This window comes from Psammomys obesus, unplaced genomic scaffold (assembly GCF_907164565.1).
Source record: "Psammomys obesus unplaced genomic scaffold, mPsaObe1.curated_primary_1811, whole genome shotgun sequence".
Lineage (NCBI taxonomy): Eukaryota > Metazoa > Chordata > Mammalia > Rodentia > Muridae > Psammomys > Psammomys obesus.
In genome coordinates, this window is record NW_026596051.1 from 10,040,707 (window position 1) to 10,100,970 (window position 60,264).

Consider the following 60,264-nt stretch of genomic DNA (forward strand, 5'->3'; position numbering starts at 1 on the left):
GATAGATAGATAGATAGATAGATAGATAGATAGATAGATAGATAGATGATAGATAGATTTGAGAGTAAAAGTTAGACTGTCATTTTCCCTTTTCTGGATAGAACTTTAAGTCACATATTACAGTGGGAGGGCAAATTGGAAAGAACTGTATTTACCACAAAGGCAAGATATGATTGAGTGTCCAGGCTGATTATTGTGCAGCTTTAGTAACTCTGCTGGGGAAAGCGACAAACGGCATGTGGGCAACAAGTAGAAAGAAGATATAAAAGTCTCCACAGTTGTTCTATGAACTAGTAAGCACAATGTGACCCCAATTCTGGGGAAAGATTCACAAATAGATGGAAATGTAGATGTTTAGAAGGCAATATGGATATTTGTTTTGAGAGAGAGAGTTATATATAAATGTCATGTTTTAATTTGGGAATTGCATGATATTTGAGTGGTCATTTACATCTCTAGATCCTCTCGGATGAGCAAAATTCTCTTCCCGTCAGTGGCTCTCAGAGTAGATCAAAGGTATTAGCAATGGCTCTGTGCAGGTAGAGAACTTGGGAGTGATGCGAATTCTTAGCATTCTTGTAGTTGTGTAGATGTGTATGTGCTGTAAGAATCCTGATACACAGGGAAGAAGGCCTCATGTACATAGTCATCTTTTAAGCCTCTTCTTTGTCCCCCATTCAGATGACCAAATCCACTAGAAATATGTTTACCTTTCCATGCTGAGCAGAGTCAGTAGCCTTCTGATACCTCAGAAAGTGTGAGCTGAGTTTTATAATGAATTTTATTATGTTTTAGAAGATAAAGCTACCTAGAAAATGTTTCTCCTTCAATTCTCTATTAAGCACATTATGAGCACTTACTGTTTGCCAGGTACTAGCAACGGTTTCTTAGGCATCGATGTATTTTACTTTAGACACAGCAAAGTAAATATACAGTAAACATTGTCCAATGCCGACTGTAAAAGATAACAGAGATTTTGTTAAAACATACTTTCCCCATAGAATTATATTCACTCTTTGAGACTGAACCATCAATGGCATTATGTGTGTCTATTGTCTCTCTCTCTCTCTCTCTCTCTCTCTCTCTCTCTGTGTCTGTGTGTGTGTGTGTGTGTGTGTGTGTGTAAAAATGAAGCTTCAAATCTTGTTGTATAGTAAGAAATCAGTGTGTGCTAACAATGATGTGTATTCCAAGGTAATGACTCAAATATCAGTCAACATGACAGAAGCCCGAATTCAGAGTCTGTATTAAGCTAGCTGGCCACTGCTTGGAGAGAAACACTTCTCACAGAGTAGCTGTGAAGGCATTTTACAGGGATATTCAAAAGGCAAAGACCACAGAAAAACTACATCCTGGTTGGCAGCTTACACGGGAAGTAAAGGAAGGAGGCAGTTTAGCAGAAACCAAAATCATGCAATTAGCTGGAAGATTTAGGCCCAGTGTTTCTAGTGTGGGGTGTTTTCCTATGGGCTTCTCGTGGCTGGGGTAGAAAAGGGGCGAGGCTCAGTTTCATGTTAAACCAGAGATGGCTGTGGCTGAGACAATGTGGAAGAAATTTTGCCCTGTCACATTCTCCACTGGTCTTGGTAAATAATTTGAATTGTGCATTATTTCAGCTTTGATGGGATGTAGTTGGTCCCAAAGACCATAAATTTAACCAAATTAATCCTTTGATTTACATAACTGGCAACACAGCTTAAGATGTAGAAGCCCACCTTTGAATCCGATCAGAATGAGAATTAAAGCGCTAATGGAATTCAAAGTGCTAATAGCAAAGTGTTTAGCCAGGGAGACCAAGAAAACAGAAACTGGTACCAATTATCTAATTTGTGTCTTTATCTCTTTCTCTCTTTTTGACCATTTCTCCTACCGTGACAAGATTTTCTCATGTTACTTCTTCCCTGGTTGTGTTAAGAGTGATAGTTTATTTGGAGGGGAGAGTTAGACAGGGATTTGACATATTTTTGTGAGGACACAAAGATCTAGGGACCTAACAGAAAGAGGGTTGTACCAGCCTGCGGGACTAATAATTCGTGGGGTCTTCGAAGAGGACCAGGCCTGAAAGAAAAACGGGTGAGAGAGAAGAACGGACTCAAGCAAATGTGCACTTGTCAAGAGTCAAATTTTATTGAACCGAAGCAGGCTTTTAAGGCCAACCTTAAATAGGGGCAGGGCAAGGGAGGAGCACAGTGTAGAATCCTTTTTACTCAGGGAGGGGTAGGTTGGAAAAGCACATTTTAGAGCCTCTAAATTCAGGAAGGAGTAGGTTGGAAAAGCATACTTTAGAGTCTCTAAATTCAGGAAGGGGCAGGGTGGAAGTTACAAAATCTTCTTGGCCCAGGCCCTGGAACACTTTGCAGTTATTTCGGGAAGTCATGGTACAGTTAGCACATTTCTGCAACTGTCAAGCAGGATGTTGGTCAACCAGGTACAGCAGGGTGGGGGGAATGAGAAAAGGTCAGAAGTTTCTCAGGGCTTGTCTCCAACATCTCCCCCTTCTCTGTATACAAGAACAGGGATAGGGAAGTTACCGTGACCCACTAATGGTGTCCCAAAGAAGGGCTCATTTTGGCAGCCAATTATTTTTGTTTAAGAGTAAAATTTTGGATCCAAATGAGCAAACCATCACCAGAGAGGCGAGCGTTCCCCAGAGTAGGTCAAGCGTTGTCACTCATAGGCCATTGGTTTTGACAAGGTTATATAGATTGACCATAGTACAAGGGGCACAAACGGAGTCTGAGCCTGTTAGAAGGGCAGTGCTGGACCCTTACCCATCATTGGATCGGCCTCCTCCCCGCGAGGTCGTCCTGTTTTAGGCGGGCCGAGACTTATCCACCCATTCCATCTCTGACTTACCAGACCACTCACTTTGTGGATATGTAACGCATCTTGCTCTCAATAAGACCATCAAAGCTCCATAAGGATCCTGGAAGGAATATGTTTAGTAGCCAAATAGTATATGAGGGGTCACGGAAACCTGAGTTATTATTATTATTGGACGGGACCAGAATTTCCACCCCCGGGTTGATTTTTGTAGGGAGATGAAGTCTAAGGGTCAAGATGTGGGGTTGTTTTGGTCCTTTGGCAGGTCAACGGTGGACTCTTCTTCCATGGCGAGGCAATGGTAATGGACTCCCACTGGCTTGATTGCAGAATCCACCTGACTCTTAACAAAGCTTGTCAATCGATTAAAGGCCCAGGGGCCAAAAGAGAGAAGCAAAAGGATACCTACAAAAGGTCCTAGCAGACTGGGAAGCAGAGTGGTTAGCCATGGGGATGTGGGAAACCAATTTTGATACCAGGACTCTTGTTTTTCTCTGTTCCATTTTCGTTCCTCCAAACTGGAGCGAACCTTATCGATACTGCTTTGCACTAAACCTGTTTTGTCAGTGTAAAAGCAGCATTCTTCCTTGAGCGCAGCACAGAGTCCGCCTTCCTGGAGAAAAACCAAATCTAGACCGCGCCTGTTTTGTAAAACTACCTCAGATAAGGACACCATAGAATCTTTTAGGTCCTGTAAGCCTTTTTGCAAATCTTGTAGGTCTTTGTCCACTGCTAGGGAGAGTTGATTAAATTGTTGCTGGGAGGTAATTAGGGAGGCTATAACTGTACCAGCTCCAGCGGCTCCAAGCTCTAGAATTACAGTTAGAGTAATGGCAGTTGAGGGCTCACATTTAACTCGAGATGGACATACCCCTTTTTCCCAAAACCGAAGGAACTCATCCTTAGAATGTATAGTCAGCCTTGGGAAAAGCCTTACAAGGACGCAGTAATCTCTATGGACTAAAAAGGTGGAGCTTACAAGATTAGGAGTAAGACTAGTGGAGCAGGCAAAATAAGTGCCATTAGGTGCAGCAATATATGTAAAGCTTGAATTTACAACAGTAATATTGTAAATTTCTTGTAAAGCCACCGGGGGGAAGCATAGAAGGTCCCAATAGGCACGTTCCAATTCTGGACACCTGTGTGACTGTAAACTGACTCCCTCTGGGTGCTGCCACCATAAGGCATTAAAATTATTAGTTGTAATTACTTCTAAGGGTAAGGCTAGCCCTCGTAGAAGGGTGGCCGTGGTGAGTAACACACCCAGCATTCCTGAAAATCAGTGGCGTTAATTTGATGTATGGCCTCTTCGTTGAAGGGCAGAAGCAGAAGGAATGTAATTGCCTTTGGCAGGGTTACTAAGTGACTAGAAATCACAGGATGGCCCACCAAGATGTGTTAATAATGGTAATTTGGAAAGTTCTTCAGAAGAGTTACTTAGGAAGCCCTGAGGGAGAGGAGGATTTAGCCTCCGACCTTCTCTCAGGCTTGCTCCTCAGAGAAGACACAGGTTGAAGCTAATTGCTCTTCCATCTTTGGCTGTAGCCACATCCCCACTAGCAGGAGATTCTGAATGTGAATTAAAGATCAGATATTCTTCAGGTGTCTGGCCAGGACTGACCAGACCTGAAAGTCAGCTACCTAATCCCTCATCCAATTATGAGTAGCCAGGACGGCAACCCCTGAACTTCCCTGTGCCTCATCTCCTAACAACCTGAGGCTTATGTCTCTGAGGGCCCACTCTTAAAATTTTGAAAACATATTTCCAACATAGCCAGGGCCATTATCTGTTTTAAGTTGTGTTGGAAGTTTTAATATAGCAATTGCTGACAGCGTATGAGCAATAACATTTTTTCCAGCTTTACCAGTTTGGAGTGTGGAAAATATAAACCCACTATAAGTGTGAACAAAAACAGGAACATATTTTAAATTAACAAATTTAGGAATATGTGTAACATCCACTTGCCAAATAACATTAAGTACAAGGCCACAGGGATTGACCCCAAGATGGGAAATAGGCAAAAGGACAACACAAGGACATTGTTTAAACAAGTCAGCTTTATAATTACCTTAGTTAAAGGTCCTGGAAGGTTAGAATGAGCTTGCAAATGTCCAATGTAAAAGGAAATTTTTTTTTGTATCAAATTTTGAATTTGTAAAAAATAAAATTTTAGCAGGAGAAGATGTCTAAATTTAATTTGCAATCCCTAACCTAGGTAAAGACTAAGTTACATAGGCACTATCTGTAAAAATGTTTAAAGACTGTTTATTAAAACTTTAAAACACAGCCAATACTGCAGGTAACTCTGTTATTTGCACAGATGTGATAGACACTTGAAAAGATGCATCAACAGGTTGGACTTTGTCATAATAAGCTTACATATGTTAAAATGCCATATTTATTAGATTTCTGACAAGCCTGAAGGCCAGCATATTTAAGTTACTCTTTGTTTATCTTTATCATCTGCTCTAAACTGCATCCTATAAAACAGGATGCCATAATTTTTAATTTTGGTATATTTTTTGATGCATGTTTTATAACCAAATTTTAAGTAAATCTATATAGTCAGATTTTATATTACCCATTTTAGATTTAACCTTTAAAAAAAAACAGAAGAACAACTTAAACAAAGAGACTAGGTAAAGCTCAGTCTTATACGTAACTATAATCTTTAGCATAACTTTAAATCTGCTCTTTTTAAACTAAAATCAAAGCAAAATATTTAATCAGACATAGTTTATAGAGGGGCTAGCAAATCTTATTAATTCTACTATTTTGCATTAAGACAATAGCAAAAAAATTAAAGGACAAAAGTCTCATTTAGCATTAAACAGAGAACTAAACTCAGCTTGTAGCCCTCAGCAAAAATAGAATATTTTGGCCATATCAAATCTATAGGCCAGAAAGAAACTGCATTAATTTATTTATTTAGGCGCTGGCAGCCAGGCATGTATTTTATATAATGGTTAACAATGATTTGAAAATAACCCTGCATAACCCTGGACTAACATGGAACTGCAGTTCCTTTTTCCCTTTAAAAACTACAAGCAAACATTTTGCATTGAAGAATCTCCAACCTTTTTAAATGAAGAACAACATATTTTACAGTTCTTTCTCAAATCATATTAACTCTCTGGCTTTTTAATAATACATCCACTAACCTTCTGCAACATCCTATATACCTTCAGGTTCCTAGCTTCCTTTTTCTGGCTTAACTATACATTCTTACTTTCTTGCTCTCTCTCTCTTGCTTTTCAGACAACACAAAAACTCTCATCAAAATCCTTTCCATCCTAACATGATCCTGTTGGAGCCCAGTGTCTACGATTTGCTTTTTAAAGGCAAAGCAAAAACAAGTTACATTATTACAAAAAGTTCTGAAACTGCCAATTTTTTCTATAAACAAAGCAGCTAAACAAACAAACAGCTCTCCACAAGATACATTTTAAAAACTGCGATTTTCTCAATTAGCATAAATGATACAGCAGGGTTTCATTTAGTAAAATCGATAAAATAAATACCCAAAATCATTGTCATACCCAAATGCCTGATAAACTTTAAACATTTTATAGCCTTAAACATTTAAACATTTTTTAAAACCCGTTTTTGCAATATCAAAATAAAGTACTCCTTTTGTAGGAGAGAAGTCACAAGGCATAACCATAATCCTAACAAAACCAGATTTTAAAATCAGAATTTACCAATGTAAACAACTTAATTTTCAAAACCAATGCCAATTTAAAATAACTCATTCTTTTAACCTAGAAGGAAATGAGAATTATTTTTAACCCATACCAAGATGGCGGTTAAATTATAACCCACATGATAAAGTAGAACATAAAACAGAAGGTAGACACAAGCAAATACTGCACAGAGACATTGAGACAAAAAAAAAAAAAAAAAAACATTAACCAGCTGGCCAAATTTATTGAAAATACTGATGAAGTTAGGGGCGTCCCCCTGAACTTCGGCAGCTGTGACCACCTCGATCACGTCTTGCTACCCAGATACAGGCACCTCGAGCTCTGAGGAATTTTTAGAACAGAGAACAGAAGGTACTACACGCACAATCATTGCACAGAAACATTTAGACACGTACGGCCGCACACAAAAACAAAACACAGAGACAAAGACAAAAAACAACCGTGGTACCTGCTTTTTAAACATTTAAATATATATACAGAGCATAACCATGATTTTAAGTCAGAACTAGAAAAATTCAGAATTTATCAGTGAACACAATTTAATCTTTAAAACTAGAAGTGGCTCCATCTTTCTGGTTTCTGTTTGAGAGCCGGCTGAAGCTGACACTGGCTGAAGCCGGTGGGAGGGGGCGGAGTAAATTGCAGTCCTGCTGAGCTCTGCAGCTGGCAGAGGCAGGTCTTAGGCCTCTGAGGGTTTGGGTGTTCTCATCCACCCAGTTCTCCGCAAGCCTGCCCCTTGGTAGGGGAGTGGGAAGGAGACAAGTAGAGTCCCCGTTCCTCCTGCTCACTGTGCTACGGCTCTGGCTCCAATCCATGCCCTTTGCCCCAGCCCACCTAGGGGCCTTTTTTGTTTGGGTGGAAGGGAAGCGGCGTAAAAGAAGTAGGCTATGAGACTTAGCAGTTTCTTCCCCTGACTCTGTTTTATCCTCACTTTGTAATGAGATGAGATCTATCTCTTCTTTAGGAAGCTTTTTGGTACCAGCTCTTTTTCCTGTACTATCTCTTAACATTTGCTTGCACTGCCAAGTGTAGGCGGCCAATCAGGGTTATGGTACCTGGAAGCCTCTTCTTTCAAATCACTCTCCTCTGAGGGGTCTAATTGGTCAGGGCCTTCTTTGGGAAAAATGGGAAAAGCTAGGGAATTAACAGTAATAACGGGGGGACAATTATTATCTTTATCTCGACCTCTTTCTCTAAGGTCCTCGAGAGGGCAGGCTCCAACCTGATCCCACTTTTTGGCATATCTCTGGCCCATCAATAACAAACCATGGACAAATGTCGGACACAAAAACAAAGAACTTAATTAAGTCCTTTTTCTTAACTCTAATTCCTCTCTCCCTGAGCGCAACTATTGGCCCATTTTTATGGGATGGAGAAAGACTTACCCGACGTATCTTTTTCCTGTGAGTGTCAGGAACGTACATCTTTACGAGTCACAAGCAGCCAATCTTACTTTCGGTTCGTCGCGGCGTTTTCTGAGCGATCCGGATCCATCCATGCAAACCTCCATCCGGCAGTGGTCCGTGCTTCGGCCCCATGTTGGGCGCCACTTGTACCCGCCTGCGGGACTAGTAATTCGTGGGGTCTTCGAAGAGGACCAGGCCTGAAAGAAAAACGGGTGAGAGAGAAGAACGGACTCAAGCAAATGTGCACTTGTCAAGAGTCAAATTTTATTGAACCGAAGCAGGCTTTTAAGGCCAACCTTAAATAGGGGCAGGGCAAGGGAGGAGCACAGTGTAGAATCCTTTTTACTCAGGGAGGGGTAGGTTGGAAAAGCACATTTTAGAGTCTCTAAATTCAGGAAGGGGCAGGGTGGAAGTTACAAAATCTTCTTGGCCCAGGCCCTGGAACACTTTGCAGTTATTTCGGGAAGTCATGGTACAGTTAGCACATTTCTGCAACTGTTAAGCAGGATGTTGGTCAACCAGGTGCAGCAGGGTGGGGGGAATGAGAAAAGGTCAGAAGTTTCTCAGGGCTTGTCTCCAACAGAGGGTGTTTTTCTGGATAGTAAATCTATCCTCAGGGACCCTTCCTATGGCATGGAATCTGTTGCCTCAGATTCTTCCTGTTGCCCAATGTTTCTTAAGGAATTTCCTGATCTGTCATTTTAGGACCATTGGATTACATTTTCCTATTGTGGATTCCTTAGGAGAGAGCTTTCTGTATATTTACACATGTATAGGTCATACATGAATGTATATGTATATATATGTGTGTGTGTTTCTGTGTGTTTTCAGGAAGCATATTTCACAATCCCATTCTTTGCAACAGAAACTCTCTTGTTCTTCAAAATTTAGGGGCCTACTGCAGGGCATGCGTGGAGTTGTAAAGTCTGTATTTTTATGTCAAAAGTTAAGCTCCCATAGCCTCCCTTTCTCCTATTCAATCAGATATGTAGAGTGGGGAGCAAGGTTTGATTTCCACTTGAGCAAAAGTCAAGGAGAAATAACACTGCTGGTCTGTAGTCTGCCTAGCTAATATTGTCCCTGTATCTATCTTTCTTAGTTCCCAGGTCTAGGGTGCAAGGCAGAGAGTCTGTGCAATGTTAACAGTGACATGTGTTGTAAGGTAGGGACACAAAGACCACTGAGGGTAACCTACATCCTAATGGAGAGTCTGCATCAAGCCAGGCAGTGACTGCCTGGGAGAAGCACTTCCTACAGAGCAGCCTCAAATGTGTTTTGTAAGTAGCCTTTAAAGACAAAGGCTTTTTTTTTTTTTTCCCCATAGAAAAACTACATCCTGGTTGGCAGTTAGAGGGGTAATAAAACAAGCAAGAAGTTTAACAGAAGCCAGAACATCTGCAGTTACCTGGGACATTTCTACCCCAAGCTTCTAAAACAGAACTGGGTACTTTTCTACATGACTTTTCATAGTCAGAGTAGAAAAGTATATGTGTGGGTACTCAGTCTGAGGTTAAATCAAAGATGACTCCAGCTGAAACAATTTGGAAGAACCTTTGCCCTATCACAATGAGTTTTTAATACTATTCATGTGTGAGTTCTTTCTGCTGATGGCTAGCAGGTGACCCATGGGTCTTGAAGTATAACACAAGGGCAATGACAGGAACTGAGGAAAGGAAGGCAAGACTTCTGAAGTCATGCCAGCCACTTGAGGAATCAAGGTGCAGAAAGAGCCATAAGGTTCTTAACAAGCAAGATCTCCCCTGTGCCTTGGTCACTTTAATAAAAGCACTAACGTATAATGGTGGTACCTCGTTGTCTTTTGACAGTGTGGAGCCAGCATGAGCACTGACAGGAGCAAACCCTGAAGAACTAAAAAGGATCATGTCCACTAGACATGCATCACATGTTAACTTAGTCTTCCCATTGTGCCTTCTGGAAGAGCAATCAAAGTAGGAGAGATCTGTGAGGATGGGTGAGTCCCAAAGCAGAGGCCAAAGCGGAGAGGTTGCCATTAGAATACAATGCCTCTGTCCTGACTCTGCAGAATTTCAACCAGGTCAAGTCTCGTGATTTTCACTCCTGAAAACAAGATGGTGCCATAACTCATCATTAGTTCACTTCTTCATTTACTCTCATTCACTCATCCACTCACCAATGTCATCTTTGGTGTTATATAGCTTAGCAGATGGCTGCTCAAGTAAAACACACCATTAGTGCTTACAGACTTCTGCTGTTCAGGTAGAATTTTTAAAATACGATGGTAGGTAACTTGTATGTAAGTTAAAATACAGAAAAATGACCTCCAGCTGTGAAAATGAAAAGACACTTCTTAGCGGGTAGTGGCTCTAGAGTCTTCATTGACAGCAGGGCACCAGATGGAGACTGGAAGGATCCATAGGGGCCAGTACATGCTTTGACAGGCTTTTATTAAGTAACAAATAGCAATCTGTCTCGTTCTTCATTAGTGGAAACTTACAGGAAGGAAAAAGGATCTCCATCTCAGCACACTGAGATACAGAGACCCTAAAACAGCATCCCCCTTGGAAATTATGGTATCTAATTGCAGAGACCACTGTGAGGGGTGTTGGGTAGTATAAATTCCAGAGGCTGGAGAAACACCTAATTCCTCCTCCACAAGTAGGGCTTCTTGTTAGTATTTTGGAACACAACCTACTCCTGGGTTACCCAGCAACTTATGATGTCATCATGTGTCACTGGCCAGGTGGCCACACCTGGAAGGCGTGGTTACCTTGCTCCTTAAAGGGCCAACCCCAACACTGGTCTCTCACTCTTACTCTTTCTCTTTCACTCTCTTACTTTCTCTCTCTCTCTCTCTGTCATTGCCCCATTCCCCTTTCTTTCTCTCTCCCCACCATGTCCTGTTCTCCTACCCCCTCCATACCCACTTAATAAACTTCTGGCATAGAAGATCGGTTGACCCCAGCCTCATGTTTCTTTTTATAATAACTAACACTTCTGTCTGTGGACTGCTTGGTGGGAAGCTGATGGCCTTGGTGTTAATGACAGAGACTCAGAAGCCCAACCATGTTGCCTTTTGTTGTAAGCACACTGCTGGTTGCACATTGTCTTTTTTCTCTGGTGCTCCCTGAAGGAGCACTGTTGATGATGTAATCATCATGGTATGGTATTCGATCTTGTGCTGTCCTACTAGGCACTGCAGGAGTAGGTGTTTATGAATGAAACCTGGAACAGACTCCACCTATTTCTGTTTGCAATACCAAACCCCTACCCGAATTGCTGAGCCTGCTGCTGCTGCATTTACCAAAGGCTCCTCAGTGTGTGGCTGTGATCATCCTGACGCAGCTCTATGGACTTACCGGCTATTCAGACCCAGCTCTTTATGTTACCAATGCTGAGGGATTTCCTTGTAAGAGCCTTTCCCATGAGGGTTCCTTCTCACAGATACAGAATCTTTAGTGAAGCTCTTGGTCCTATGGGCTGTAGAGACAGCCACTACGTGTGCTGGTCTTCAGCGAGGAACAGCCTTTGTGCACGAGTAGGCGGCCAGCTACAAGATTTCAGAGACTCTTGATATGTCGGGCTTCCTCCTTTACCTCTCTGTATCTGCTTTGCTGAATATTCATTCAAGCATGTATGTTGATCTTTAACAAATAATATTTCTACTTCTATCGGTATAACTACATTTTTTTTTCTTTTTAAAAAACTACAGTAAATACAATTACTGTTGAAGTAAAATCACAATTAACCTTTATATAAGCACAGGTAAGCAGGAATGACAAATCACCACCTCTCTTCCGTACCCTCTTTTCATTATGTCTCAGGAATACGCTATTTCCTTAAGTAACAACATTTTTTTTTTCTCCAGCACTAAGTCAGGTTCTTTACCTCTCAGAAGTGTCTGTTTAAAGGAGAGAGACATCCAGAGGAGTCAGACAGAGCCAGAGAAAGCAACGTGACGTGAAGAGAGAGAAGAGTAAACCACTGATCTAGGAGGCAAGCGCTCAAGGTATAAGAGTCCTGGCAACGATCTGCGGCCACTGGAAGCGCCTTGGTTTTCTCCTGTGTAGCAATCTCTGCGAAGGCCGCTGCCATTACAGCATTAAACAGTTAGATACATCTCAGAGAGTCCTAGGGAGTGAGCACCCGGGAATGGGGACATTTCACCAGGGGCCGAGTTTTATCATCCTCACCACACTGGTGGGCTTTGTACGTTTTCATTTCTGCCGTGTACTTGGCCCATGAGTCACCTTTACTTCTTAACACCTCATACTCTTGTGCTTCTTGGCTACTACTCCTGTCTTGAGGGCTAGTTTGTTCCTGTCTCTGCGCTTGCCCATGAAGCTGAGCATGCGGCCAGGGCTGCCCTCCCTCGTTTTTCCTGGGGCTGCTGTAGCGCAGGCTGATGGGTAGGGTAGCTGCCAGTCCAGGGATGGCTCCTCCTGCCGCTGCCACTGCTTCTTCTTTATCTTCAGTTTGAACAGTTCCAGGAAGCTACTGTCCTTGGCAAACAAGTAACTACTGCTAATCTCCCCCCTCCCCAAGCCCCATCCCCAGTCCTGCCTGCCAACCACTAGTCTCACTGTCTTTATGCAATGTGAAAAAAATGTGCTGAATCTTCTCACCTGGTGAGATTTCAGTGTTAATCCAACCTGTACTGTGTATCAGTATTTCTTTTCTCTACGTGGCTACATGCTGCTCCATTTAACTTGAGTACTGGGGTTTGTCTATATGGGTTGTTTTACTTAAAAAGAAAGAGGGATGCTGCTGTGAATTACAGACACATTTTTGTAAAGACAAAAATTCAGGATGCTTTTATTTCATGGGTTGGAAGTGCAGTTTATGAAGTAATCTTATATTTAACCTTTACAGAAAGCACTGAACATTTCTATAGCTGCTGTTCCATTTGACCTCTCCAGCAGCGTGTTGGTGTCCTTTGAAACCCTTGTTAACTCCTGTGATTTTCTTGTTGCGTTTTCTTTACCCACTATGCATGCTTGCTGCCATTTCAGTCTTCTGTGGGAGAAGCAACTTTTCACTGTCACTTTACAACTATGAAATATCCTTTTGTCATGGAATTGTACTAATTCTTAGAATTCTTTACATATTTAAAATTGTTAGGCGAATTTTGATTTGCATTTCCTCCATTGTTTAGGCTTTCTTTTTAGTCTCTTGATCACATCTCTTCATTCACAAAAGTTTTAATTTTTATGAAGTTTAATTAATTTATTTTTCTATTTTGATTGCTTTTGGGTTTGTTGTTGAATCTGAGAAGCCTTTAAAGAGCCCAAGGAGTTGAAGAAGTACCCCTATGTTTTTCTCCACTCCTTTTATGCCTTTGTCTCTTTTTTATTTTTTTGTTAATTATAGTTTATTCACTTTGTATCCCAGCTGTAGCTCACTCTATCATCCCCTCCCTCATCTCCTCCTATGCCCTTCCCCCAGCCCACTGATAGGGGAGGTCCTCCTCCCCTTCCCTCTGACCCAGGCCTATCAGGTCTTATCAGGACTGGCTACATTGTCTTCCTCTGTGGCCTGGTAAGGCTGCACTCACCTCAGGGAGAGGTGATCAAAGAGCCAGCCACTGAGTTCATGTCATAGACAGTCCTTGTTCCCATTACTAGGGAACCCGCTTGGAGACTAAGCTGCCATGGGCTACATCTGTACAGGGGTTCTAGGTTATCTCTATGCATGGTCCTTGGTTGGCATATCAGTCTCAGAAAAGACCCCTTTGCACAGATTTTTTGAGTATGTTGCTCTCCTTGTCGAGGTCCTGTTCCCTCTAGGTCTTTCTATCTCCCCCTTCTTTCATAAGATTCCCTGCACTCTGCCCAAAGTTTGGCTATGAGTCTCAGCATCTGTTTTGATACCCTGCTGGGTAGAGTCTTTCAGAGACCCTCTATGTAGGCTCCTGTCCTGTTCCCTGTTTTCTCCCTCTTCTGATATCCATCCTGTGTTCCTTCTTGCTTAACTTCTTTAGGTATACAGATTTTAGTATGCTTATCCTATGTTATATGTCTCATATACACTTATAAGTGAGTATATACCATGTGTGCCTTTCTGCTTCTGGGATAGTGATGGACTTTGTCTCATATTTAGGTCAGTGATTTTGCTGAGCTAATTTGACTTGTTCTGATGATTAAATACCATTGCTAATTGAATCTCTCACAAAGTAAAAGTCAAAATGCTCAGGGTATTTGTGATTTTTGCACTCAAGTTTATCATACCAGTGTTTTCAAATTGAGCAAATAGGAGCCTTCTGGTATGAATAGATTTCTTCAAGTTAGTAAAACAAACAAGAACAAAAATAACAAAACCCTCTTGTTTTCTTCTTTCACTTTCCCAATTCCAGTTTACAAAGTCCTTCCATGATACAGTCCTGGGCTCAAGAGTCTACCTTTAAGTCAAGTGCTGTGTTGGTTTAAGCACTTGTTTTGTGAACAAACAGGTAATCACACCTCTTAAAGTCCTGGCTGATCTTAAGATGTTTTCATTGTTCAATATTCAAACCACAAAGAAGCCCCATATACCAGAGCTGATCTGTCAGCCCACACATATCAGTCTAAACAGCCCACAAGTCCTTACCGCTCTTTTCCTACCACCATACTGTCCCTGCCCACCTGACCACCATCCCAATGGAACATGATCAAATTCTTTGGAGTTAAAAGGTCAATGAAATGATGGACCTAATTAAAAAATAATTAGAAAATACAGATTTTTCCAATTTTGTGAAAACACCATCTTGGAAATCAATTGCTTGAACCTGTATGATCAAAACAAAATTGTATTAAACTCATGTCTAATCTTATGTTGTTTATAATTGTCTTAGTGTTCTGTTGCTCTAAAGAGATGCCATGACAGCAACTTTTATAAAAGAAAGCATTTAATTGGGCTGGCTTACAGTTTCAGAGGATTAGTCCATTGTCATCATGGTGGGAAGCATGACAGCATGGAGGCAGGCATGGTGCTGGAAAAGTAGCTGAGCATTGTAAATCCAGATCTGTAAGCAGCAGAGAGAGAGAGAGCAAGCTTCTGGGCCTGGCTTGGGCTTCTGAAACTCCAAAATCCATTCAGCGACACACTTCCTTCAACAAGAACACACTTCCTAATCCTTTCAAATAGGGCCAATCCCACTCACTAAGCATTTAAATATATGAAATTATGGGGGATACTCTTATTTAAGCCACCACACTGAGTAGCTGTGGATTGATTCTTCAAATCTACACTGTCTGTTAGCACAGTGCCAACTCCCTGGTAGTTTCATGTTGGATTATAAAGTAATGCTCAGGAAGATTTCAGCACTACAAACACTTGACCTTGGATCCTTGCATGTGCCTACATACATACATACATACATACATACATCTATCCGTCTCAAAAACAGGTGAGTTTTCCTTTCTTTCTCAGTCTCTTGTTTCTTTATCAATATCGAGGTCTTGGCTTACTATTATTTCCACAAACATTTTCCCTATGCTGTCTCGTTCCAGTAGGAGGCAACAGAAGTATTTTGGACAGATAGAGGAAATCATTTCACTGCTTACTGAAATGATGCTTCTTAAAAAGGATTGGTGTACATTTAAGGGAAATAAAGTAATATGCATTAAGTGAATACAGTCTGTCATGTGCCAGGTATGTATAACCTACATAGGTACAGTAGGGTTTCTGTTCCCTTGGGGTGTGGTTACTAAGACTGAATGCAATTCTCACTCACGCTAGGCAAGAGTGTGTCCACCTTCTTCTTCCCAAAACTGTTCCAATCAAGGCTGAGGCTACCAGTTGCCTTTGCGTATGGCATTCATCAAACCAAGACTCTTTCCCTCTGTACTTGCCTGTTTGGAGTTTTCAATCATGATATTTTGTGTCTCTGTCAAATACAATTTTTAGGATCCGTTCGAATTCTTTAGTCTGTGGAGGGGGGAGGAATTCTTTTAGTCTTAAGAGAGTTTTGCAGGCTGGAATAAATATTATTGGTATACGGCTTCTGATTTGATTTTTACATTGATGGATGAGTCTCATTAAATTTTGCTCAGCATTTATTTTCACTGATAATTTATGAGCTTCATAGGTTTATAGGGTTTTGTTTTGTTTTGTTTTGTTTTGTTTTGTTGTTGTTTTTCTTGTGATACCTTCATTTGGTTTTGGTATTAGGGTAATCCTGGCTGACCTATGGTCCCATGACTTCTATCTTTTGGAACTAACTTTAGAGAATTGGTTTACTTTGTTCTTGCTTGTCCAGTATATTTACAAGAAAACAATACCTTTAAGACTAATTTTGTTTGTTTGTTTGTTTGTTTGTTTTCTGCAAAGTTGTTAATGACTAACTCAATATTTTTACTGGCTAGAAGCCTGTTTGGATGATCTAACTACACTTGTGTGAGTTTTGATTGCTTGTGAATTTCAAAGGATTCACTAGTGTCACTTAAATTATCTAATACCTGAGCAACAATTGACTCATAATGGCCATTGTTGCCTTTTTTTTGAAACTATGAGATCTGAAGTGTTGACTTTTCTAGTTCTTTTAGTGATTATGTATATCTTCTATTTTTATTCATTATTCTAACTCCAGGTTCATGCACTGTATTCATCTTACTGGTTTTTTTCTCTTGATTTTTTTTTTTATTTTCAATTTGGATTAACTTTTTATCTTTACAGGTTTACATTAGTGCTTTCTCTTAAGATGGAAACTTAGTTAATTAACTGTACATTTGCTTTATTTTTATGTACTAACTGCTAAAAGATTCATCTAAGTAGTGGTCTTGCTGCATTGTACTAGTTTTCATGATTTATATTTTCATTTAGCCTAAAATGTTTTCACTATGTTGTTTAATATCCATATATTTTAAGATTTTCAACATTTTTCTGTTTTGAATTGCTGTTTTAGTTCCATCATTGTCTGATAAATCGTATATTAGTCTGATGAGTTCTGTATTATTTCTATTTTTAGTTAATTAAGCTGTGCCAGCACATAGTTTTTCTGGCGCATATGCTATGTGAACCGCAGTAGAAAGTATACTCTGTTAGTAAATGCTGAATAGGTTATACAAATGTCAAGCTGTCATGTTTGATGTGATAATTTACTTATTCAGAAATTTTTATCTGACATTAACATAGATTCTCTAGCTATTTTTTTTTTTTTTAAGGCTGGGTCTTTCTATGTAACCCTGGCTGTTCAGGAAATTTCAATATAGACAAGATTGGCCTGGAACTCACAGAGATTTGCCTACTTCTGCCTCCTGAGTACAGGGATTAAAAGGGTTTGTCCCTATGGCAGGCCTTTCTGATAAGTTTATCTTGGTAACAGCTTTACTGAGATGTATAGTTTAACAATTTCAAAAAATAATTCAATGGTCATTTATATATGTATAGTTAAGGGCAGTTATCACCACCAATATTATTTTAAATTATTTTATAGCCTTAACCCCCCCAAAAAAAAACTTCAGACCTCTCATTTTCACCACCATACTCACCCATTATATTAAATTATAGATGATACTTTTTACTTAGATATTTTGGTAATTTTACATAAATGAAATACATAGTTTGATAATTGAATTATTTACTTAGCACAATGCTTATAATTATTTCTATAAATTTTACAATGCATTAGTACTTCATTCCTTTATAGAATTGAATAAATAAAATATTATATAACAATATACCACACTTTATTCATTTATCAGTTGATGTAGATTGGCTTATGTTTTGCCTTTGGCTCTTAGGAATAATGTTATTATATATTTCTAGTGAGAACTATGAATGACACATGCTTTTGCTAGTGACTTTGTATTGATTTATTTGAGGTACTGCAAGATACTATTCCATAAGTTATACCTCTTTAGAGTCTCATTATTAATACCTAAGGATTTTTTCTATTCACAAAAACTATCTCCTCTTGACTTTCTTTAATGTATCATGTCAGGGGGGTTTGAAATGTGGGTTGTGGTTTGGGTTTGCATTTTTCTGATAACTGATAAAGCTGGTCTACTTGTGTGCTGCTCAGGTATTGGTATATTGGTATACATACATATATATGTATGTATGTGTATATGTATATATATATATATGTATATATATATATATATATATATATATATATATATATGAGAGACTATGGAATGAAAAAATCTTTGCTAGCTGTGCATATGACAGAAGGTGATCTAGATTGTAAGAAGAACTCAAAAACCTAAGCAAGGAACAGCGTACCCACTCAATGGGCTAATGACATGAATAAACAGTACCCAAAGAAGTATACAAATGGCCAATAGACATAAGAAAAACTTTTTGACATTATTAGTCATCAAATAAATGCAAGTTTAAATATATATTTAAATACAGGTTCTATCCTCCCTAGCCAGAATGGTGGTCATTACAAAAAGAAATAACAACAAATCTTTGTGAGTGTGGACAAGAAGAAATACCTACCTACTGCTGATAGGAATATAAACTAGGTCACCCACTGTCAAAGTCAGGATGGAGTTTCCTTAACTATGTAAAAATAGATCTATCATGCGACCCACCAAAACCTCCTGCATATTTACACAAAGAGATACACGTAAGCATATCACAGAGATGTCAAACATCAGTGTTCACGGCTGTACTCTGTACATTATCTAATTCATGTAACCAGCCTTGGAAGCCTAGAGCAGAGGAATGGAAGGGGATGTGCCATATCTACACAATAGCACATTTTATAGCCATGAAGAAGAACGAAGTTAATAGTTAATATTATTATAATAAATGAAATAACAAACGAACTATTGACAAAGTTAATACTTTTAATGTAACCACGCATATTCGTATTAAGCAAATTAAACCAGTCACAGAAAAGTAAATATTTTCTCTAATTTATAGTTTCTAGATTTTATGTCTATTTTTAAAAGCATTTACTTACTCATAACACAAAAGTGAAAGAACTTTCTAAGGAAATGAGGGACAAGGAAGAGGTAGGAGGGTCAGAAAGGGAGGTGGTGGATACGGAAAGGATGTACTGAGCATGCAGTACATACTTACGTGAAAGTATTTAAATAAAATAAAAGTCTAAGCACTGTTGAAATTTTGTCTTTTTTGTTTGTTTTTTTCTTTCATTTTTTTTATTTTATTAATTACAGTTTATTTACTTTGTATCCCAGCTGTAGCACCTTCCCCCACCCCCTCCTAATCCCATCCTCTCTCCTTCTTCTTCTCCTATGCCCCTCCCCCAGTACAATGATAGGGGAGGTCTGTATTCTAACATAGATTCCTTTAATCTCTGGGCAATTTTATGATATGTTACATGTAAAAGAGGCTCACCACGTCTATATATTCAAGATTACTGAGGAATTATTCAAAATAGAAAAAAAAACTATATTGCAGAGGTCATATTTAAACAGAAAAACAAGGTTAGAAAGCCTCAGGTATTCTTCAAAATAAACAAGATTTTAAGATAAATTGATCTTAACACAAAGAAAAATTGCAAAATAATCATTAAATATAAGAGAGTGGACATGCAAATGGCTCAATCCAATTGCATCAAATGCATTGCTTGTATAACTAAACATCAGAAGTCCTCAGTTATTTGTATATGAATTTGAGTTTGAGTCATGAATACCACTAACTTTCTCAAGAACCTTTGGCTTGATAGTTTAAACACTGAGAACACATCATGAAATAACTAAATTTAGATAAACTTTAAACCAGACCTGTAACAGGTCAGCTACTAATTTAATTCTTTTTTTTTCATTGCTATTTTTATTTTTTTGACATATTAAAATGTTTTGTGACTTCTACTCTTTGGTCTACTAATTTGAGACTGACTCTTTGTATTTAGTATTGGATTGAATATCTTTTCCAAGTAGTTGGAAAATAAAGTATAATGGCATCAAAATACAAAAGAAGATAAAATATTTCTGTTTGTAGGTGATACATAATGCTATAAATAAAAAGACAATACACACACACCTATACGTATAGACAGATAAAGACACAAATGGGCACACAAACTATAGCTAAAACTGGGTAAATTTATAGAAATTTTGCAAGATATAAAAATTAGTAGTGTCTAGGTAATCATAAAATGAAAAAAATCAATCAAAACAATTTTGTTTACAAAAAATTCTAAAATAAATGAGCTCTTGATCTTTATCCACAGACTCAATCTCCATTATTTCAGCTACTCATGGTCAACTAAATTCCAACAAAATTAACAATTCAGAAATAAATAATTCATACATTTTTGAGTTATGTAGTATAATGAGTATTATTATTATTCAGTATTGTCTCAGCAATGAAGTAAATTATGGTTTTGGCCAGTGTATTCTTACTGTATATGCTATTAATTAACTAGGCAAACTATGAGCATCTCAGTATCCAGATGACATGTTATAGGACCACAGTACCTACATTCTAATGACTCTTATTTTACTCACTAATGGTCTGAAAACACAGGCTTAGTGAGGCTTAAAACTCCAGATATGCCAAAAGCAGCTGTAATATGCTTCCTTTATATGAGAAAGTGCAAAACTTCAATTTAATAAGGAAAGAGAAATGAATGTTTAAGTTGCTAAGATGTATGGTTAAAATCAATCTTCTTTCATGAAAAATTGAAGAAGGAAAAGTAATATAAGTTAGTTTTACTGCCTCATTTCAAATCTCAATTATGGCCACAGTATGTGATAACTGCTTTGTCATTCATCTCTGTTTCATCTCACAGACATCAAATCCTCTTGCTGGTGATACGAGGAATGACTGCAACTGCAGCGAGATATTCTGCTCCACTAACATCTCCATTCAAGAAAAAAAGGATATATATATATACATTTGTCAGAGAATCGGATATGATATTTGTTTTGTTTTTTTTGTTTTGTTTCTCAAGGCAGGTTTTTGTTTTGTTTTGTTTTGTTTTTGTTTTTGTTTTTGTTTTTGTTTTTAGCTCTGGCACTCCTGGAACTAGCTCTGTAGACCAGGCTGGCCTGGACCTAGCTCTATGATTTGTCTGCTTCTGCCTCTAAAGTGCTGGGATTGAAGGCATGAGCCTCCACCACCTGCTGACATTTGAAATTTTTATTATACTATACCAGTATAATCTGTCTAATTTGCTATCATTCATATTTTACTTGAATAACTTATAAATTAAAATCCATATGTTATGTATAAAGTAAATAGTATATGTAGGATTTGGTAGTCTATGTATTTAGGCAACCCTGAAGGTATTAGTCCATATATTCAAATAAATAAGGGAAGAATAGTTATAATTGAAATTAAATTTAACAAAAATCTTTACATCAAACACTACGTATTTTTGATGAAAGACAATCAAGAGACACTAGCATAAGGTAAGATTTTTTTTTCTGTATTGTGAAAATCAGTATCAAACATCTACACTATCCAATATGAGCTGCCCATTCCATGAAGTACCTTATTAAAATTTTAATGGAATGTTTTATACAAAGTAGAAACAAATCTGCATATAAAATACAGATTCTCAAGGAAAAAAAAGCACCACTGGGCAAAACAAAACAAAGATGGAAACACCTTGACCCTTGATTTCAAAATGAATCAACAGTGTAGAATAAAGCGAGCTTGTTAGTAGACTGATGTAGACACTGCCACAAGGAATGACAGAGACAAAGCTGTAGCACACGATGCCAAGCAAAGTAAGCCTAGAACAGAATTGGAAATATGGCCTAATGTCACTTACACCTGAAATCTTAATGAGCTGAACTCACAGAACCAGGGAGCAGATTAATAGTGGCTAGAGGCAGAGCCTAGGAAGCCAAGGAATCAATAAGTAAAAATTACAGTTAGGATGATTAAGTTTGTGAATCTAGTGTTTGGCCCGATGACAACAGTTAATAATATTGCACATTTGCCTGAAAATCACTATTCAAGTATGTTGTCCAATGTGAACATTCTGAGGAGATTGAAACAAGAGGATTATAAGTTCCCAGCCAGCCTGGGCTACAGAAGACCCTGTTTTTCAATAGAGAGAATAGGCAAGAGAGACAAGGGAAAGAGGAAAGGGAGACAAGAGAGAGAGAGAGCAGGAGAAACAAAAAGGAAATTGAAAACAGAGCCCCACAAGAAGACTGACAAGACTAAAAGATCTGTGCCCAGGGGATACTGCAAAGACTGATGCACCAACCAAGGACCATGCCTGGAGAAGACCTAAACACCCTGCTCTGATGTGGCCTGTTGGCAGCTCAGTCTCCATGTGGCTCTCTGAGTGAGGGGAGCAGGGGCTTCCTCTATTGTGAACTCAGATGACTGCTGTTTGATCACTTGCTCTTGGTGATGCAGCCTTGCCAGGCCACGGAGGAAGAGGATCCAGGCAGTCCTGATGAGACTTAACAAGCTATGGGCAGATGGCAATAGTGGAGAACTCCCCCTTTCAGTGGACTAGGGGAAGGGGATAGGGGGAAGAGGGAATAAGGGTGGGGCTGGGAGGAATTGAGGGAGAGTGCTTCAATTAGGATATATAATGAATAAATTTTGAAGAAAAAATTTAAAAATTACAAAATATTAAAAAAGAGTTATCTTAAATTTTCAGAGTACAAAAATGTGGTATATGTGTTTATGGACAGGTTAGTTATTTGATTTAATCAGTTTACAGTATTCGTATGAAGCAAAACATATGCATACCAATGTGTTGGGTTTTGGCGTTCTAATTTGTTTATTTTGTCTGCTTGACACAAGCCAGAGTTATCTGAGAAAGAAGAGTTTCAGTTAAGAAAATGCCTCCATCAGATTGGCCTATAGAGAATTTTCTTGATCAATGATTGGTGTGGGAGGGACCGGCCCCCTCCAGTGTCATCCCTGGAAAAGTGGTCCTGATTAATAAAGGAGGTGAGGAAGCCATGGAGAACAAGTTACTAAGCAGTGTTCCTCCATTGCCTCTGCTTCTGTTCAACAGACCTGCCTTAAGATTTTAACCTGATTTTTTCAATGATCAACTGTGATCCATACACAAAAGCCAAATAACTCTTTCCTCCTCCAAGTTATGTTTGGTCCTGGTCTATATCACAGCATTAGAATACAAACTAGGAGAACAAATAAACATACACATATCCCAACACAAATCATACATATACACATACACACATATACATACACATACACATATATACATACACATACACAAATCATAAACATATAAAACCTTAGTTATCAATTATTATAATAAGTAATAAAAAGAAGTAAGCAATCAAACAAACAATGCTTGCCTAGGTTTAAATATTCTAGCATCCTGCTCAGCAAACTTAGCTTTATGTTTTCATAATTTATGAATTTTGAAAAGTATATTCTTCAAATACTTTATCATTCCTTTTATCTTTTTATTCCAATAATAATCGTACATCTCTTAAAACCATCAGGCAGACTTGGATATTTTGATTGGCACTTTTTTAAGAGAATGAAATTTTTTTTTATTAATTACATTTCATTCACTTTGTATCCCTCCTACAGCTCCCTTCCTCCTCCCCTCCCACATCCTCCCTCCCCCTTCTTCGCGCATGCCCCTCCCCAAGTCAGCTGAAAGGGGAGACCTTCCTTTCCTTCCTTCTGATCCTAGTCATAAGAAGTGGCTACATTGTCTTCCTCTGTGGCCTGGTAAGGCTGCTCCCCCCTCAGGGGGAGGTGATCAAAGAGCAGGCCTTGATTGGCTTTCTTAATTTATTTATTTCCTTGCATATCTTGACCTACCTTCCAGTCACTCTTCAGTCCACTGACAAACACATCAAAAGCCTCGCTTCTATTTCAGCATTCTTCACTTTCTCAGCAGCTCCTCCTGTTTTCTTTGCACTGTTATAACTCAGCTTCCATTAGCTATGTATTTTTTCCATCCTGTCTTTTTTTACCACATGAGACCTTACCACCACAGTATTTTGCTTTTGTTTTGTTTGTTTATTTTGTCCTATGTGATTTGAACAATCCCATGTTGTGTCTGACAGTGGTGTCTTTTTATCTCTATACCTTCCCCCCCCTGCTTTTTAACAAACTTGAATCTCTTTCTCAGCATCTAGGTGTACGAATAACAAGTACTAGGAATGGTGATAAATGTTTCACTCTAGTATAACTGTAAAGCCCAGTTTCACTCAATTGTTTGTAGAAGCTGTAGGTTACAAAGCTTGCTGGATATCTACCTACTGTGCACTTTTGGTATTGTCCTTGTTTATTATTTACCTGAGTTCCCTCTGAGGTTGTCAAGCTTGATAGCATATGCCCTTATGATATTAGACATCTTTCCAGCCGTCAGACTCAGTTGAGTGTGCCACACACTTCTGTTTGCTGAATATCTTTTTTATATTTTTAATTTTAATTTTTCTTTTTTATATTAATTACAGTTTATTCACTTTGTATCCCAGATGTAGCCCCCTCCCTCATTTCCTCCAGATCCCACCCTCCCTTTCTCATCTCCTCCCATGCCCCTCTCCAAGTCCACTGATAGAGGAGGTCCTCCTCCCCTTCCATCTGACCCTAGCCTATCTGCTGAGTATTTTTTATTAGCTTCAGGAGACAGAATAGCTTTTTTAATTGTTCCCTTTCTGCCAACTCAGAGTTTCACTCTTTGCACATTTAGTAGTTAATATATTTACACCCAATGAGTCTCAGTATTAAATTATAAATGTTCATGTGACTCCCAAGAGTTTCTTCTTTCTGACTGACAGACTAATGAAGTGTTGAGCTTATTAAGTACATGAAATGATTAAACCTCTGCTGTACAACTCAAGACAGACTTGATCTAACAGAGACCAAAGATAAGTCCATCCACTCACATGTAACAAAATGGTAACACCTCTAAAGGTTGATGTTACTATTGACAGCAATAATAAAGGCCTTATTACATAGAAAAAAACATTTTATTTGCATTACATTTGTGATTTATGTGTATGTGCATGCAATCTCATAGACAAGAGTAGGTCAGAGGATGTTTGTAGGAGTCAGAAGTCGGCTGTGGCAATCAATTCTCTCCTTCAACCATGTTGGTCCTAGGCTAAAACTCTGATTGTTAGGCTTATTGGTAAGTGCCGTTACCCACTAAACCAACTCACCAGATTCTCAAAACATCTTTAAAATCTAGAAGTATTATCACTGGGCAATATATGAGCAAATTTAAAAAATTAAAATAGATAATAGCTTAATAATGAGCATTCTAACACATAGCTTGTCACTCGCAATGGGTACATCCCCAAGATAGGTAATTTGTCGCTGATATAAAGATCTACAAAAGTGACAAAGGTTGTATTCAGACTCTTGGGAATTTACCTCTAGAGTGCTCTGCAAACAAGAATAGAAGTGAGAAATGAAAAACACATATGAGATATGGAGTAACTATTACATACTAGGTATATTATTTTGTTAATGAAAATAAGACAAAGTTTCAACAGGAAGATAATATTTTATTTATTCACAGTAAGTTATGCTTTAATGGACCTGGCAAAATATTATGTAACCATGAAATTAAAGACCACATCGCAATAGCAAAAAAAAAAAAATACTCATATTATTACAAATAACTAAAGAAAAAGAAAATGTTAGCTCCATAATGACTATGAATAAGTAAAACTTTCATAGTAAATATAGGAAGAGGAAGAAGACAGACTGTGGAAAACAAAGCAATGGTGGGAGAATTTTGGAATGAATATAAAATATAATTTTTTAAACATAAGTAACAAGATATTAAGATTAAGAAATGAGTATAATTTACTTTACCATCTGGAATATTGTTATTATGTAATTATATTACAATCTCAAAAAAACATTAAAATATACACTTTTATTAAAATTTAAAGTGATATGTTTTCCTTAAAGTTACTGCTACAGCTAATTTAAAGTCGAGTAGCACATCTTGGATACAGAAAGGTGTCACAGGCACACTGAGCTATCCTGATGTTATAGAGAAGAGTTTTTTTGTTTTTGTTTTTTTAAAGAAAATATTCTAGTAAGGGCTAAGAAATAAATGGAAGCTTCCGACAATGTAGTTACTGGGAAATTTAGTCCCAGTATTCAGCCAATACAATAAGGTTTTTGAACAATTGAATATGTGTTGCAGATGACACTAGTTCATTGTCAACAGACTTCATGGCCATTGTTTGTTCCACCTGTCTAAATGATGAACTTGGCAATAACTGGATCTGCAGTCCAAGTTGGAAAGCAGTGGAGGGTGCTTCCTGCTAGGTCATGGGAAAGCTGTCCCTGCACACAAAAGCAGACGAGGCACACGAGTGTATGAAAGAATGACAAACATTTACTTTCTGGCTTCTTTAATACTAACATCACTATATTTTGGATATAGATTTATGTACGCTTGTATCTACCTGCTGTAAAATGAACAGCTCTTTAATGCAGTTCTCACAAAGCCATTTTTTCCCCTTACATTGTGTCTAGGCCTGGAGTAGTTCATAGATTATTAACTACATGACCTCATCCACTCACAGCTCACCGGGATATTTAATATTAATACTGAGCATTAAGTGATGTCATCCTTTGTCCAAACTGCTTTAGCTACAGAATCTGAGTAGTAACAAAGATAGAACACACCACCACCACCACCACTACCACCACACACACACACACACACACACACACACACACAGAATTAGCACTTTAATTCCTTACCTAAAATGAACCAGCTCTATCCCTGGTTGTCCCACAGAAGCAATAAAGGGCTGTGATGACAGCTGCATTACAAAGTTGAGCTACTTCCGCTGTGTGCGCATGACCATATCTTAACTTCAGCAAAAATGATCTCTGTCTTGGCCATATGAGGTACCATGCCCAGTGGGGTGGCAGGGACACTTATGCCACTCACTTCATTACAAAGGCCTTCCCCAGAGCTGCTTCAACCTTTCATTTCCTTATTTTATATTTTGTGTGTAGTACTAGGTGTCTAACTTGAACCTGACATTGGAGATGCACTCTATCTCTGACCCACCACCCCAGACCTTATTTCCCTCACATCAATGCTCTTGATTTAATATTATCCCCTGCTGGACAGGATATGAAGAGAGCTGCAGCTGACCCCCAGTTGGTGACTGCAGAGCAGCATACTCTAATGAAAGTAGGAAGTGGAAACCATAGCAACATGTGTAGAAATTTAAATAAATGATGATGTAGGCATCCATTCAAATGCTTTTAAGAAAAACATGAAAATACACTCATGAGGCATTGTGGAGCAAAAATATTTGACATTTGTGTCAAGTGCGTGATCTGCACTTATTTAAAAGCCATAATGAAATATTATTTTATGCAATGAATCTACACTAATAAAATAAGTAAAATTTTATGTATAAATAATTGATTTGAGTACAAGTTAGAGTAGGAACCTAAAAATAGAGCTATTTTAAGTTATTCTTTGTTTGAAGTAGTTTTAATAATAAATCAACAAAATGTACCTTACCGACTTAGAAATAGCAACACTACCTTTTGTGACTATGACTAAACAGACACACCCATAAACACACACACCCCATAGTTACAGGAAACTTTCATTTAGAGAATTTTTTTCCGAAAATAATTATCCCTTCATTTCCAAACCTGCTTTGTTAAAAAGTGCTCTTGGATAAAGAACTGGGTTAAGATTTGCCCAGAAGGGAACATGGAAGTAAAGCAGTGCTAGGACTGAGTATCAAAACCATGTGTGTTCCTGTGCCTACCCAAATGGATCAGAAGACCAATGTCCACTGGTGAAAGTAAGGTCCTAATCCCAGTGTTGCCTCAACTGTCAGTTCATAGGGGCCAGGTTACTCCAAAATTTTGCTATTTGTGGTATTTACACCTAAAATATTTTTGAAAATTTCCTAAGCAATAATGTCAAAATAGAAATGATCCAGAGTCCACAGTCTGTGAATTGCTTGTTGTGGCTGCATCTGAAACAAATGCAAAGAGAGACACATTATTCATTATGTAGTTCAGCCATTTTGTTTGTTCTGTATATAATTACAAATAGTTAGGATTGTCTGGGGTATTTTGTGATTTTTTTTTTAAAAGCATGTGCCTTACATATTATTTTTATTTAGTTTTTTAGATAAAATTTTGATCTATTTACACTAAAAGAAATTTAAAAAGAAACAAATTTCTGTTAGAGGTGAGAAATGATGGGTGTTTTCCATCTGCCTGTGTTCTAGCCACCATCTTCCATGCTCTTGACTGTAGGGACACTGGAAGGCCTCTGATGCCTTTAGGCCAGTTATCTAATAATGGGCTCTGAGAGTCCTGGCCCCCAGGCTCTTAGCATCATAGCCCATAGACCTATGCACAGCCGTCCTAAGAGCAATGAATGCCCTTGAAGCCTTTCTTCACTGGAAGTAATTCAAAGGACGTTAAGCATCCATTGCCTCTATCACTAAAGGCTTCTCTTCCCATGTTAAATGTTTGAATTTGAGCATATGAAAGAATTCATGTATCAACTTTCACAGCTGAATGAAGGAAACAAGACATATCCAAAATTATTGTCTTGGTTCTTTGTCAAATCAAACATTCATATGCTCACATAATATGGCTTTTGAAATCTTTTTACACTAAAGTATAATTTACTTGCAGTATTTTAAAAAACTACATCATTGACATAGATATACTTTTGTCTCATATAATACATATATATGTATATTAACACATATATACACATATAAATTGGGAACAGGAAGTTAAGTAATCTGCTCAGATTCTGTAACTGTCACAGCCAAGATTTGAATCCACTGTTATGAATTTCAAACTCCATTTTCCCCAACTGTTTGGGATGTGCAACTGACCATTTCATAGGCCCTTTCAGACATACAGTGATAAGCATTTCAAGTTCACTGTCTGGGATAGAATCTTTAATAGTTTTCCTAACCTCACTGCTATAGTCTGCTTAAGCTAAGCAAATGCCTTCCCTAATTTCTGAAAGGCTCATGCCATAAACACCAATTCCAGCCCTGCATTCTTTCTCTGATATTCACAATCAATATAGAAACAGATTTTTATTTTAACTCCTAAATCTTGCAACTGTATGCCCTTTGCGTGCATAAGTCTCTCTGCAACTACTTATATTTGTTGGGGTTTTTCTAGAGGAAATGTGTATTTGTATTTGTATTTGGTAAGATATTTTTTTGGAAAAGAAAACCAGGAAGACACAGAGGTATAGTGGAGAGAAGTAAGAAGGTGGATGTGATGAGAGAGAAAGAAGAGGAGAGGGCAGAGCATTTGACTGAGGGCTTTAGGCATGGGGTGGTGGTGCTGGAAAGCACATCTGCATTGTGGGCAATGAGATGGAAACCTGTAAATCTTAGTCTTTCTGACTATTGGTTGGAGGAATTCATCTCTCCTCCCCCACCCCGAGTTTTCAGCCTTCTCCCCCTGACATCTTCCATTAGTTGGACTAGGTGGTCTGTATTATGAAAGAACATCAGCTTTACTCAGTTTCCCAATTTCAATGTTAACCCCATTTTAAAAATATTTTCAAAAATATCTACACTGATGTTTTTCCAAATTCTTAAAGAGGTGCCCGCCCAACTCTGTACATACAATTATGTAGCAACACATTCTAGCCTTAAGTCAGGGCTCCAGCTCTCATCTGTATCCTCTGCCAATCTTACAGCACATAGAAACTCTCAGGTAGACAGGGAAGACCACAGTATTTAGAACTTCCTCAGCTTTGTAATAACAATGGAGGCATTGTTACTAGAGTAAAACATGACATATTTTCCTAGATCTACAAAGCAATCCAGGACAGCCTCATCTGGCCTCATCTCAGAACCCTCCCTCATTGCATCATAGACAAAATGTTGTCCTGCCTGCTTCTCTTACTACTGAGTCGCAGACTGTGTATCTGCTTTTACCTGGTTCTTTCTAGGATTACCACTAATTGGCCTGATATGCATAAATTCAACTGTAATTCCCATAACATCCTCTTTGGGTGCTGGCTTTTCTGCCATTTTTCCTTTCTGGGTTCCTGAACGGGGAGATTTCCAAAGAGGCAGATTTGTAAACATGTTTTCAGGAGCACAACACAGACGTGCCCTAACCCTAACCCCCATACCTGCTATAATTACTCTGCTTGGCATGGTAGGAAAATGGTTAACTTTGTACACTCTGTTTGCAGCTTCCTAAAGCAGTAGTTTGTCATAAACACCTGACAGTATTATGGGAAGGAAGTCTGATGGCCAGGAGTAAGTTAGGTACCAAATGGGTACTTGAAATGTAGAAACCTATCAGTCAAAGTATGCTGGAGGCTCCTCTTGATTCCAGAAAATGAAAAGTTTATGAGCTTCCTATCTCAGAATCTTTAAAGACCTTGGGGTATTTTTTTTTTAAAGAGCAGAGCCATTTTAACTCCTTCATTAAGTCAGAAATGTTGCAAACATATTGTGCAACCTGTAGCCTCCACATTGATTAAAACATGACTGCAGACCTTATTTGTTAGCAGCCTAAGCTGTAGACTTTTAACTTCTGCCACTTATCCAGAGAACTTTTCTTTGCCATGGGGGATAACAAAATGCTACTGAGCTTTGAAGTAGGGGATGACACCATAAAGTGAAAGAGAGGAATCAAAAGCTTTATTATAACATAGAGGTGTAGCAACTGCTAAATAAAAATAATAGGACAATTACGAACTTTTAATGGAAAACATGGGCAGTTTTTCCTTTCACCTGTGAAATACAATCTATTAAGAGACATCTGCTTAATTTTCACACCAGTAACACAAAGTGAGGCTGTGTTGAGAATAGTTTTGACATGCTTCATTTTATTCTTGCAGCCTTGTGAAAATATTATTAACATCTTCCAGGAATATAATTATGTGAAAATGAAAGATGGTTTCAACTTTTAGGCTTTTTGGTTTTCTCTTAGATGAGTAATTATAGATCTGAAATAAGTATCAAAATTCATGCACCTAATTAACAGGAACGTGTGCTGTGAAGACCAGAGACTTTCCTTAGGATAGCTGTACATGCTGGAATAGTCAGACATGTTTAAAAATGTATGCCTCTTTTTCAGAGACACATAAACAAGTATGACTCAGATTACCCAAAGCAAAAAATTATGTTTTGGTTCAGCATGAGAACTATTGCCTGTGAGCCTTGTGGGGAAAACAGAAAGATGATTTTGGTCTCCTTTTGACTATTTTGTCTCTCATGCTCCCGACACACATTTGTGGTGTGCCCTTAAAATTCTAGAAATGTTGGTAAGCACCGCATATATATAAGGATAAAATGCCGTGACTATTTAATACAATTTGAAGTCAGGGAGTCAGGTGGGCAAGTACACATATAACTTAAACTGGCACTTTATGCGATGGTAGACCAGATGATTTGTATCAACTATTCTAATGATGGCCTACAAAAAAAAAATGTGTCTTAGAAATTGTAATAGGCTAGGGAAACAGCTCAATGGTGTAATGCTTGCCTCTCATGTGGGAGGCCTTGGGACTGTTCCCCAGAATTGCAAAAATAAATTATTGAAGTCATAAAAAGTAATAAAATGATTCAGGAAAAATTTTTTTGAAAGACTCTAAAGCCAACATCTGGATTTGCTGTTCTACGCAGGCCATTGGGGTTTCTGGGAAGGCAAAGATATAAATCATGAGATCACAACATTGAGCACTGAGGAGAAAGCTTGAAGCCATTCAGGATCCCCAGAGTAGTCTACTGAATCTGTCGTGCCTGGTATCGGAATCACAAAGGCAGACCCTTTCTAGAAAGGCAACTTCTTTTTAAAAATAATTAATTTTATTTTATGTGGATAGTTGTGAGGAACTGGAGCTACAAACAGTTGTGAGCTGCAGTGTGGCTGCTGGGAACTGAAACCAGATCCTCTGGAAGAGCAGCCATGCTCATAACCACTGAGCCCTCTCTGCAGTCCCTAAAGACAACTTCTAATAAGGTCATTTATTAAAATGGCTTGCAGAGAAACATTAACTTGTGATTCTGTCCAAGTACTCAGTAAAAGAAAAGCAAAATCTTCAAGAAAAATATGCAGCATCTTTCTACCTAAAAGTTGTTATTTTTACAAACATTATTTAAAAACCATAACAATGCATGTTGGGATGTAAGTCTCTGCAGGGCCCCAGGGCCATCCCTCCCCCCCGCTTTTTTGTCTGTTGGTCTCCTTTTGGAGTTTCTTTCCCCTCCAGGTTTTTCTATCTCCTCCTTTCTTCGTAAAATTCCATGCATTTTGCCTACAGTTGGACTATGAGTCTCAGCCTCTTCTTCGATACCTTGATCATTAGAGTCTTTCAGAGGTCTTCTGTGGTAGGCTCCTGTCCTATTCCTGTCTTCTCCTCCTTCCATTGACTATTGTGTTTGTCCTTCTTAATGAGCATTGAGCATCTTCCCTAGGGGCTTCCTTGTTGTTTGTCTTCTTTAGGAGTATAGATTTTACCATTTTATCCTATATTGTATCTAATAACCATTATGAGTGGGTTTATACCATATGTGTCTTTCTGCTTCTGGGTTACCTTACTCAAGATGATCTTTTCCTAAAACCCCTGCTCAGATGTACCACATAGACTTAGTCTCCAAGTGGGTTCCCCAGTAAGGGGAACAACAGCCGTCTCTGGCATGAACTCAGTGGCAGGCTCTCTGATCACCTACATCTGGGGGTGTGCAGCCTTGCCAGGCCGCAGAGAAAGACAATGCAGCCAGTCCTGGTGAGACCTGAAAGGCTAGGGTTAGATAGAAGGGAGGTCCTCCCCTTCTAAATGGACTAGGGGAGGGGCATAGGGGTAGAAGAGGGAGGGAGGATGAGTTTGGGAGGAGATGATGGAAGGGGCTACAGCCAGGATACAAAGTGAATAAATTATAATAAATAATAAAATTAAAAAGAAAAAAACATAACAATACAATTTATGGAATACTATTCATTAAAAGAAAACATCCCTGGGCCCAGCATGGCAGAGGTTTGGAGGCACCATGACTCTCAAGAGGGCTGAAAGCTAAGCAAACCGAGTGGTTCATAGCCGTACTTAGAGTCCACAGAGAAGCCAAATCACAGAGAAAGCAGTCAGCTTTCAAAATAGGGAGAGAGGAAGGGTAAGGGAGGAAGAGATGGAAAAAAAGGAAGGAAGGGAGAGACAGACAGACAGACAGAGACAGAGAGACAGAGAAATAACAACAGAGATAACCACAGCTTGGAGGGCAGAAATAGTCTATGGTAGCTCAGTATCCAAGTGGGCTTCTTAGTAAGGGGGACAGGAATTGTTTCTGACATGAACTCAATGACTGGATCATTGAGCTTCCCTCCCCCCACCACCGCTGAGGGAGGAGCAGCCTTGCTAGACCACAAATAAGGATAAACCATTAAGCCCTACATAAAGAATTTCATTGCTTTCTTAATCCTAAATCCCCAAATCCTCCAAACAAAAGCATGGTCAGGTCTATCATAGCAACACCCCAGTCCCTGCTACCAACTTCTGTCTTAATTAGTGCTTCATTGATGTGAAGAGAAATCACGATCAAGGCAACTCTTATAAAGGAAAACATTTAATTGGGGTTGGCTTACAGTTTCAAAAGCTCAGTTCATTATCATCATGACAGGAAGTAAGGCAGAATGTGGGCAGACTTGGTGCTGGAGGATACAAGAGTTCTACATCTTGCCCCATAGACAGAAGAAGGGGACTGAGTTCCACACTGGATTGAGGTTGAGTAATCATCTGAGCAGCAAATGGTTTTGTCCTAGATTATTTGGAGCACAAATTTCTAATCTCTCTACTGTGTAGTTGGTCTTCTATTGGGCTCTGTGAAGTCTAATTTTGCAAGCTAACTTGACTGGGCCACAAAGAGTCTAACTACTTGATTTAGTATAAGGTTTTGTCCATAAGGATGCTTCCAAATAATATTAACTCTAGAGTCTGAAAACAGCAGATTATTCTTCCTGATTGGGGATGAGTGTCGTAAAATTAATTGTTAGCTAGAGAGATGGGCCAGCAGTTTAGAGCACTGGCTCTTCTAGAGGACCCAGGTTCAATTCCTGGCATATGTGTGGAGGCTCACCACTCTAACTCGAAGTCCCAGTAGATCTGACGCCCTCTTCTGGCCCCTTTCAGCACTCTATGACCATGGTGCACAGACATGCGTGCAGGCAAAACACCCACACACATAAAAATAATAAATGAATGAAAGAAACGAACTAATGAATGAATGAATGAATAAATAAATAAATAAATAAATAAATAAATAAATAAATAAATAAATAAGTGGTTAAAAAAAGAACTGGGCATGGTGGTTCAAGCCTTTAATCTCAGCACTTGGGAGGCAGAGTCAGGAGAATCTCTGAGTTGAAGGCCCAGCCTACTCTACAGAGTGAAAGAAGAAACAGAAGGAGGAGTAAATAAATTAAAAGAATTGCTTTATTTAAAAAGGAGATGGTTGGCTAGATGGCTCAGTTGTTAAAGACATCAGATGTTCTTCCAGAGGCCCTGAGTTTAATTCCCAGCAACCACATGGTGGCTAACAATCATGTATAATGAGATACGACTCGCTCTTTGGGCATGCAGGTTTACACGCAGTCAGGACACTCATATATTGAAATACATGAATAAATAAATCTTTTTTAAAAAGTAATCGCTGACTTGAATTCATGAAACACTTTAGTAAGAGAAAATTCCAACTGTATTACTGCTTGAGATGGAACATTTATCTTTTTCTGCCTTTGGATGTAAAATAAAACATAAGATTTCTCTGGCTCTTGGACCTGCCAGACTTGACAGGAGAACATGAATCATCATAAGACTGAGGCAGCCACATCAACACTTAATTTTCTTATATCATACGTTTAAAATTCTTTTGAAATGTTATTTATTTATTTATTTATTTTTATGTGTATGGATGTTTGTCTGCATGTATGTATGTGCACCATGTGCATGCAGTGTGAATGGCGGTCAGAAGGCGGCATCAGATCCCCTGGGACTGGTGATACAGATGATTGTGAGCTACCATGTGAGTACTGGAAATTGAATCCAGGTCCTCTGGAGAGCATCCAGTGCTCTTCATCATTGAACCATCTCCCTAGCCCCTTGCATATTATCTTTAATAAAACTTCAAAGCTGGAAAGCCCTGATGAATTGCACTGTCTTTTAATAAATGAAAATTTTGGGCAAGTAGGAAAATATTCCTTGCTTCTTCTCATTATTTTTATAGCGCTCCAGGTGAAGAAACCACACAGGCACTTGGGTCATGAGTGAGGTCAGCTAGTGCAGTTATTCCCTCTTCTTTTGCCCTCACCTTCCACAAAGACCTCAAATATTGAGGATAACAGTAACAGAAGATCTGAATTTCGAAGATTTCATAGCACTGTTCAAAAGTTAGAACCATATCCTCTTTACCAAAGCCGTGCTGATAAATTATCATCCAATCTATCCATTCCAAGCTTCATCTCAAATACTTCTGAGAATTATTCCTGGCATGATGCTGCTAAAATTATGGTCCAGAGGTCACAATCGGCTAAATATGTGTTACATTATGTAGTGCACACACAGACCGTTGTTGAAATACAAGTGAACTCTACTCCAAATTAACCGGAAAACCCTGCCTTATCAAAAAACACCTACATGGGATCACAAACCATCCTATTCCAAATCACGGCCATTGTAGATTATTGCAATCGTGACAAATTCAGGTTTCTTGCAGAATTAATCTGCAACTAAAGAGCATAAGGTGATTCTTTGGATCACGTGCTTATACCAGCATTGACATAATGCTGCCAGTTACAAGTATCTATAGAATTAACTTATTTACTAAAGTGTATTATTCATAGTTTAATACAAAAAAGTAATGTAGGGCATATTATATTCCTTAGTGACTGTATTCCTATAGTCTGAGAATGAGATTCTCACAGCAAAGTGTCCCTGCCTGAAGACAGAGTAATGAAGTCAGTTCTTGACTAGTTTTCTAGAAAAGGAATTCATGTGTGGGTCATGAATCAGTAGCATCTACACTACGTTTTGAGCTCATAGAATGGGAAATTCTTGAAGCTCATCCCATATTTATTAAATAACGTAGAGTTTTTACATATGCCAAAAATTTGAGAGTAATTTCTCTAAATACTCAGAGACTATCCAGCAAAGGATGCAAAACCCACTGCACATTTAGCAGTGCTCACATAAACAGTTTCAATCATCACTCCTTACATTTGTGAATTTTCTATATTCACATGCATAAGTGACATTTTAGGATTTAAGTCTTCTAAGTGGTCAATGACTCAACAAAATAACTCAGCAGATATCTTCACATATCTGTAATACCAAAGGAAAAAATTTCAAAAAGATATGATCCTATACTTTCAGGTGGGAAAGGCAGATTCATCCACACTGATAACTCAGAAGCAGCCATGAAAGCATGCTTAAGCCAGTCACTCAGAAGGCTAACAAGAGAACATGCTTTTTCTTTCTGCAAAATTTGTTAAACCCTGGGTTTCATTAGAATGTGGTATATTTCTGAGGAGAGAGAAACAGTGAAGCAGATGACAGGGTGCTTCACAGAGACCTGATATTAGGGACCATGCTTGAAGAGAAATCAAGGAATACTCAAGACAAGAATGCTGGCAATTTTTTGTGATCACAGTTCTGTCTTGGTGAAAGAAGGAACATTTTAAAATTAAAACCTGGAATGTTCAGTCAATACAAAGAAATAGTATATTGAAGTCTGACTTTTATTTACAGCCTAGGATAGGTTTTTCTAATAAACACATACATGAACAAAACAATAACAAAAGATAATGCAAGTGAAAATATGACAGTGATGCGGAGGAGGATTGCAGGCAAGCTAGTTTAAACATTCTTATTAGACATACTGTAAGACACTGACACAGAAAATGCCAAGATAAAAAGATTTAAGTCTATGGAAACAGATATTAAGAAAATGTGAAGCCAAGAAGGAAACCAGTGATTGTTTCCTAAAGGAGTTGAGGGTAGGTGATATAAGATTGTGAAGCAAGTACAATGGTTTATTCTTTATATTTGGAGGAGCATAAGAGTGTTGTGGGCACTAAGTGGTAATGTACAATTTAATTCCTATAACATTTTGGAGTTCCTTAAATATCTCAATATGTGTCAATAGTGGGATGAGTAAATGGAAAATTGGATAAAGTAGACTGAACTTCAAGATGGTACTGTGTTTCAGAGTTACATTCATAGAGATATGAAAATTAGCAGTAGGTATCACTGAGTCATTGTGAGAAAATACACTGACAAGGAAAAAAGTGTATATAGAAAGTAATTCATAGGAAAGTTCTACTGTGTACACTGCCATGCCTAGTGACTCAGAAATATTTCAAAGTAAGGAATTACTAATCTTCTCTAGAGAAGAAAACTAAAATTTATAGTGACTATATAACCAGCAAGAAGGTGTCTTATTTGCTTTTTCCTTTTTCTGATAAAAATGCAGACCAAAAACAACTTGGTAATAAAAAAAAAGTTTCTTACTTCCTCCAGGACACACTTTATCACCTAGGGAAGTCAGGGCAGGAACTTAAAGCAAGAACCTGGATTTTGGAGGAACCTGCTTACTTCCTTATTCTCCTTGGCATTCTCACTTAGCTTTCTTATACAAATGTCTCCCTCTTGCTCAGGGTTGGGTAGGAAAGTGTGGGAATGGCACCATGCACAGTGGGTTGGGATCTGCCATATCATTCATTAACCAAGAAAATGTCCCACAGACATTTGGCTTAAAAATGGCCAAATTTGATTGGTACAATCCTCAGTTGAGATTCCCTCCTCCTAGGTGACTCCAGATTTATGTCAAGTTTATAGCTGAAGCTGACTATGACAGAAGACAGTGAAGGAAAAGCACCATACTGAGAATTTAAAGACAGTTCTTTAACTGTAACCCAGCAAACTTCTCCAAGAGAAGCTAGAAGTACAAAGAGGTATTTTGAAGAATTCTGGTAAATGCAAAAGTGCAGTATTCTTGATGAATAGGAAAATGATTTCAGTAGTTCAGAGACCAAATAATTTGATCACTCTTTAAGTGATGTTGAGTGAAGAACATGAATATTTACAGTATTTCTGGGATCAAGAAATATCCATCACCCTACATAAACAGGGAAAAAAACCTATGGTGATAATTAATGAAGGAAATTCTGATAATGGCCATGATTTAGGAAGAGGTTGAGACATCATGTCTTTCAAAGAAAGAAAAGCATCTTCAATTCTCTAAGAAAGAAAGAAGATAGATGCTTTGAAAGAAGGTGGCTTTTGGAAACCAAATGTTCCAGTGGACAGGATATTGAATCACAGTCCACAGAAGGCCTTATTTTCACAGCTAATAATGTGAGCTTAATACCTCCAAGGGTTCCATGTATGAAAGCACAAACAAGCCAGGGGCCATCTACAAAACTCTAAACAAAAAGAAAGAGTCTATTCGTATAATAACAATCAAGGTTTGCCCTGACTGATTTTGAATCGCGGTCCCTTGATCAGCAGTGCAATAACATTACCACACCATATGTGAGGGGAATGAAACTGCAGAAGGTTAATACACAAATTCTCACCCTTGTGCATGAAGTTGAAGATGGGGTGGGGTCTAGTCCTAGGCCAGGAGAGGCTGACTGGAGAGAAGCACCACTCCTCTCTCCCCATCTTCTCCTAAGCAACTATCTGCTAGAAAGTTACCAATTTTGGGGAACTTTCGTGGAGTTTGACAAGCCTGTTGTGCCATTTACTATAACCACATACTGCTATTTCTAATATAACCTTTGAGAAAATTCTGTCTGATTCATGAGACATGGAGGCTCTCATTTTGTCAAATTGCCTGACATTTCTGACTCCTAGCCAAAAACATCCATTAGAAAACTGTATACACAGTGTTGCAGATGACAGTGTCTCCTGAAGTGCATTCCAGGCAACTCCATCTCTGTATAGCTTTGTGTTATTCCTTCTCAGCATTCTTCTTATGGCTTCTCCAATTGGTTCAGTTCCTTTCTTCACCATGATTTCCTACTGGCATAGGAAAAGTAGCATGTACTTCTTTCTGTAGAGTTACTAAAACTTTGATTTCCTGCTTAGAATTATTTCTAATATTGTTAGGATTTCTCCTGCAACTTTCAATTATTTTTTTCTTTCTGAATTAATACTACTCAATAGAAACAGCCAATTCAACTACTGCATAAAATGTACCGCACACTTCTATAATATTCCATTTCCTTCTGGTAAATGTGAATTTGCATTGGGTTCTTAATTTTCCTGAGTCTTGACTATGTATTCAATCAAATGGGGGAAAGATATCCACTCATATAAGTGTTGTGAAGATTGTGTGATGTTTTGCTAGCCATTGGAATGTAGAGACAGAAAGCAAAGGTCAGTATCATCTCTCTCCATCATTTCATTGTTATCTTTCAACATAAGATAGAATTACCTTGTCTTGCCATTTTCCATCATATGTAGCAAAGTCAAGGGATAGTGAGAATACAAACAACAACAATAATAATAACAATAACAGCAACAACTAACGAGGGTTGAATTCAAATTCTACTCATCATGTTTATTGCCACCTCAGCACCATCACATACTTTCTTTAAATATGTGTCTATACTCTGATCCATGCCTCTGTATCGATAGACATATATCTAGTGCCTAAATAATTGCTATCATTTAATGTTTACTGAGTCAATGACTCATCAGAAGTCTGGTAAACTGCATGATCTGTATGTTGTGAAGTTCATTCATTGAACTACCACAAACCCCTCTAGCATCTTTCTAATGATTAAAGTTTATCACTGCATAATTGTAAACTTTATCCCAGTTTTGTTTGTGCTTTTAATAGAGCATGACTCTTCTTTGAAGGCTTGAGCCCTAGGCAATTGCATTATGTTGAGCAAAGCGTGCAGATTTCTAATCAATCAGATTTAAAAACTAATTAAATGAGCATCTCTTAGCAGAATTAGGAAGAACACATGAGATAATAGTTATGACAATAATTTTAGAACTTCAAAACACTGTTATATGTGCAGGCATCTCTTGATTTTCTCCACCAGAGAAACTCTCAACTCATGGTGCCATATGTTTCCCATACCTCAATGGACACTTCACAACTGAGAGGTTCATAACCTGCTGAGCTTCCTGGATTACTCACAAGAATGGCAGATTCCATCTTGTCTTTGAAACCTATGGAAATCAATTAGAAAGCATATAAATTTCACCATTAAGAGCCCAAACCTATATGCTCCTTTGGTCTGTGCTGCTGTTATTTATTTAGCACCCCTTGTCTTCGTTAGCAAGCCTAGGAATTACTACATGCTATTATTAATACATATGCTTTTCCTATTTTCTATTGTACCTTCATTTTCTTAGAAACAAGAATATTTTGAGCATTTTTCATATGTTAGAACAGAATAAAAGATAGTACTGCATCAAAGAAATAAATAATGATAACAGTGAGGAAACAGCATGAAATGAGGTACCATATCAGTATGCTCTTATATTCAGCATGTGTATATCTATCATGCTCCTTCTATTCCAAGTGAGAGCATTACTTAAGTTGTGTCATCTAATAATCACATGTGAAAGGAACAGATGTCCTGTAGCATGGGGATGGACACTGATAAACCTAGACCAGTATGGGACAACCTCACTGGACTCTAACTAACCAAAAGCAAGTGCCACCAATTTTGTCTTCAGTTTGAGCTATACTGGTAGATAAAGTTCCACTATTATTTCAGAACTGACCCCCAGAAAGTACCCCAAACTCATCATCAACACAAAGCGCTGTCTCCATTTGTCAGATGAAGATATGCAAGCACCCACAGTTTTTAATGGACATTCACAATTCCAGTTTAATCTGTCTGACTCTACATCGACACACATCTCTAATTATTTCATCCCCACAGGTATCTATCCAGTTTTCAAGTAGACAATTTTAAGTGTGTATCACTTGAAATCAGAAGTTTTCCTATGATACGTACTAATTTCTGAATCAATTATGCTAAGCCTTTTTCATTAGAAGAATTATTCTTTTTAAAACAAATTTAACTGCTTCTCCAGTGTTTGTGTCCCATCTTTTTGATAATGTTCACTTTGGTGACAACACACTTTCATAGACATCAGTCTGAGAGCTGAGCAGTTTGCTGTCTGTGTCCTTGTCTATATCCTATGTCACAGCACTTGTTTAAAAAAAGCTAGGAACATGAAGGAGTACCTGACAGTTTGAGAAAACTGTCAGCTAGTTAACATGTTTAGCAAACTGGTTTAAAAGGCTGTAGGAAAAGAGATGCAAATTCCTCAGCAGAGCAGAATTAACACTCCAGGCACTGCTGTTTGTCATGTTCCTGTAGCCATATATACTCTGCAGGTTAATGATGACAGAGAGAATAACTGTAGTGAGGTGAACTTTCCCAGCCCAGCTCTCAAAGAGATTTCTCGGAGGCAGCTGCGCATGTTGGCCTAACATCTGTAAGTATCCAGTGAAATCACCTGTGTTCGCCGGGGGAACCATTGAATGCACAGACGATGCTCGTTAGAGGAACTTAATACTTTCCTTAATTGGGCATTCCAGTATTTCATTAATTCTAAAGAAGAACTAATTTTCCAGGGTAGATAATTAGCATTCACAAATACTGCTACCTTTATCACAGCTATGTACCACTTGTGAATTCAGGCTCTTAGAAATTCTGTGAAAATATGGGATTAAAGTGATGCTAATGATACCTTACATTATAATAATTGTGAAAGAAGCATTTGCAGCATATAAAATTAACATTTCTACTTCTTTTCTCAATTAAATATCATAACATCTCTTTTCAAATTTATTGGGCAGTTATATTGGCAAACTAATGACAAACACAATTACAGTCTTGACTTTTGAAAATGAAATGAGATAAATAATCCTAAATCATGTTTTCTTTTCAGTAACATGGTAACCTCTTCACATTCTGCTTCTTTAAACTACCAATGCCCGCAAGATACTTGACTTAGAAACAAGCCTCTAGAAACTCTAGAACAGTGGTTCTCAATCTTCTTTATGCTGTGATTTTCTAACAGTTTCTCATGCTGTGATGATCCCAGACATAAATTCATTTTTATTACTACTCCATAACTGTAATTTTGCTCCTTTGATGAATCATAATATAAATATCTGATATGCAGATGGTCTTAGGCGACCCCTGTGAAAGGGTTATTTAATACCCAAAGGAGTCACAACCCACAGGTTGAGAATTACTACTCAAGAAAGTACTTTCAAGTGGCTCTGTTCAAAGGTCAAGATGCAGAGGACCAGGAAAATCCAGGTAAGAATCCTCACTGAACCTCAGGTTTCTTTTAAACATGTGATAACTATTGTGTTCTATTGATTTACCATGAACAGTGAATCAAACAGTTTAAAGCACCTAATGGAGAATGAGTGGATGACAAGATTCCCTGTCAGCAGCTAGCAAAGGCTAGCTGCCATACGGTATCAGATCACAGTGTAAGAAAGCATTTGTTGTTGCTCTTACTACTGTATCATAGGCCTAGAGTTGAAAAATAAAATAGATTTATTATCTTAAAATTCTACATATCAGAGGTCCTAGGGTGAAGGGAAATCCAAGGACAGAATTCATAACCATGTTTCTAATTCTATCTTGCCTCCTTACTTCATGTCTTCTATTTTTATAAAAAATCCACAAGGCCTCTTCAAAAGCTTGTAGGCCTTCCAGTTGTTCTCTCTCTCTCTCTCTCTCTCTCTCTCTCTCTCTCTCTCTTTTTCTCACTTATGGGAATCTTTAACTCACCAAGATGTCCAGGAAATCTCATATCAAGATCCTTCATCTCCATCTCTGCAAAGATCTGTCTCAGGAACTAATTTACTGACTCCACAGAGAAAGACATGAACATATTTGAGGGTCCATTTTTCTTTACAGGAACCTAAACCTGTGATGAACTTTGGAATACAACACTTACCTGTCATTAAAAAGAGACTTTTTTTAAAAATTTTCTGTGAAGATTATATATTTCTTGGAACAAATTTGGATTTAAATAGAAGAAAATAAAAATATTAAGAGCAATATTTGATTTGTAGTTACTGAACTTGCTCAAAAGATACCCACTTTCTCTTTAACTTCATTCAGAGCCTACATGAATCATTTTAGTCAGCAGTAGGTGTCCTTATTGATATGTGGATTAGGAAAGACTTTCAAAGGGATACATAATAGGCTTAGAGTCATCAGGAATATTCAACATATGTGTCTACAAAGCCCATGCCTGTATAAAAAACAGTACTTGGTACATTAAAGGATGAATGGGCTATATCTATTACAACACAAATGTTCATTTATCATGCTCAGAAAAACAAACACCTGAGGGCTTTCTTTGATTTTACAGATGTTCAATCTGATTCTAAATGGGAAATGATTTTGATAGCTCTTGCTGTTGTTTTATACATTTATTTTATTTAACTCTCATAGTAATCTTATTGCTTAATGTTTATTTAATGGATTATAAACTTGGGGCTCAGAAAAGTACAATAAATTGATATGTGATAGATCTAACAATTTAATAGCTAAACATAACTGGAAGTCATATCATTCTGACTCTGGAGCCCTTGATCTTCCAGATATGTTTTCCTCTGAGCAGACTGATAAAATATTCACTTGTCATTCATACTACAGATACAAAAGTTTTAAGATCTGAAATAAGAATGTGTTCAATTATACGTAAGAGATCCTTTGTCAGTTAAGTCAATAAAGGAAGTTATTGATTGTAGATCTTCAGCAGTTTTCTGTGAGAACAAAAACATTCTGTATATTCTATATCAGGCTTATTGTAGTTCTCTGTTGGCCTTATATAAGTATCTGACAAATGGAATGTCATTATGATATGGGACAATATGTTTGCTGAATGAACTATAATGTTGAAGTAAACGTAAGCTGGTTGTGAAGGTCAGTTCTTCTACAACACATTTCAGGCCCATCAGCCCAGGAGCTCAAGGGTGTTGGTGACAGGCAGAGCTAGAGTTTTACAAATAACAATGGTAAACAAATTTGTAGAGATTTGAAGGATAACTATTCCTTTATATTTTAAAGTCAAAAGATTATTTCTCAATCTCTCAGTCAAAAGAAACAGAAAAAGATGATATATTTAGAGAAATGTATTATATAGATGAACAAAGCCACACTGTCCCATAATTTATCTATCTATATCTTTATTTAAGAGCATGCATTCACCCCCAGTTTAACTATATAATTAGATTTGATCTAAATCTTGGTAAATCTCAATGATGTCTTGGTTAGAGATAAGAAAGTATCCACTTAATTAAATGGCTTTGAGAGGATATTAAAGGTAGTTAGAAGAAGAACATGAAAGATGAACAAAAGGAAGAAGCATAAGAATTTTAAGATAAAGCACACCATGTTCTCTTGGGTATATTTTGGTTTATGTCTTGATATTGTTTCATTGTTATCACTCTCAGTCCTGTGTACAGAGTCATGCTCTCCATAGCAGCCCCTCAGTCACTGACAGACTGCTTGAAGGAGCATGGTTCCATAAGATTATGGAATTAAAAAGAAAATGCTTAGTCCCAGAAGAGTCAAGAGAAAAGGAAGCTGTGAAGAAGAAAAGGCGTAACACTTGCCCTCCTCCCACCCAAGACAACTCACAGTGCAGTGTACACCACAGGCTTTTGCATACCTCAAGTTCACTTAAAAATATAAAAACAAACCGCAGTGTTCCAGTTTTCTCATTTGTAGAGGATCACGTTTTCTCTGCTTATAAACAAGTCTGTGATTACAGAAAAAGAAATCTAGCATGTCCTCACTCACAGGAGGGACAGCTCCCAATGACAGCTTTAGTAAGGTCTTTAGGGGCAACCAGGAAAACACTACCATGTCACACTGGTAACACAAAATATACCTCCAGTAAGAACTGCTCGCAAAGATGCAGAACCAAAAGCCCTGGTCCTAGTACTGGTAGGAATGTGAACCTGTAGGACGCCTCAGCAGAAACTGCTCTGCAATCTTATATAAAGTTCAGCTTCTCTGACAACATGAATTCAGCACCCACAGTGTGATGCTCTTGGATATCTGTCCAAGAGGGAGGGAAAGAAATGCACCCTGCTAACATGAAAACCTGTGTGTGTTTGTGCCTCTCTCCTTCTTATGGTGGCCCACTACTTCTCAACTTCATGATCTCTTGTTCTTTAATTGTTATTGTTATATGTATACATATCTAATGTATATCTATATTTGCACTTGTAAATAGAAACTACTGAGTGCCTTTCTCATTCTTTGTATGCATATGAGTTTAGGGTACCTACATGGGATTGGTCCAGAAGCTCAACCCTGGACAAGGCTGGTTCTCACTCACTCAGCACTCATTAATTACCTGGAGCTCTTGGTCTAAAGGTAGAATGTTGTGAGATTTCTCCCATACATGTTGACCTGCCAGCTAGTTTTGTCATATTTGCAAGTCTTTTGAAAGTAACCGCATTGCTGAAATTTCATGGGCAGAGTTTTCCTATCCTATATAGTGGGTGCAATTTCCCAACAGATGTCTTGGATCTTCGGCTCTTACAACTTTTCTTTCCTGTCTTCCACCATGTTCCTGAAGTGTCAGATGTAAGGATTGTGTTGTGGGTCTACCCATTGGGAATGGAAACCCAGCAGTCAGGTTTAGTTGTTCCCTAAAGTTTGACCAATTGTGGCTTTCTGTAGTAGTCTCTGTGAATTGTTAAAAAGAAATCTTTGATGAGGAGTGAATACATTTATCTGTTCAGATTAGGATAAGTACATAGAATGAAGCTAGAAATTATACTGATTTAGGAAGGTTTTCTTTTATATTAACAGTTTTTGTCAATATTTTTATTTCAGCCCTCGAGTTTCTGCATATTGCCAGTGACCTATTTAAAGTTATATAATTCTCCTTTATTACATTGTCCGCAAATGTCTCCCAAAACCTTATCCAAGCAGCTCTCTTATTTCCTTCACTCTTGTTCACTATGGCCTCACAGTCATCAAAACATGTCCATAGCTCTACTCATCCTTGACCTGTCTGCTTGCTTTCCCCACAGATATGATTTTGTTGTTGCCTGATAGTGCATGAGTGCTGTGATATGAGCCACTCTTAACTTCTTTTCCTGATCCATACAATGAAAGAATTACTTGGCACAAATGCATGCTTGCATACGCTCTGCGCTCATTGTTTTCATAGCTAAGGAAGAGAGGCCTCCAAGGACCAGAGACTTCTGGGCCTACTGCTGAGCATTGACCAGAAAGAGAAGCTTTGACATTCCTAATATAAATTTTGAGGAGTGTGGCTTGAGTGTGGAAACCGTCACGGAGGGTAATGGAGGGCTAATACCTCTGGAATTAGAGTAAATTTATGTTGTTTAAAATGTGCAAGAACAATGCAGACCTTATGCAACCAGTTGCAAGCATCCTTAAGCCAGAGTAGGCTCCCAGAGCTATGACTTGGGTCCTAGTTAAGGGATGGATGGGCACAACCTGACAAAAAGAGCCATATGAGAATAAATCACACATTTTTTGCCACAATGATTCTTGGAGTGGCTGGGCTGAGAAAAGCACTGTGGAGATCATGTTGGGGCCTGGAGTTCTGCCTAAGCTTCCTGGCAGACACAGCATACAGACTGCTGTCTAAGATTTGATTTCAGCCACGTGTGAAAATCCTTTTGCCCTTTGTGTAAAGACGCACTTTGGAGAACCCTCTAGGCTGGCCCTGTTATTCACAGTCACAGGGTGAATCATCCCACATACCTAGAGTCAAGATCTTAAAGCCAGAAGAAAAAGGCTCAGAAAGACTCTTTTACTGTGTTCCCTTTAAAAGGCTTACTTTTATTCAGTGTTCCTGTATGTCTATGTTGAAATGAATGCGATGTTGGTTTGCTTCTTGCAAGCATATACTCTATGCCCATTCTGAGTGATGTATGCTATGATTGTATAAATGAGTGAGACTCATTGACCTGAAAGTGTTTAGTTTTGTTGAAGAGAAAGACAAACTAATTGTCACACTAGGCAGAGTTGAGAGTATCTCTATACATACACAGAAACACAAATGAAGCAGGTTTCAAAGAAGGCATTGCAGATGGAGCCTTGCCTTGTCAGGAAAAATAATTTCAGATAGACATTTAAAAATCCAAGTGCCTGCTATTACATGTGATAATGGGTGATTTTGTGTCAGTTTGCAGTGTGCATTGTAGGAAAGATAATATGAAAATTAAATTGTACTTTTTGGTACTCAGATATCTGAGTGTTTTCTGTTGCTGTAATGAAGCAATTTTTTTAAACTCATGGTTCAAAGTCAAGGCAGGAGGAGCTTGAAGAAGCTGGTCACATTGGGTCTTCTTACTTCAATTAGCATAATCAACTTAACCTCCCTGAGATCTCCTCAGAAGCCCATCTCATAGGTGATGCTGTGTCCCATCAAGTTTGCAATTAACAGTAGCCGTCATCATACATTATCTCCTATAACATGGGTCAGCTTGGTCTAGTTTGTTGAATGTCTATGTAGAACAAGAATCCCCCAAGTTATTACACAATCCAAGTAGACAGTCATGGGACTTCTCTCTACTATGTGCACTGCTGCAAACCTTCACTGAATATTTGGTTGTGTCAGCCTCTATAACCACATGATACAATTCCTTATAATAAATTTCCTTGCCTGCTGTGGGATTGCACAAGACTGGGACTGTCAGTAGTCAGTCATAAAATGGGATCCCGGTAAGTTTTAGGTCAGCTATTTAGAAACTACAGTCATCTAAGAGAAAGGATCCTCAATTGAGAAAATGCCTCTATAAGACTGTACTGAAGGCAAGCATGTAGGGCATTTTCTTAATTAATGATTGCTGTAGGAGGGTGCAGCCCATTGGAGGATGTGGCAAGCCCTGGGCTAGTAGTTCTGGGTTCTATAGGAAAGTGGGCTAAGCATGCAATAAATAACAAACCAAGCCCAGAAGCTGCATTCTTCCATGGCTTCTGCCTCAGTCCTGCCTCCAGTTCCCTGCCCTGCTTGAATTGCTGACCCAACTTTCCACAGTGACAGACTATTAACTGGAAGTGTAAGTTAAATATATCTGTTTTTGTTTTGCTCATAGTTCACAACAATAGAAATGCTAACTAAGAGGGGGAGGGACTCAAGAGGCTGTACTCCTACCCAGCTCAACTAATGACTACTGTTGAATTTAAGGAACAATCATTGTCTTGAGGGGTGTGTGAAAACGGTGCTACTGTGCTGTGGTGAGCCCTGTAGGCTTCAAAGGGGAGCGCCAACCCCCTACATATGGCCCTGGTTAAAATCAAGTGGGTCACAAAACCTAATAAGACATGAATGCAGGCTGGGAAGGAGATGAGAAATAATGTGTGTGTGTGTGGGGGGAGTTAACAGTAAAAATAAAAATACATTCACATATCTGATATTGTCAATGAATATATTTGATCAACCAAACCCCCTTCACATGTTTACACACATACATTGTTTCTCTAGAAACTTCTGTGACATGTGGGTTGTACACCTGGACAACATAAAGGCAGCAGAAGTCTTTTTTTTTTTTTTTTTTTTTTTTTAGCTTCCATCCAGATGCTGTGAGGAGCAGTGATGCCGGTGGACAGCACAGGTGGCTGTTATGGCAACTGTTCACAAAGAGTTTCAACACAAAAGACTGAAGCTTCCGGAAGCTGAGCTCCCATGCTTTCAGTACTCTGGCCAAGTCTTTTATTCAGCACAGTACAATGGCAGCTTTTGTTGCTTCAGGTAATTTTCCTGGCAATATGGATTGTGCATTTAGTTAGAAGTGGATGATTCCACTACTAATCAATTTTTAAATTGTTCATTTTTAGGGCAATTTGTGTATATGACATATGTCAAAAAGAATCTATAAACCAAGTTGAATAAAAACCCAAGCTACAGAATAATACACACAGTATGATTCCTTTGGAAAACCCCCAAACTTGCTAAAAGCAAACAATAGATTGCTTGAAGATGTGTGCATTGCTGGTAGGGGAAGGAAAACAAAGAAAATGGGGATAATTAAGATAAAAAGTATGATAGTGGTTCTCTCTGTAGGGAAGAAAGGAAGAGAGCGCAGGAAGCTTTAGAAGTAAGGAAAGTCAGGTTCTGCCTCTCGTTATAGTACAGTTTCATAAAGTGAGTGTCTGTGTGTGCACATCCAAATTTTGAGCACACAGATGAAAAAGCAAAAAGAATATATGATCAGAAATGTACTTTGTGATTTCATATCAGAAACAGTTTAAAGTCCAGAACAGGAGGGTAAATTAAAAAAAAAAAAAAAGTAGGTCCTTTTATCTTTCTAATTCTTCCAAGCAGTGCCTTCCTGCATGGGTTAGTATAAAGTTTAATTTTCTAAAGGCAATATCCTCACTTTGTCTGAAAATATAAATTACCAAAATAGCCAGTTACCAACATATCATAAATAAAATGTGAGCCACAAGAAAAAAAAATCAAATGATTTTTTTAAAGTACATTTTTAGGTGCACTGTACTCAAAGCCATACATCTGAAAAGATGGCTCTTCATTCAGTAGCAAATTTCCAATTACTTGAATTTGAAGTAGTCTTTTAAATCATAAATGTTACAGAAGGTTAATGAGAGAAGACAAAAGGACTTGAGCATTGGATCTAAAATATTCTTAGTCAATTTGAGAGTGATGGCTGGGGAGTTGTGGAAGAAGTTGGAGGGAAGGAACTTGGTAGGGGCTTGAAAGAAGGAACGGTATAACTAGATTTTTATTTAAAATGTATAAAAAAACCCACAAAAATTCCATATTTTTCATCAGTACCTAATGCAGAGCCTGTGTTCTAGACAGCCTGATGTAGAACTAGAAGCACAGCCATCAACCATACTCAGCCTCAAAGCTACCCCAAATGTGTCTCAGGAATTCTTTTATTCCCCCATGTGGCACTTCTTATTTTTAATATAACAGGGGAGGTTCTCCTCTCCTTCCTTCTGATCCTAGTCCATCACGTATCATCAGGACTGGCTGCATTGTCTTCCTCTGTGGCTTGGTAAGGCTGCCCCGCCCGGGGGGAGGTGATCAAAGAGCAGGCCAATCAGTTCATGTCAGAGATGGTCCCTGTTCCCATCACTATGGAACCCACTTGGATACTGAACTGCCATGGGCCCCGTCTGTGCATTGGTTCTAGGTTATCTCCATCAATGGTCCTTGGTTGGAGTATCAGTCTCAGAAAAGACCCTTGAGCCCAGATTTTTTTGATTCTGTTACTCTCCTTGTGGAGCTCCTGTCCTCTCCAGGTCTTACCATCTCCCATTTCTTTCATAAGATTTCCTGCACTCTACCCAAAGGTTGGCCATGAGTCTCAGCATCTGCTTTGATACCCTGTAGGGCAGAGGCTCTCTATGGCAGGCTCCTGTACGGTTCCTTGTTTTCTCCTTCTTCTGATGTCCATGCCCTTTGCCTTTCTGAAAGGGGATTGAACATTTTAGCCAAAGTCCTCCTTCTTGTTTAGTTTCTTTAGGTGTACAGATTTTAGTACAGATTTTAGTTTATCCTATATTATATGTCTAATATCTACTTATGAGTAATTATATACTATGTGTGTTTTTGTGCTTCCGGAATAGCTCACTCGGGATGATCTTTTCCAGTTCCCACCATTTACCTGCAAATTTCATGATTTCCTTGTTTTTGTTTTTGTTTTTATTGGTGAGTAATATTCCATTGTGTAAATATACCACAATTTCTGTATCCATTCCTCAACTGAGGGGCATCTGGGTTGTTTCTAAGTTCTAGCTATTACAAATAAAGCTGCAATTTTTTAAAAAAATGGGGTAAGAGCTAAATAGAGAATTTTCAACAGGAATCTTGAATGGCCAAGAAGCACTTAAAGAAATGTTAGCATTCTTAGTCATAAGGTAAAGGCAAATCAAAGCAATCTGAGATTCCATCTTACAATCCTCAGAAGGGGTAAGACTGAAAACACATGTTGGTGAGAATGTGGTGAAAAGGGAACATTATTCCATTGCTGGTGGGAGAAGAAACTTGTACAACCACGTTGGAAATCAATCTGGCGCTTTCTCAGAAAATTGGAAATAGCTTTACCTCAAGACCTAGCTTTGTTATTCATGGGACTGTACCTGAAATATATTCCACCATACAACAAGAACATTTGCTCAACTGTGTTCATAGCATCTTTATTCATAATAGCCAGAATCTGGAAATAAGCTAGATGTCCTTCAACCAAAGAATGAATAAAAATCTGTGGTACATTTACACAAGGGAATACTACTCAGCCATTAAAAACAAGGTAATTATGAAATTTGCAGGCAATGGATGGCACTAGAAAAAATAATCTTGAGTGAGGTAACCCAGACCCAGAAAGACACACTTGGAACTCACTTATAAGCAGACTTTAGCAATATAGTACATATTAAACACACTACAATTCACAAAGCCAAATAAGTGACAAAGAGGACCCAAGGGAAGAAGCTTAAATCTCACTCAGAAGGGGAAATAGAATAGACAGTGGAAGTCGCTGAAGGGAGAGAACAAGATAGGAATGGTAGCACAAAAAGAAATGGGGATGGAGATTAGATCTAGGGAGAACAGGGATAAGAGGACAGAGGGCCTGCAGAAAGAAGAAAAAGCATGGATGGGGACATCTCTAACAAGCTGGAGACCTAAAACAGGGTAGGCTTTTGGGAGAATATGGGGTTAACTCTATCTGGGACTCCTACTAGCAGAGCTCATGGAGATTGAAGAGAATTCCCTCTAACTAGGCAGGACTCTTAGTGGAGGGAGGGGAACACCAACCTACCCACAAAAACTTCAATCCAAAATATGCCCTGACTACAAGATATGCAGGGATAAAGATAAAGCAGAGATTGGGGGCCAATGCCTGGCTCAACCTGAGACCCGCCCCGTGGGAGAGAGCCAACCCCTGATACAATACTCTGCTATGCTTGCAGATGAGAGCTTAACATAGCTGTCCACATAGCGGTGGCTCACAACAGATGCTGAGACTCACAGCTAAACTGTGCAAAGCATAGGTAGTCTTGTGAAAAAGTGGAGGATGGGAAGGATAGAAGGACCTGGAGGAGAGAGGAGCTCCACAAGAAGACCAACAGAGCAGCTAACCAGGTCCCAGAGTGGCTTGTAGAGACTGAAGCACCAGCCAAGGTCCACACAGGGACTGGACCTAGATAGGCCTCCTACATAGATGCAACCAATGGGCAGGTTGGTCTTCATGTGGGTGCCCTGAAAAGGGGAGCATAGGCTCTCTCTGACATGGACTCTGTTGCCTGCTTTTTGATCATTTCCCTCTGGTAGGACTGCCTTGCCAGGCCATAGGGGAAGAAAACGTACTTGTTGCAACTTGATGTCTTGTGGTGGGTTGGGGTGTGCTTCTTTTTTTGTGAGGAGTAGGGGAGATTTGACAGGGATAAAAGGAAGGATGGGACTAGCAGTGTCTGAGGAAGGGGACCATGAATGGGATATAAAATGAATAAATAAATTAATTGGTTTAAAAAAGAAAACATCTTCACAGACATACCCAGAGTATCTTGGTGTGCTGAGGACCCATCTAGTTAACATATTATCCCAACCATCACAGTGGATCATTGCTCAGAAACACACAGAAACACACTACTGGTATGCCTAGGAGTAGGTATCAGATGCTATGGAAAAGTTTCTAGTTTCTCATTAAGTGGGTTCCCTGAATATATTCTTTCCTTGGTCAACCCTCTCTTTTCTTAATGGGTCAAGATAATTCTAAATTATTCTAAACACCTGGGTTAGATGCTAGTCTGTGCCACATGCTGGATACAGAACTAAAAGAACTAAAATGAGTCCCTCCATCTCTTTCTTCTTATGTTTAGGATGCCTTTGCAAGGTCAATTGGAGACCCAAGATACATCCATTTATAAAACATATTTTGGAAAGAATGGAAAACAATCAGACTGTGGTGGGTAACATAAAGTGATTAAAATTGTATTATGTTAGGTAAATAATCTTCATTGAAATAACATGTAGAATAAATGTGTGCTTTACATTAGGCTTTTCAAGTTGCTTATCATGTCTAAGATAAATGAGCCTGTAAATAAAAAGGATCATTTTTGTCTGCTATCTGATCTTCTTGTTCTAAGTCTACATTATTACTGTGTCTGTGAACAGTCAGAATAGGCAAGGGGGAACATAATGATCCCAGATTGACTTTTTAATAGGTTTTTGCTCTCAGCGGTAACGCAGCAACTTTCCATTTTTCTGTGCCTTTTTGTCCCCATGAGTTAGTCTCTATTTCCCTGAAATGTACTTCATTTCCTCTCTCTTACAGTGAATCTTTCTGTATCATCACAGAGTGCAGCAGAGGCTAGAATACCCATTCTTGTCCCAATCAATCAATAAGGTAGTCATGTCCATGCTTCTGAACAGAGACAATGACTTGATCTAGAAGGAGCAGGACGTAGATATCTTTATGCCCTAGAAAGAAGGAGAAATGTGTAGAAAGGAGGTGGATCATCAGGTAGGAAATCCTAAGTCCCAATTAAATTCAAACTCTATTAGAGTTGGTAGTCTCCCCATCCTAGGCCATGGCCCTGTATATTACTTACACTCTGAAGGTCTATATACTTCTGAACCCAGTCACGTTGATAATGAACATTAACATTAATAGGCTCTAAAGTATTTAAAAACACAGGCAATAAACAACAACAACAAAAATCTGCTTAAAGAGCTTCAGTTAGATATTAATCAAAAGTCCATCCCTATCCTTGACACCAGTACTCTCAAGTCACTTTTAAACCATCTATGGTCAATTCCTAACTGGTCAATTCCTGATGAACAGTCAAAAATTCTGATTTTAGACAAATAGACAGGCATTAAGATAGAAGAGTGGTGGTGAGGAGGATGGGGGAACTTTAAGTGGATGAAGGATTGGAAGGACAAAAGGATGGATTAGGCCAATGGGAAAATGGCAGTATAAGGAAGAAATAATGGGTAACTGAAGGTTGGGAGAAGAAGATGGAAGAGTGATTGGAGATGAGGCTTACACGAGCTATGGTGTGCTCACAGCTGTGAGAAGGTGGTGGCTGCCGGAAGCATCATGCTGCCTCACTGTTAGCATAGAACAACCCTGGACACTTTGTGAAAACCACTTTATACATACTTTATATGTATTGTATTAAGGAAACATAAGAAATACTTTTTTCCTCAAATCTTTATTTGTGTGTGTGTGTGTGTGTGTGTGTGTGTGTGTGTGTGTGTGTGTCCACTCATATGTTTTGGTACATACATGCCAGGGTGTGTTTCTGGAAGTCAGAGGAAAACTTTGGTTGTGAACCTCAAGTCCCACATTGCTTGAAACATGGTCTTTTTAGTTGTTCAATGCTTTTCGATACATGTCTTGGAATATTAAGTAGAAGATATGCAACTATTTGTTGTCTACCACAAAGCCTGTGATCTTTGACCTCACCTACCTCCAACTCCACAAGAGATAACCTATTGGTTAAAGGAGTAATGTTCATGTAATTAAAAATAAAATTAAATGTTTAATGTAAGCAAAGCACTGAGTCATTACTCTTGATTCATTTCTCCTTTGTACTTGAATTGTAAACATACATAATGATCAAATAAGGATGAAAGTGTCAATCACTATTGGTGATGAGGTCAATCTAGAAGGTGAAATTTAGGAGGGCCACAATGTAGAAATTTCTCTCCTTGTTAAAACTGATTTGCAGCAGATACTTAGGGTTAGCGGAATATTCATAGGACATGCAGAGCTTCCACTAATCCAAACAGCTGCCTTGAGAACCATGAGTGATTTAGTCTTGACCTAATAAATAAATAAATTTTCTTTAGAAATTTGTTGCTTTTAGTGATATAGGTAGATGAGAGTAACAGAAAAATTGTCAAACATAGAAAGGGACCTCTCCCTTCCCCTAACATTCTGTGATGAGTCTTCATTCTTTCTTTTGGAGGAAGAAATAATACACACACAACATTTTTTTTAATCTGAATATCTTTCTGAAGAGGTTAAAATCTACCAAAGTGCAGCAGAGGCTCTGTAAAGGAACAGAACTATTTGCAAAAACTCCTAAACCAACAGTTCTCAGTTCTGTGGGTTGCAACCCCTCTGCGGGTCAAATGAGACTTTCACAGGACTCTCCTAAGACCATTAAAAAACACAGATATTTACATTACAATTTGTAACAGTAGCAAAATTGCAGTTATAAAGTGGCAATGAAAATAATTTTATAGCTGGTGTCAACACAACATGAGGAACTGTATTAAAGGGTCACAACAGCATCAGGAAGGTTGAGAATACTGTTAAAAACACAAGAGAGAAAATATTCCCTTTCCTGCACAAGTACAGGTGTTTACCTGGATACCATTTTCTGAAATGGCCTTGCCTGTCTTTCCAGCATCAGTGCGATTCTAAACTACAGGTTGATTCCAGACCTTAGGACCTTCAACTATTTAACTCCATCTTGCCTGGATAATTTTGTTAGCAGCTTCCTTAGAGCACATGAAATTTCCCCTTGCCCTTTGCATGAAAGCATGGCAACATAAGCTTTTATAAATTCACAAGTCTTACATTGTTTTTATTGTTTCTGTGGGTTTCTTTCACAGGATTATAAGGACATACGAAGATGAAACACTTTAGCTGATGGATAAAGCAAATGTGCTTTGAATTTCCATCTTTGGAAGACTGTACATAACACTCACAGAGTCTGTAACACCCAAAGTCCTCAGCAATAGCCCAATACACCAATAATTTATTACCTGCACAGCTCCACTGCAAAATCTATATGGGAAGGAGAAAATGTATTTTTCTGCTTTAGGAGCAAGAAAATCAATCTGTGGCTGCTTGACAGATTCTGATCTTGTGATTTAGGTGTCTTTAATCAGAAGTCTCCTGAGCAGAGCACATCAGAATAATAAAGAAGATACTTGGAGAAGTGGAGACTTGCAGGCACACGGCAGCCTGTCAGCATCTCCAACCTGCCATGTTGGGGTAGAATGTGTGACTTCACACTCAAGTCCTGCAGTCACTCATCCATTTACGTTTGTGGTGTTTGTTCCAAGCTTATAGAGCTTTCTGATGAGACTGGTGGATTCTGCAAGGTTACCAGTGAAAGACTGAATTCCTAGCGGTTGGTTTGAAGTAGCTCTCAGGTCTGCTCGGCATGCCAAGGCTTCTTTAGAATTGATATCTTCCAAGACAAATGTGTTCTTGCTTGCTGGTTTCAGTCAGAAAACCCTGAGGACCGTGGGCCACATTCTGGGGATGACTGGCCTTTCCTCCACATGAAATCCAAGAACCTGACTTCTTTCTCCTCAGTTGAGTAAAGTTTAAACTATGAACTTGGGAAGAAATTGAGACTAACTTCACAGTCACAAAAATTTGTTTTGGTCATGATAGGAAGACAATATAAGAAGGGGAAATGTATTACTAAGGAAACAAACAAAAAAACAAACAAACAAACAAACAGACTGACATCATGCTACTTGGCTGGAAAATCAACCCTCCACCAAGAATACACATCTATACATACTTATTTCTTATTCTGGCTTTTCAGTCCCCATTAAGCTCATCAATGTGATGCATACTCATAAAGCTATTTTAAAAATAAGAAATAAACACATAGTATATGCAGTGCTATATAAACATTAGCTTCTGTAATCTCTTTAAATTAAATTTATTACAAACATTACGATAAACATTCTCCTAGCTGCTTATTTCCCTGTGGCATAGAGTAAAAGTAACCAGGGACTAAAATATGTCTGGAGTGACAGGTCCCTGTGCCTTCTGAAACTGCTCTAATTGCTAAGATCTTTGTAAACAGGGCACAGAAAATAGATGAAAATGAACAAGTACTTGTTCCATTTCACAGTAAAAAAACTTTCTTAACACCTGCAAACTCTGACAGAAGAACTCTTTGGTATTTCTGTTACCACTGAAGAAAATAACAAAATAAGCTATGGGAATAAGTCAGGTGCATGCACCCCAGAGTTCTGTCTGTTTCTGGGAAGTGGGCAGGAGCTGAAATGAATGGGTGAAGCCTATGGAGATACAACTGCTTTATGTTTAAGAATTCCTGGCAGATTCCCAGGGCTCATGTCCACCAAGATATATACCATATATGTCCATATAGATATATACCACAGTGAATATTATATCATATGGTACACAGACTGCCTTCTCACAAAAAGCTAAAAATAATAATTAGTAATATTCAAGTTCTGGCAGAAACTTGAACATATTTAAATAGTGCTGGATTCATTATCCTACTGCAGAGTCATACTATAAAAACAGTATGATACTAGAACAGAACAGACACCAGATAAGTGGAACAAAATAAAAGATATGGATATAAGTTTGTAAAATTAAGAAACACCTTATCTTTTGATGAGCCCAAATTATGCCGTGAAAAAAAGATAATATCTTCACCAAATAGTTCTAGGAAATCTATGAAGCTAGGTCCTTTTCACAAAACTTGATTTTCAAATGTGTTTTTATTTTCTTTCCACTACATCTTTATAAAGTGGATGTGATTTACAAGTAGGTCAGGTATACTGGCATGAGCACTGATTTATTTGACCTCCTGGTGGAACATGGGTAGCTGTAGGAAAACTTGTTTTATCAATTGACTGAAAGATACAACAAATAGTAACTAGTACATTGTTTAATGTCAATTGAAAGGAGTGGAGAATAGAATTTGATACGTTGCTACTTCACACATGAAACACTAAATGTGCTTTAAAACACTACTACAAAATTACATAACCTAAATATAATCAAAAGTCATGCAGGGTTATACTGCTTCCTCAGCTTGATGGACAATGCATACACAAAAGCTGGAGACTTGTTTAAACGTGAAAAAGTTTAGTACAACAAAATCACATTTTTAAGTAAACTGAAAATAGTTAATCAAACATATTTAATTTCACCTACAAAAAGTGATCAGAAAAATTTCTAAGCAATATATTTTACAATATGAAACAAAGAAATTAATTTATAAACCAAAGACTAAAATAAAAATAGTTTGTTTTTTACCTTCTAAATAACGTTAAAATAAGTACAACCTTTTCAAGTCCAAAATTAATGACAATGTAGGAGTATTTTTAAGCTTCATGAAGAATTCCTCTTCTATAGATTGTGATCCCAGATGCATCTCAGAGTTAGGGAGACTAGTAGGCCCACGGCTATCTTTGTTTATACTCGTTAAAATTAAGACGCCTGAACTGTGACACATTCCCCTATGTGGTTTTGTTGAATACAGTCTTGCCCTCACATAATTCATTTTGAAGTTGTTGGGAAAAGAAAAAAAAAAAAAAACCAACTTCATGAGCAGTAGCATAAAAATGTTAACAGAAAGGACTACGGCCAAGGCAGTTCTTCACTACAGCTCTGTGTTATTGTTGCATAAACAGAAGATCAGGCCCAGCCTGGGCCTATTGAATACAGATTCAATCTGGTCTCAAACCTTTGACAACTTTTCACACACTGAAAGTCTTGGAAGTTAAGCTCTAGGTGAGCTCAGCGATGAGAGAAATGCATTTCTAAATAATAAGCCCCGATTTGTAAAATTAGCTGAAAATAATTTCATTTGTGTAGAACATAAAAAATTTAATAGTAAATACCTGATACCAAAATCATGTATCTGTAAAAATTTAATATAATAAAATTACATCTTTGGTGGAAGGAGATGAGAAAACCCAAAGTAATAAGTTTTCACATATATTTGCGTAATATTGTGCTGTCTGAGATAGCCTTGTTTTTAATATTGTTTAAGTCAAAGATTCCATGTTTTGGAGCCATCAGAAGATAAGTATCAGAATTACAGTTTTAAAATTAATAATAGAGACAGGAAAACTGAAAAAAGATAGCATGAAACTGAAAATTAAATAACACAGTAGCTGTTTGAGTGTGCTACTGTAACCCATACCTCACATAACCAATTTAAAAGGAAGAAAGGGTTGTTTTGGTTCATTTTTCTTTTTTTGAGGTCCATCATTTAGGCTCACAATGGCACAGTACATTGTGGTAGGCAGGTGTCGCAGAGGAAACTGCTCTATGTCATGGCCAAGTATGATAGAAAGAGGAACAGAGCAGGGGCCCAAACTTCACTTAGAGGCCATTCTTCAAATTTTCTCAAACCTTTTATTATGACATACCTTCTAAAGATTCTCTCACCTCTCTGTAGCATCACAGGCTGGAGTGCCAGGTTCAGCATAGTGACCTTTAGGTACCATTCTCTAGCCAAAGCATATATTCTAGTTAGTTTTTCTTATCCATTGCTGTGATAAATACCACAATCACAATCAATTTTGGAAGGGAAAGAGTTATTTCAGCTTATAAGTCCCAGATCGCAATTCAACACTAAAAATAATCAGTAGAAGAACTCAAGGCAGGAACCTAGGTGAAGCAGAAGCCATGAAGGAATGCTGCTTACTTGCTTGTTTCCTCTGCTTCCTCAGCTACTTCTCTTACAGCGTCCAGGCCCACCTGGCCCTGGATGTTCTAGACCCCACAACATCCACCAAGAACATGCTCTGCAGACATTCACACAGACAAATCTGATTGAGGCAATTCTTCAGTTAAGGTTCGCTTTTCCAAGGTGGCTCAAATTTGTGTCATGGTCACAAAAACTAACTGGCACAGAAGTTTAAAAATAACAAGAGAACAGTATGCTTTGTTACATATACAGGAGACACGTCACTAAAACAAAATGGAGCTAATGACTGACAGTAAGTGACCAAAGGCACTCAAACAAAAGATGAAAGTGAAAAGAAAGAAAATTTAAAATTGGAACAATTACTAACCAAGCAAAAGCAGGAATGTTCGTTATTTTCTTTTTATTCAGCCTTGCAAACTCCTAGTTCTTCATCCTTCACCAAAAATTCAATTCATATTATATCCAACTCACCTACTGTACAGATAGATGCACAGCCACAATGACTGTGGTCATTTAAACAGCTTCTTCATGTTGCTTTCCAAATAGACATTTTCTGGGACAACTCTTTAATAAGATCTTCCAATACTCAGTATTCCCTGACACCATGTTCACTCTCGGTCAAAGCCTTGGGTATTTATTTCACTGACAGGTCAGAAGCAATCTGAAGAAATTGCATTAATGACCAGCCAGCATCTCTGTCCAGTTTCACTTTTCTCCTATTAGAATGGGAGGGGGGCACTTATTTGACATTAACTATGAGAAATTCTGTCTCTAACTCACTGCTACACTTTATCATTTTCATTGATCCAAACTCTCAGTTATACACCTATGTCCAGAATCACACTCAGACATCTTTCATCATAATATTTTGTAAAACTCTGTTTTAAATGTTTTCGTTTACTTGAATAACGCAAAACCACAAAACCTCAACTTACATTTTTAGCTACTGATTCATTAGCTAAAAAGTGAATCAATGATTCATTGAATCACTTCTCTTCATGAAAAATCTCCCTGAGTCTTATCTTATTCTTAGGTTTGATATTTTTATTGACACATTTAT

At 38.2% G+C, this 60,264-nt stretch overlaps 1 protein-coding gene across 1 annotated transcript; it reads right to left on the bottom strand.

The window, feature by feature from the left end:
* Positions 1 to 12,044: 12,044 nt before the first annotated feature.
* On the bottom strand, positions 12,045 to 42,603 carry LOC129688959 (telomerase RNA component interacting RNase-like). The gene is given in 4 exon segments (XM_055624037.1): positions 12,045 to 12,184; positions 12,187 to 12,499; positions 39,869 to 39,960; positions 42,561 to 42,603. Coding segments are annotated over 4 exon segments (588 nt in total).
* Positions 42,604 to 60,264: the final 17,661 nt, after the last annotated feature.